Genomic DNA, 72,089 nt, shown 5'->3' with positions numbered 1-72,089 from the left:
GAGATTTTTTATGTCATAAATTATTAATTACTAGTAATGAAAGTCCAAATTACAAAATTGTCCTCCAAATAATGCATATTCCCGTGTGTACCAACTGCATAAATATGCAAAACCAACCGAATGTAATGACATCAGGCCAATCGCCCTAACTTCCAATATTATAAATGTTTTTGAAAAAAACATAATATCCTATCTGAGGATGCTCAAAGTAATTAGCAACCATGGAGCACCACAAGGCACACTATTATCCCTGTTTCTTTTCACTCTTTATATCTTGGACTTCAGACACCACTCGGAAAAACATCATCTACAAAATTTCTCTGACAAGTTCGTTGTGTGGAGTGAGAACAATAAATTCCTCCTAAATGTGAACAAATCCAAGGAGATGGTCATGAACCTGAGAAAAAATAAAATCACCTTCAGACCAATTAAGATCAAGGGTCAGGTAATAGAACAGGTTCACACTTCCAAAAACCTGGGCGTAGTCATCGATAATAAACTTGATTGGTTGACCAATACCGACAGTGTGAGCCCTGCACCATATGTACTTAGGAAACTGAAATCTTTCAATATCAGCAATTGGATGCTAAAAATATTTATGAGTCCACTATTGCAAGCATCATCTTCTTCACAGTTGTGTGGTAGGGAGGTGGAACAGGAAAAAAAAGGTGGCAATAATCATTAAAAGGGCACAGAGCACAATTGGGGTACCTCTGAGCTCATTTGAGCACATATATGCCTCCACAAATTCAGGGAAATCACCATGTGCAAACAGCAACCCATGTTCTCTACAACACAGAGCATCAGCAGCAATCGCTACCATCAGATATCCTGCTGTACTATGAGATTCCACAACTCCCTCATCCCCAAATACATTGAACCTTTTTTACCAAAACCTGGGCAACAGGAATACTAGGAATTGGGTCCCACCCCAATTTTCAATGTGTGTTCTGTTTTCCTCCTTTCAGTTCTTTCTCTTTTGTTTTTGCAATGACTTTATGGGCCACATTTACTAACCCGGTCCAGTCGTGATCCCGCGGCGCGTTGTCCGACGAGAATTTGGGTCCGCCGGAGTTCACCTTCTTCTTCCTGGTGCATGTGAGTGCTTGATCTTGCGACACAAAAAATTTTTTAAATTCCACGCCCTCGTTTTCTGTCGCGCGAAAGCCAGCGCCGATGCGCCACAATCCAATCGCGTGTGCCAAAATCCCGGGGCAATTCGGAAATATTCAGGAAACCAGACAAAGGAGCGGCCCTTAGTAAATGAGCCTGGAGACTGTGTACAAATAATTTCCTACAGGATCAATAAAGTAGTATTGTATCATATTTTAATTTAAAATAGAAGGAAAACATGGCAAAGGTTATTCTCTTATTGATGGAGTGCTGACTTTGAGCACATGTAATCTGCTTAGGAAGCTGGGTGGAAAGGTCAATATGTCAGGGACCAACAAAATGTCTCACAGCAATGCATTCCCAGACTAGAGAGACATATCAATTGGAGTAGGAATTGAGTTGATCAGAGTTTTATGGTAGGAATTAGATGAGGACAGAAATTGATGTGGCCTCTATCCATCAATTGTGACACCAATGATTTGACTTTGAGTTATTTCTCATTTGTACCAAAATGTTGTTCTACATGTGACATTAAAGGGCATACAAAAGAGGAGGTAAGTGTGAAGGGCAGTCATTATTTCCCAGACCTCACACTAGGCTGGTACAGTATTACAGTAAACACAGCAGGAAACCAAAACATGTTCTTACTCAGGGTAACGGCAACTGGTTTGGTGGATACCACAGTCACTACAGAACAGAACCTATTGAGGGGGCCCCCACATGTAGCCCAGACTCCATGTGCCTTTAATGGAATAAACATCACTTTTTTCACCTAACTTTTTTGGAGTGCTGCTTCATCTGTGTATTTGGTTCTCAGAGATGGTCAGTGTAAAATTCCAGAGTGCGGATGGGACTCTCTAAGCAGACATATTATAATTGCTATGAGATGCTGTGTTCTGAAAAAGTGGTTATATTAGCAGGGTCTAGGTTTATCTACACTTTCATTTAGCTTCTGAACATTCTACTAGTATCTGACATAGAAAAAAAGAAAGATGAGATAGATCACAGATAAGAGATGATGAGATCCATGAGATGCATATAACACACAATGACACACTTCAGCACTGCTACATCTTAGCTATAAAACACACGGCCCCTTCTTCATGAGAAGAATCTGCCCTGCCAACCATAGGTTAGAAAATTTATGGTTGGATCCCAGGGCAACCTAAATTGTATGCAGGTTGGAATTATATCTGTGAAATTCTGTGTGTTTGTTAACAGTGAATTAGAGAATGTGTTATTTTGTTATCCTGACTATATTTAAGAATCTTGTCTTCATGGGAATACCCCATTAATATAATTAGTCATAAACACATTACTAAGTCCACACAGTAAGACCTATTAACAAATTAAAGATATAAATATGGGATGGTGTACAGAACGTTCTCAGCAGGTTTCAACCCTCCTACAGGTAGATCTCCTGATGTCAGTGTGAAGGAGTTCAGGGTCATGGCAGCTTTCTAAAATATAATTGTGTAATGAATTTGAGAAAAGAGCAACAACCAATGTATTCAAGTATGAATGAGAAGCAGACATAACATTTAGCAGTGATGGTTCTTTACAGTTATAGTGGGTTCTGTACAGTTAAAACTGTAATAGTTAAACTATGGAATGCAGCACCTCTAATGGCCTTTAAAAAAGTTAGATGTATTTCTAATGACAAATGGCATTAACAGTTATAATTAATTCAAGAATTAATGCAAGGACAGGTATGTAGTGACTCTTTACTATATATTATTGGAAATAAAGGGGTTTGCCCATGAAAATAAGTTCTCAAATTATAACCCCCTAGTGATGTTTACACAACAAAGATAATTTTAACCCCTCTTGTGTCACAATTTTACTTAGTTTTATTGATGTTTTAGCTCCTATCACTCATTGATGAGTGTAGTTGGGGACTGTATAAATATATTGATTTGAGTTGTTTAGTAGTTACATTTATACAGAATTACCAATGCAATCAGCCATTTGAGGGCAAACACAAAGCTGAACTCTCCCACAGCACCCCCAGCAGTCATATTGCTCCCAGTAGACACACTGTCCCACCCAGCAGTCACAGTTCCCCCAGTGGCCACACTGCACTCCAGTAGCTGCTGCGCCCACAATCACTCCACCCCAGTAGCCACAGTACCCCCCCCCGGCAGTCAGAGGGCCCCCATAAGCACACTGACCCTCATAAGTCCCAGTTCCCCCAGTAGAGAGCCACTGTTCCCTCCAGTAGCCACCGTGACCCCCAGTAGCCACAGTAGCCACTAGTAGCCACACTGCCCCCTAGTAGTCACAGTTCCCCCCGGTAGTCACAGTAACCCCCAGTGTTCACAGTAACCCCAGTAGCCACGGTTCTCCTCAATAGCCACACTGCGCCCCCAGTAGCTACAGTATGCCCTGGTAGTTACATCGACCCCAGTAGCCACACTGCCTCCTAGTATTCACACTTCCCCCAGTAGCCATACTGCCCGCTAACAGCCACACAGCCACCTAGTAGTCACAGATCCCCCGAGTAGCCACACTGCCCCTTGTAGTCATACTGCCCCCGAGTAGTCACAGTGCCCCCAAGTAGTCCCTGTGCTCCTGAGTAGCCATAATGCCCCCTAGTAGCCACACAGCCACCGCGTAGTGACAGTTCCCCCTAGTAGCCACACTGCCCCCTTGTAGTCATACTGCCCCCTAGTAGTCACATTACTCTCGAGTTGCCAGAGTGCCCCCAAGTAGTCCCCGTGCCCCTGAGTAGCCACATTGCCCCCACAGTAGCCACAGTGACCACCAGTAGCCACAGTAGCCACTAGTAGCCAGTAGGGACAGAGAGCCACTGTTCCCCCCAGTAGCCACAGTGACTCCCAGTAGCCACAGTAGCCACTAGTAGCCACACTGCCCCCTAGTAGTCACAGTTCCCCCCGGTAGTCACAGTAACCCCAGTAGCCACGGTTCTCCTTGATAGCCACGATGCGCCCCCAGTAGCTACAGTATGCCCTGGTAGTTACAGTGCCCCCAGTAGCCACACTGCCCCTCAGTAGACCTACTGCCCCCAGTAGCCACATTGCCCCCAGTAGCCACACTGCCTCCTAGTATTCACACTTCCCCCAGTAGCCATACTGCCCCCTAGTAGCCACACAGCCACCTAGTAGTCACAGTTCCCCAGAGTAGCCACACTGCCCCCTTGTTGTCATAATGCCCCCTAGTAGTCACATTACCCTCAAGTAGCCAGAGTGCCCCCAAGTAGTCCCCGTGCCCCTGAGTAGCCACACTGCCCCCTAGTAGCACTGTCCCACTGTAAGAAAAAAAACAACGCTAACTCACCCTGCCTGGCTCCCATGAAGCAGCAGCAGCCATCTTCTTCCTTCAGCTTTCTTCTGCTGTACGCGCCGGCTCTGCAGAAGGCTAAAATGATCATGTAAACAGGCTTATTTACTAAGGGTCGCAGATTGCACTTTCGTCGCCGCACTGTTCATCTGTTTCGGGGATTGCATGGCATTTAACAGGTGTCTGTGCTGGCATTGTGTCGCACGCGAACGTTTTTTGTGGCACAGCTGCACTGGTATTGGGGGGGGGCGTTTATCTACAATTTCATTTAGCTTCTGAACATTCAATAGTATTTGACACATAGAAAAAGAGAGATGAGAGATAATGAGATCCATGAGATGGATATAATACATAATGACACTCTGCTAACTCCCCTATAACACACACAGGGTCAACTCTGCTATATGCTTCCTTCCCTATAAAGATCTTATCTTGCCTGCAACTTGTGTGCTTGCCTGTGTACAATGCTGCTTGCTGGCAGAAAGTGTCTATGAGCGCCTGTGTGTCAGCTTGTCTTGTAATGGAAGGGGAAGGGGCGGAGAGCACACTGCATCTTGCAGACAGAAGAAACTATTCATGAGAAGAACCTGCCCTGTGTGACCGAAGACTTATGGTCGGATCCCAGGGCAACCAAAATTGTTTACACCAGGACTGATAGAGACAGGTTGGAATTATATCTGTGAAATGCCATATTTTTGTTAATAACAGTGAATTAGAGAATGTGTTATTTTGTTTTACTGAGAATGTTTAAAAATCTTGTCTCCTTTAAATACTTCGTTTGGATCCATGGAGGAAATTTTCCTTCTATGTGGGATAACTGATGTACATTCCATAGGGTTTTTTTTCTTCCCCTCACTCAAAGCTGCAAAACTATAGGTTGGACCTATGATGGATTTTTTAAACCGTATCAACCATGTAACTTTGTAAGAAAATCAACAATATTAAACTTCTTGGAACTGGAATGTAATAAAGTATGGTAGAAATATTGAAAAAGACACTTCACCCACACACAAGTGCACTTTAGTATATCTTAATAACACACTAGGCAATAACAAGCTGTTCCCATATGGTCCCTGTTTGTTACACTTCTATGCCATGTTCAGGTATTTACTTTTTTCCTGTTAAGAACTGATAATTATGTGACAAGTGGCAGTGAGCCATTACCTGCATCTCCACTGAAACAAGTTAACATCTTATCTGTTTTCTTTTTATTGTAATTTTGTATTTTTATGTTTCTTAGAGAATCTTTAGATGGCAGTAAATAGAGAATATTTTGAAACAGTTATCTGCCTTTATCTACAGGGACTCGTAGTGGTGAATGATCTCTATTTCTGGAGACCTGCTTGGTTATCCCTTTGATCTTTGAAAAAGACCCGGCGCACTTGGTTCCGAAGATCGGTTTATTTAAACAATAAAACCATGACATTAAAATCAAAGACGCGTTTCGGATCCGGAACGGATCCTTCCTCAGTTGTATTACATAACTAGTTCCAAAGTGAGTGTTAAATACAAGTTTTTTTGGCGCGTTACCGGTACCGGGGTGGGACGCGCTGTGCAGGTAGACAAGTGGATAACAGATGTAATCAATTCACGATTATAAAATACAAATATATAATTTCTAATACAATTTCTATTTCTGGATTTACATCAATTCACCAGGAAACTTACCATTAAAAGACACTTTGGCCTAAAACCTAAAAATACAACCAATGCCCAGAACCCAGAGCCCAGCCCACTTTGGGACAACTATACACATAAAGAAGTCCACCCACCGTCAAATTTTTACCCATTAGAACACCAAGGTCATCATATAAAAACCTTCCATGACCTGGTTGCCAAGGATCTTAATAACATTCATACCGATCCCAAAAAGCACAGTACTAAGAAAGGGAAAATATCCACTAACCTTACAACATTAGAAAAAATAGCCCTTAAAAATCTAGAGGAAAACACTAATATCATCATAAGAGCAGCAGATAAGGGCGGCGGACTAGTAATTCAAGACTGGGAGGACTATCATAAAGAAGCGCTCAACATCTTGTCAGACACCAATTATTATGAAACAATTACTATAGATCCTTTTCCAACTATCAGTAAAGAATTCAACAATTTAATCAAAACTGCATACTTAAATGGATACCTAAATAAAAAAGAAAAGAAATTCATCACCATTACTCAACCGAATAAACCATACTTTTATCATTTGCCCAAAATACATAAAAACCCCAATATACCTCCGGGTCGCCCGATAGTTTCCAACGTCCAGAGTCTAACTAGCAATCTATCCCACTATATTGATCTATTCCTCCAGCCTTATGTTATAGATTTACCGAGCTACATAAAAGATTCAGGTGAGCTCATACAGAAATTACAACCATTGAAATGGAATAATGACTATTGGTTTGCCACAATGGACGTCACTGCCTTATACAGTAATATAGACCACCACATTGGACTCACATGTGTGGAATTGATCCTGGAAAAAGATACACACATCAAAGAGGAACAAAGAACATTTTTAGTACAATGTTTGAAGTTCATACTACAGAACAACTTTTTTGAATATGGTAACACCACCTACCATCAAATTCGGGGCACGGCAATGGGGACCAGAGTAGCCCCATCGTACGCCAACATTTTTATGGGGATCTTTGAAGATCTTTATATTACCCCAAGAGAACTACACCAAGGCAGACTTATTACCTATTTCAGGTTCATAGACGATCTGTTTATGATCTGGGAAGGGGAAAAAAGAGCACTGGAGGAATTTTGCGAGAAAATAAACGAAAATAAATGGGGTATAAAACTAACCCTTAATGTCCAGAAAGAGAAAATTGAGTTTTTAGACTTAATTATCAAACATAAAGAAAACACGATCATAACTGAAACATTTTTCAAAACGGTTGATACCAACAGTTATCTCAATTTTAAAAGCAACCACCACAAAAAATGGCTACACAATATACCCTATAGCCAATTCTTGAGAATTAGGAAAAATTGCACAAATGACATAACCTTCCAAGAACAGGCTAAAATTATCACGACAAGATTTTCTGAAAAAGGTTACCCCAGAAAATTAGTAGAAGACGCCAGGAACAAAGCAAGCAAACTCTCTCAAACCGAATGCCTACAATCCCAAGAAAAAAGAAGAAAAAAGAATATCAATGTAAATAAAAACGGAAAAGATACTGATTCTAATATCAGATTCATTACCACATACACCAATAATCATAAAGAAATAGAAGCAGTATTTAAAAAGCACTGGCATATACTACGGAATGATCCATATCTAGTAAATAACATATCTGAAAATCCAAATTTCACATATAGGAGAGCCAGAACATTAAAACAAAAACTGGCCCCGAGTGTACCGAAACAATTAAGAAAACGAGATAACAGTGGAATACCCAACAAGAGTCAAAAAGTCACTAAATGTTATAGTAAAAACTGCCAGTGCTGTAAAACAATTAAACACGGTACAGACTCATTTAGATCTAATCACTCTGAAGAATTATTTCCCATTAAAACCAGCATGTCCTGTCAGTCCCGCTTCGTCATTTACGTTATAGAATGCCAATGTGGATCACAATATGTAGGGAGAACCACACAACCCCTCCACTGCCGACTAAACCAACACAGATTTAATATTCAACACGGAAACTACAAACACAGCTTATCCAGACACATGGAAGCTAAACACAAAGACAATATAAAATATAGCATTTGTCCCATAGATCATGTCAGCCAAGAAACATCCAATAGATTCGAAACTCTCAAACGTAAAGAAATCTATTGGATGTTTAAACTAAAAACTCTAAAACCATTAGGTCTAAATGAAATTACTGAAACCATTCTAATATAAGACATCATCTAATATCGGCTTCCACTTGTAAGACAACAACTCTCTGTCACATACGCAAATCATACCTCTATCCTTGTCCTTTTTGACATCTCCAGGCTTCCGTAGATGTAGTCTTTCATTGCACCCGGCGCCCATTTTAGTAGTCCATTCCATCCTCCACCGGGATAATAACGAGAATACACCGTGGTGTCGTATTACATTTCTTCCATTTGATGTAGATATCCATCTAATTTAGGTTTTATCTTTTTAACTATACCTTTTATCATGTCTTTGCTCATTTATTATTTATTGTATTAGAAATTATATATTTGTATTTTATAATCGTGAATTGATTACATCTGTTATCCACTTGTCTACCTGCACAGCGCGTCCCACCCCGGTACCGGTAACGCGCCAAAAAAACTTGTATTTAACACTCACTTTGGAACTAGTTATGTAATACAACTGAGGAAGGATCCGTTCCGGATCCGAAACGCGTCTTTGATTTTAATGTCATGGTTTTATTGTTTAAATAAACCGATCTTCGGAACCAAGTGCGCCGGGTCTTTTTCAAAGATCAAAGGGATAACCAAGCAGGTCTCCAGAAATAGAGATCATTCACCACTACGATACTCATCGGTCTCCCTACCGAAGTTATATCCCTGAAGGCAGCATCCAGTTCCACCCTATATACGATTATATGTGTTGTGCCATCAGCACAACATAACCAGGTGAGTGCATGATTGCACATGAGTTTTATCCTTTACATTGAGGAACTCTACACATTGAGCGCCCCCGCTCTTCTCTATTCTTTCTCTCCTTATATCTACAGGGACTGTAAGTGTTCGCACCAATAATACTACACAAGGACAGAGCCAGCACCAAGCTTACTACACAGGGACAGAAGCAGCACCAAGCTCACTCCATAGATACAATAAAAGCACCAAGCTCACTGCAAGCTGTTCTACTCACTACTGACTATTACTGACTGTATACTGGATATTAATATTATTAATATTATTATTATTAACATACAACACCCCTAATTTATTAATACAGACCCCCCAACATTTGGTTTACATGATGCAAAGTTATCTATTATGTTACATATGATTTTATATACAGTGCTAGCCCAACCAATGTAAATATATAGCATCCCCTAATGAATATATACTATATATTTATATATATAAAATTTATTTTTATAAAGCCCTGCTCTCATATGTTTAAAGGCCTTGTTATTCACCCCCCCCAATTAAATAATATACAGCTCCCATATACAGATCTCCTCCAGCTTAAATAACATCTGTCCCCATGTATACAGCCCTCCCATCTTAGTTATATACTGTATCCCATATACGGATCCCCTCCAGCTTAAATAAAATCTGTCCCCACATATACAGCCCCCCCAGCTGAGTGTCACGGGTCTCCCCGTGACCCACATCTCAGGTCGCGGGTACCCCCGTGCTTCGCTCCAGTCCCCGGCTCCTCCGTGGCCCCCAGCTCCCCCCCCCCCCTGAACATCCTTACCTCTCCGGGCTCCTGCTCCGTATCCAGCAGCGCGGCGTGCGCATCCCCAAAGATTTAAAGGGCCACATCCCCACAAGAGACTAACTTCAGACGCCTGCCACCCTACCCCCCCCCTGCCCATCACCCTTCTCTGTGTAACATAACCTCCACTTTTATTTCCACAGCTTATCTTAATTGAGTCTCACTATATGTACTAATTATCTTGTTGTAACATCCCTCAAATATTGGGGGTCATTTTTTCTAAGGGCCCGATTCGCGTTTTCCCGACGTGTTACCCGAATATTTCTGATTTGCGCCGATTTCCCCTGAATTGCCCCGGGATTTTGGCGCACGCGATCGGATTGTGGCGCATCGGCACCAGCATCCACCCGACGGAAATGGGGGGGCGTAGCCGAACGAAAACCCGGCGGATTCGGAAAAACCGCCGCATTTAAAAAAAAATAATGTGTCGCGAAAATTGCACTTACCTTCACTTAGCCCGGCTCGGTGTATTCCAGTGCGTTCCGATGCTCTTCAGCGCAGCAGCGCCACATGGAGGACGGTGGAGGAACTACCTTAGTGAATCCCGGCCGGACCCGAATCCAGCGCAGAGATCGCGCCGCTGGATCGCGAATGGGCCGGGTAAGTAAATCTGCCCCATTGTGTTTTTCTCTCAGTGCTTCATTTGTATCCATGCCTGAAGAAGGGGCCTGTGTGCTTGAAAGCTTGCACCAAATATAATTTTTCTGGTTAGCTAATAAAGGTATCATTCCTTAAGCACTTTTGTAGTTTTTACACAAAAGTATTTACATCAGATTTTTTATGCTTCATGCCTCAGAGAAAGCTTGTTTTGTTGCCTCGTTCCTGTCTGCTGATTTCCCATTGTGACCCCGGTTCTGTTCCAGACTTTGACTCCGTGCTGCCTTGACCACCTGCTTTGTTCCTGATGTTGATCCCGTGCTGCTTGCTGTCTCTCTTGCCTGTCCTCAACCATGATTCTGCCTCACAACTTTGTACCACTCCTTGGCCACCACCGCGAGCAAAGTCGTGTCTGTGGAGTGACCTGGTGGTATCCTGGCGCAGCAAGTCCATCCCGTTTTGTGGCGGGCTCTGGTGAAAACTGGGTGCCACTTAGACTCTGCTCCCAGGTGTTGGCTTACACCATTGCTTGCGGTGGAACAGAGGATTCACTACCTCAGATCCTGACACTGAGTAATATACTGTATTTCATATACAGCCCTCCCAGCTAAGTAATGTACTGTATCCTATATACAGCCCTCACAGTTTAGTAATAATAATAATAAAAAGATAATGGGGCAGATTTACGGTCCATTCGCGATCCAGCGGCGCATTCTCTGCGGAGGCGATTCACTAAGGCAGTTCCTCCGACGTCCACCAGGTGTCGCTGCTGCGCTGGAGTCCGCCGAGGTCCGCCGGAGTTCACGATCCATTGGTGGGTGAAGGTAAGCGCGTGTCCAGCGCCACTTTTTCCGTCGGGTTTTCGTTCAGCCACGCCCCCGATTTCCGTCGCATGCATGCCGGCACCGGTGCGCCACAATCCGATCGCGTGCGCCAAAAACCCGGGACAATTCAGGGAAAATCGGTGCAAATCGGAAATATTCGGGTAACGCGTCAGGAAAACGCGAATCGGGCCCTTAGTAAATGATGGAAACCATAATTGGTGATTGTATTTTCAGCCATAAAATCAAGAGTTACCGTATATACCGAGTGTATATAGCCGAGTTTTTCAGCACAAAAAAGTCAATAAAAATAATAAACTTATATACTCACCCTCTGGCGGCCCCGATGCTGGGCGTGGCTCCCCAATGTCCTCCCCATGGCTCCTCTTCTGTCTTTGGTCTTCTATACAGCAGGCAGGGACCGTCCGGTGCATACTATGATGCGGCTGCTGATGACGTCATAGTATGGCCGGCTTGGAGATAGAAGAAAGAAGAGGAGCTGCGGGGAAGACAGAAGAGGAGCGGCTCAGGGACATCGGGAGCCACGCTGAGCATCGGGGCTGCCGGAGGGTGAGTATATAAGTTTTTTTTTTTAAGTGCCGGGTGGGCTGGCTGTATACTACAGGGGGCAGGCTGTGTGGCTGTATACTACAGGGGGCAGGCTGGGCAGGCTGTATACTACAAGGGGCAGGCTGGGCTGGCTGTATAATACAGGTGGCAGGCTGGGCTGGCTGTATACTACAGGTGGCAGGCTGGACTGACTGTATACTACAGGGGGCAGGCTGGCTGTATACTACATGGGGGCTGGCTGTATACTACATGGGAGATAGTTGGCTATATACTACTGGGGGCTTGCTGGTTATATACTGGGGGGGGGCTGTTACCAATGCATTTCCCACCCTCGGCCTGTACTCGAATCAATAGGTTTTCCCAGTTTTTGGTGGTAAAATTAGGGGTCTTGGCTTATACTCGGGTCGGCTTACACTCGAGTATATACGGTAATAAAATTTCATCAATCAGCTAAACAAACAAAATTGAGTATTTGCATCCAATCTCACAGAAAATAAGCCCTGATTTGTCCAAATTGCCAAAAAATAAAGACTGTATAGCCATTAAAAAGGGACAATGCAAATCTGCTCTAAAAGGCACAGCTTCTCTTTGATGTCATGGTGTGTGCCCATACAGCCGGTTACCACCATATATGGGGTATTGGGTAGAGATTGGGTATCAAACTTTGTGGATTTTTTTGATATTTTATCCACTGAGAATGTGTACATTTTATGAAAAACACATTCATTTAGCCCAATAAATTTAAATTTCAAAATTGTACATGATTTAGTTTTAACCCCTGTAAAACAATTAAAGGGTTAATAAACTTCATGAAAGTTGTTTTACATATTTTGAGGGTGTATTTTATTTAATAGGGTAATTTATGGGGTTTTACTATTATTAAGGCCTCTTAAAGTGACTTGAAATTCAAGCAGGTCCCTCAAGAGTGTGATTTTGCGTTTTTTATGAAAAGCCCCTTAACCACCTATAAAAATGACAGTATGTGTAAAAAAAAATGTGTCAACATAAAGCAGACATTCGGTTAATGTTAATTATCAAGTATTTTTGCTGTTATGTAGAACATTTTGAATTTCGACAATTGAGAATTTTTTTACAAATTTACACCAAATATAATTTTTTTCATAAATAACAACATTTTTCAACTAACATGAAGCCCAAAGTGTCCCGAGAAAGCTTTTTCAAAATCAATTGGATATGTTAAAGCGTTCCAAAGTTACAGCCACTGAATTGATTGCTGTCAGTCCAGGGTATTCATGAGAGGGTCATCCAGGCCCCCGTTCCAGTTGGCATGTGTTTCAAAGCACCCTAACTGTGACTTGTTGAGCAACGCTCCCCCTGCCCACATCAGCTAGGCCACAAAACAACTGTTTTGGTCAGTAGACAACAGGCCCACTGTTTACGACCCACATGCACATACGGTCATGTGCATGAGGCCTTATCATGTATTCTAAATAGTAAATGTGCCTCTGTGTGCTTGCGCATTTATCTTATCATGTATGGGTACTAAATCTGTATTAATTATAAGCTACTCCAAAGGTGTCTCTTTAGGGAGAAGACTTTGTGGTTGTTTTTTTATGGAAGGACCCTTGTAATGTCATTTAAGCTGCCATTCTTTGATGGGAGGACATGTTTGGTGTACCTTATGGGTTGTTTGAACAGCCTGGTGGTCTTTAGGAACTGGTGGTTTGCTTGTTATTATGTTGCTCTGTTTGGGTGGCGGGGCCCGTGTGATAAGTGAAGTTGTGCCACAGAGCATGATGAATGGCGATTCGCCTGTGCGGCACAGGCCCCTTATCGCCTGCTATGGCTGCTACAGCTATAGTTATGCTCCTGGTTAACCTATATGCATCACATAGGGATCAACATGCTTTTTTGAAATGAACATTGAGCAAGTTTAAAGGGCATCTACAACCAAGATGAAGGACTATATGCAAATGAGCTTTAGGGGACCCATGTTAATGAAGCCCCCCATTTGCATACAGTCTTTCATTGTGATTGTAGATGCCCTTTAAGACACAGATTATAGGAGCTGACTTCACCCCTTTCATGAACATAGAGATAGATGTATCACAGGTAAATGCAAGAAACAGAACAGCATTTAATAAACGTATTTGGAAATTTCAAATGCACAAGAGATTATGCCTTTTTCTCTTTTTTTCGTTAATCCGTTCAATTGAGATTTCACTCATGGCATGGTCTTATCACTCTCCAATTATGGTCTCCCTTGGTATAATGCCAAAAAGTAATGTTTAGATATTGGAGAATGAATGCAAACATTTTTTTCTGTATATGAGAAAGAAATAGAAGAAGCCATAGCAGAATTCTTTGCTTCCTAAAATATCCAACAGAAGACTGTGCTTCTCTTGAAAATATATCTGAATTACATTATGGAAGTAAATAAACATAATTAACTGCTATGCATGTTGAATATTTCAGAGCAAATGTATAAAGGATACCCAGCTAATATGACATATTCAATATTTTAAATAGTAAGATTATACATTTAGAGCATCTTACTGATAGACTTTGCAGACAACTTAAAACAAACAAAAGCAAGATGATATGCTACTGTTACCAAACTGCGAAACTACCTTGTAGATTAATATCTGAAAAGAAAATTTTAAGAGTCATGGAGGGAACAATTAACAGCAAAGGTGAATCCATCTATGACCCAAACACGATAATTAAGTATTGTAGGAGTTAAGGAGTTATTGAGTAATAAGTATTTTATGAGTATTACACAAAACTTTATAAGCCAGATGAAAAGATCTATTTTCACTGATCCGTTGTCCATGTAAAAAATTATGAAACTTATATTTTCACTGATGCGGATCACGGTAGGTTATAGAAGTCTATGAGTTCCCAAAAAACTGATAAAACATATTTTTTTTTCATTGATGAGGTTAAAGTGCCAGATGTTATGTTTTCAAAGCAATGTTAAACCTTAAGTTATTTTGTGAACATGGAGACAAAACGGATACATCACAGAGGCAACACAGAAGACAATGGAGACACAACAAAGACAGAGCGCAACGATTGCACAACAGAAGGTGAGCACCAACGCCAATGAGAAAGATATATCCCCTTACCAATGGTGTTTGGAAAGGATGCCCTCTGTCAACCGCTAATCTTTAATTTATATATATAAAACACAAATATTAAAGGTATAAGCGTAGTTTCAAAAGAATATATTATAGGACTAAATTCAGATGAAATTGTCATAAGTTGCAAAGACCTATTTCACTCCCTTACTAACCTTAGAAACATTTTTCAGAGATATCTCTGTATAAACCTAATTAAAGTAAATCACAAATAATTGTAATAAATGCTGATTAACAAAAGGAATTTGCATTTGGATGGCCTAAGGACAGTTTTTTGTAAATCTAGGGATCTGTATCATGCAACCTTTACATTTGAATGTCAATCCAAAAGAATATTGGAGGCTATAAAAAAGTATTGTAACTTACTGTTCACATGGCTTATCAGAATAAATACTGTAAAAATGTATATCTTGCTTTAAATACTTTGTGCTGTTTAGATTCCTTTTAAGATTATTAATTTGCTACGTGACCACTATTGGAAAACAAATTGCCCTTGATGCAGTACAATTTAAAATAGCAGCCTTGTTCCAGGGTATGAATGGGTATTCATTTGATTTGTCATTCAACTTTTTGTTTCTGTAAAAAGTTGTTACCTTGAACCTTTGACCCTGTATTATAATCTGTATCATGAATTACATTAATAATTGTTTACTTCCTGACATAATGGGGCAGATTTACTTACCCGGTCTCATCACGATCCCGCGGTGCGTTCTCCGACGAGGATTCACTAACATCGTGCGTCCGAGTTCCTGCATGTGTTGCTGCTGCGCCGAGGTCCGCCGGAGTTCATCTTCTTCTTCCTGGAGCATGAGAGTGCTTGATCTTGCGACACAAAACCTTTTATAAACTCTGCGGTTTGTCCGAATCCCTCGGGGTGTCCAACGTCCCCCGATTTCGGTCGCTTGCAAGCCGTCGCCGATGTGCCACAATCCGATCACGTGCGGCAAAATCCCAGGGCAATTCAGCGCAAAATGGAAATCATCTGGAAACCCAACGAAAGTGCATCAGACGGACCCTTAGTAAATGAGCCCCATTGAGTTGGACATAGTTTAATTACAAAGTGAATATGAGGATCATAGAGGTTTAATTTTGCAGTGAAGGGAAGTGTAAAGTATTGTATCTATATTGTGATTTGCTATGTGAATTGTTATTTGGTAATGGTTGTTATTGTGTTAAACTGTACTTAAACATTTTAAGTACCTGCTATTAACCTAGATTTAAAGTTCTGGTTCTTTTTAGATGAGTTGCACAATATCCTTTGGACCACATTTAAGTAGCCGTAAAGCTGACTGCATGTGAAAGCATGCATCCTGCTAGTAACACATGTAACATGTGGTTTGTCTAACACGCTGTGTTTAGAAATGTGTATCTCATGTAACCAGCTGTCACTGCTCACCCCCACCGCCCGTGTCCGGCTCAAAGACCTTGCTACTATTTATAATTTGGGACACACCCCTTGATTGGCACCAAGCAAGACAAGCCTGTATATACTTAGTGCAGTCATATGCCCACACATTGACACACTAGCCACAACACACTTGTATACAAATACACCTAGATGCTAGTCAACTAAGTGTTATGTAAACACCTAACTTTTAAAAATCACCATTAAAAATTTTCCACCACCTGAATTACTCAGAATTATGTCAATGTAAAGTCACACCCACCTCACCTGCACATACTACACTAGCTGATAACAAAGCAAACTGTGACAGACTTGTGCACATACAAGTATACAGCAAGTTGCTTCTTGTATACATAACCATATGGGGACAGAAGAGGATCTACTAAAAATTGGCAGGAGGCTGGAGAAGAGGATCAGCGAGCAGAGCACGGTGAGTCCTTTGGGTAATGTATTTTATGTTGTTGAACTGCATATTTTAACATGTCGAAAAGGACTAGTTCTTGAATTTCCTAATTCATTCTATATTAAAATGTAATATCTGAACACTGATTCTAAAGAACAGAGCAGAAATCTATTCAGATTTACCTTTGCATCTATGCATAGTGACAAGCCTAGGTAAGCAAACATGTATGATCCAGAGAATGTGCCTTTTACTATATGCCATGTGTACAGAAGGATTGATTAGAGAAAACAAGGAAAGTGAGAGTGGTCAAAAGGGTCACAAGCAGCAGGAAGAAGTTTCAGACAAGGGTACAAGTGGCACAATGCTATTGCCGCATGGCACAAGCTTTTGAGAAAATGCTAAAATATGCAAAACCATAAAATAAGACAGATTTTAGTAATGAAAGAGTGAGTGGGTTAAGAGCCTTGAAAAAGTAGCGGCATGATTTTCTGTGAAATCTGAGATGTAAAAGGGGGTGGGGTGTAGGATATGAATAGCAGGCAACATAGAAAAAACTGAACAGGTGAAAAAGACGGGTGAGAGAGGGGGTGTGATGTGAGAAAGCACAAATGAAAGGATTAGAAGTAACAAACAGATTAACAGTGGCACTGCACATAAACAAGCCACTGCAATGTGCTTCACAGCTCGCTTGCTAAATTGCTCTCATTGTTCAGATTTGTTGCAGAACAATGAAGAGAAATGTTTGGAATAAGTTGTTTCATGAGCGAAATCTCATGGAATGGAAAGAAACACAATACGCTAAATGCAGGAGAACAATGGCAGTGTGTACAGTAGGTGTGTAGCATGAACTAGATGGTAAGCATGGAAACTTGTAGCTGAATAGCTGCGTTATTATTTGGAATCTGTGTCATTTTCCATTATTATAATTCCTTACCTATAGTATTCGTATTAAACAGAGCTGCAATGGATGCTGGTAATTGCTTTATAGGTTAATAATAGGTCACTTTATACATGAAATGCTTCCTCTGTCATAGATGAAAAGAAAATGTACAGTTGGCAATGAAGATATAAACCTTGTGGTGCTTATAATCCTGCACCAACTGAAATCTATAATTGAAATATAAAATAATAATGATATGGAGAAAGTTGAAGCGGTATTCCCATTTCAGCAAATTATAGTTATTGTTTTTATGTTAAAAAGTTATACAATTTTCCAGTATATTTTCTGTATCAATTCCTTACGGTTTTCTAGATCTCTGCTTGCTGTCATTATATAAAACAGAACAGAAATTTGACCATGGTCACACAGGTGCATAGCTCGTTATATCACAGACAGTAATCAGAGCTGTGGGTTATAACGAGCCATGCACCTGTGTGACCGTGGTCAGATTTCTGCCCACTAAAAGGAAGCATAGAAGCTTTCCATAGAATGACAGCAAGCAGAGATGTAGAAAACTGTAAGGAATTGATACAGAAAGTATATTGGAGAATTGTATAACTTTTTATCATAAAAAGAATGACATTAATTTGTTGTAATGGGAATGCCCCTTTAATATCCTGGAGCTTCCATTAAAATTTCCATATGCTAGAGCTTCAGCTCTTAACATGGAATGAAAACATGCTTCCACTAGAGATGAGCGAACATCGTTCGAGCATTAGCGTACTCGAAACTGCTCGTTGCTCGGACGAATACTTCGCCCGCTCGAGAAAATGGCATCTCCCGCCGTTGTGATTTTTGGCGGCCAGAAACAGAGCCAATCACAAGCCAGGAGACTCTGCACTCCACCCAGCATGACGTGGTGCTCTTACACGTCGATAGCAGTGGTTGGCTGGCCAGATCAGGTGACCCTGGAATAGACTAGCCCCTGCCCGCACTGCTCGCATCATTCTCTGTCTGGATGCCGCTAGGGAGAGAGCTGCTGCTGGTCAGGGAAAGCGTTAGGGTGTTCTATTAGAATAGTGTTAGGCAGGAGTGATTCTACAAGAACCCAACAGCCCCGTCTTAGGGCTACAATAACGTTTTATTTTACTTTTTTTTGGTTTGCCTGTGGCTGGGCTTGCTGCCATTAGTAGTGCAGCTAGTACCATATTGTGAGTAATTTGCAGGGAGACTTGCTACCGTTGTGTTTAGCTCTTAGTGACACACATATCCACCTTAAACACCGAAGTGGGACAATTTATTAGGGGTTTGATTTGAATTAGGCACAGTCTTCTGATTTATTTTTTTTTACGTTTATTTCTTTTTATAACTCAAAGTAATCTGGCAAAGCAGTGTGCTTTCAGTGTAGGCTAGAAAATAGCCATAGGAGAACCCCAACGGCTTACTTAGGCCTACAATAGCGTTATATTTTACTTTTTTTTGTTTGCTTGTGGCTGGGCTTGCTGCCACTAGTAGTGCAGCTAGTACCATATTGTGAGGAATTTGCTGGGAGACTTGCTACCGTTGTGTTTAGCTCTTAGTGACACACATTTCCACCTTAAACACCGAAGTGGGACAATTTATTAGGGGTTTGATTTGAATTAGGCACAGTCTTCTGATTTATTTTTTTTACGATTATTTCTTTTTATAACTCAAAGTAATCTGGCAAAGCAGTGTGCTTTCAGTGTAGGCTAGAAAATAGCCATAGGAGAACCCCAACGGCTTACTTAGGCCTACAATAGCGTTATATTTTACTTTTTTTTGTTTGCTTGTGGCTGGGCTTGCTGCCACTAGTAGTGCAGCTAGTACCATATTGTGAGGAATTTGCTGGGAGACTTGCGACCGTTGTGTTTAGCTCTTAGTGATACACATATCCACCTCAAACACCGAAGTGGGACAATTTATTAGGGGTTTGATTTGAATTAGGCAGAGTCTGCTGATTTATTTTTTTTTTACGTTTTTTTCTATTAGAACTCAAAGTCATCAGGCAAAGCACAAAATCCAGTTGTGTGCTGTCAATGTAGGTTAGAAACTAGCCATAGCAATAGGATAGCATCGTTTTGTTTAAAAAAAAATAAAATAAAAAATAAACACAAAAAAAAAAAAAAATTAAAGTTTACACTTTAATTTGGAAAATGTTTAACCCGAGGGCTAGGGGTAGAGGACGAGGGCGGGGACGTGGGCGTCCAACTACTGCAGGGGTCAGAGGCCGTGGTCCTGGGCGGGGTGAGACACCACCTGCTGATGAGGGAGCAGGGGAACTCCGCAGAGCTACACTCCCTAGGTTCATCATGTCTCAAGTTACTGGGACTCGTGGTAGAGCACTGTTGAGGCCAGAACAGTGCGAAGAGGTGATGTCGTGGATTGCCGACAATGCTTCGAGCCATTTGTCCACCAGTCAGTCTTCCACGCAGTCCACCCTTGTCACCGAAATCAGCACTCCTCCAGCTCCTCCACCTCAGCCTCCTTCCCCCCAGTCTGCCCCCTCCCAGCAAAATTTGGCATTTGAACCGGCATACTCTGAGGAACTGTTTTCTGGACCCTTCCCACAGTCACAGACCACTTGTCCGGTTGCTGCTGAGCTATTTTCCGATGCCCAGGTTTTCCACCGGTCGCAGTCTGTGGGTGATGATGACATTATTGATGTAGTGGAAGAAGTGTGTAAAGAGGTGTCGGACGATGAGGAGACACGGTTGTCAGACAGTGGTGAAGTTGTTGTCAGGGCAGGAAGTCCGAGGGGGGAGCAGACTGAGGGATCGGAGGATGATGAGGTCACAGACCCAAGCTGGGTTGATAGGCCGGGTGAACAAAGTGCTTCTGAGACGGAGGTGAGTCCTATAGCAGAACAGGTTGGAAGAGGCAGTGGTGGGGCCAGACGGAGAGGCAGGGCCAGAGCTAGTTCTTTAAAGAAACACCGGATGACCGACGGACTGTGGTGTGCAACCGGTGCCAAACCAGGATCAGCAGGGGTTCCACCACTACTAGCTTAACTACCACCAGTATGCGCAGGTATATGAATGCTAAACACCCCACTCAATGGCACCAAGCCCGTTCACCTCTGGCCGGGCACACCACTGCTCCTTCCCCTGTGTCATCTGCTAGTCAGCCCCCTGCCCAGGACCCCGGCCCAAACACCTCCCGTGCGAAAACCCCATCTTCGCCCCCATGATCCTCCACAGCATCCACCAGCGTTCAGCTCTCCATACCCCAGACGCTGGAGCACAAAAGGAAGTATAGTGCAACCCACCCACACTCCCAAGCCCTCAATGTCCACATCTCCAAACTGCTTAGCCTGGAGATGCTGCCCTATAGGCTGGTAGAGACCGAGGCCTTTCGAAACCTCATGGCGGCGGCCGCCCCTCGGTATTCGGTCCCCAGCCGCCACTACTTTTCCCGATGTGCCGTCCCAGCCCTGCACAAGCACGTGTCAGAGAACATCATCCGTGCCCTGACCAACGCCGTTTCTGACAAGGTCCACCTGACCACGGACACATGGACGAGTGCTGCCGGGCAGGGCACCTATATATCACTGACGGCACATTGGGTTAACTTGGTGGAGGCTGGGACTGAGTCTGACCCTGGGGCTGGTCATATACTGCCGACGCCGAGGATTGCGGGGCCTACCTCGGTCCAGGTCTTTCAGGCCTACTATGCCTCCTCCTCCCACCCCTCCTCCACCTCCTCCTCCGAACTACCATCCGTGGGCATGGCGCCATCAGTCGGTAGCACTAGGCACAGCAGCAATGCCATCGCTAAGCGACAGCAGCCGGTGCTCAAACTGCTGAGCCTAGGCGATAAAAGGCACACCGCCCAAGAGCTATTACAAGGCATCACGGCGCAGACTGATCTGTGGCTGGCACCGCTGAACCTGAAGCCTGTGTGTGACAACGGCCGTAACCTGGTGGCGGCTCTGCAACTTGGCAGATTGACACAGGTGCCATGCCTGGCCCATGTGTTAAATCTCATAGTTCAGCGTTTCCTCAAGACATACCCCAATCTGTCTGATTTGCTCATGACGGTGCGCCGCATCTGTACGCATTTCAGGAAGTCCAGCACAGATGTTGCCACTCTCAGGGCAGCGCAGCGCCGCCTCCAACTGCCCGCTCACCGACTGTTGTGCGACGTGCCCACGAGGTGGAATTAAACATTAACCATGTTATCCAGAGTTTACCAGCAGCGCAGAGCGATTGTAGACTGCCAGATGTCAACTTCCACCAGAACTGGTAGTCAGGTCAGTCAGCTTCCTCAAGTCTACAATGAGGAGTGGACGTGGATGTCTGATATCTGTCAGGTGCTGAGTAACTTTGAGGAGTCAACACAGATGGTCAGTGGCGATGCCGCCATCATCAGCCTCACCATCCCGCTGCTTGGCCTGTTGAAAAACTCTCTGGTCAGCATGAAGTCGGAAGCTTTGCGCTCGTCACAAGAGACGGGGGAAGAAGATTCCCTTGTTGATAGCCAAAGCCCCCTTAGGTCTGTTTCTCAGCGCATATCGGAGGAGGTGGAGGAGGATGAGGAGGAAGAGGAGGAGAATGTTGGCGAGACAGAAGAGGGGACCATTGTTGAGTCCTTCACTGTTCAGCGTGTATGGGCAGAAGAAGAGGAGTTGGAGGAGGAGGAAATGGAGAGTCAGGCCAGTGAGGGGAGTAAATTCTTGCGCTTTGGGACTCTGGCGCATATGGCAGATTTCATGCTAGGCTGCCTATCCCGTGACCCTCGCGTTCAAAGAATTTATTCCAGCACCGATTACTGGGTATTCACTCTCCTGGACCCACGGTACAAGCAAAATCTTTCCACTGTCATCCCTGGAGAGGAAAGGAGTATGAGAATGCATGAATACCAGCAGGCCCTGATGCACAAGCTGAAACAGTATTTCCCTTCTGACAGCGCTAGCGGCAGAGTGCGTAGTTCTGCGGGACAAGTAGCGAGTGAGAGTAGGCGAGCAGGCAGCTTGTCCAGCACTGGCAGGGGTATGCTTTACAAGGCCTTTGCCAGTTTTATGTCACCCCAGCAAGACACTGTCACCTGTCCCCAGTCTCGGCACAGTAGGGCTGATCTTTACAGAAAGATGGTGAAGGAGTACGTAGCTGACCATACCATCATCCTAAATGATCACACAGCTCCCTACAACTACTGGGTTTCAAAGCTGGACATGTGGCACGAACTGGCGCTGTACGCCTTGGAGGTTCTTGCCTGCCCTGCCGCTAGCGTGTAGCCTGAGCGGGTTTTCAGTGCAGCTGGTGGCATCATCACCGATAAGCGTACACGCCTGTCGACTGACAGCGCTGACAGGCTGACGCTTATCAAGATGAATAAAGCCTGGATTTCTCCGGATTTTCATTCTCCACCAGGTGAAAGAAGCTCAACCTGAATAATGTATGCACTCCTCCTCCTCATTGTCCCCCTGTCCTCCTCTTTGTACACTAAAGCAGAGGAAACTGGCTATTTTTTGCCAGGGCCAACTGGCTCTAGCTATAGTACTCTATGTATATAATTTTTCTGGAGGGCCATCTACCCGGTCCTCTGTTTTAAACAATTTTTGGGAGTGCCACATACAGGCACTCATTCTATTTAATTTTTCTGGAGGACCACCTACCTGCTCCTCTGGATTGAAAACTTTTTTGGACTGCCACATACAGGCACTATCCAAATTAAATTGTCTCCATAGCAGCCTCCACATGTCGTCTTTTTAGCTGCCTCCACACGTTGTCTCCATTGCTACCTCCACACGTCATCGCCATAGCTGCCTCCAAAAGTTGTCCATATAGCTGCCTCCATACATGGTCTCCTTATCAAACGAACTGTGTCAGGCAGAATTTTGGGTTGTTTTCATGGCTTCCACATCAAACTTGTTAACTTTGTCGCCACCCTGTTGTGTAATCCACAAAATATACTGGCAAACTTTTATCATTTACCGATATTATTTCAGCGCTTCTTGCGCATCTGTTTACTTTCCCCACACCCGCCATAACCCAAACTTATAAGAACGCTACTACACTTGATCTTATACAAAAGGTTCTTAGAAGTGCTGTTTGGGGAGTAGCCTAGAGACAGGGGCTTGGATTGGCGAAAGCTCGTCTGGCAGCGGAGCGCCAGCTCCATCCCAAGATCCAACTAACATAGTTTTAACTGCAGCACCTTTAATCTACTACTAGTTCACTGCCTCCATACATGGTCCCCTTATCAAACGAGCTGTGTCAGGCAGAATTTTGGGTTGTTTTCATGGCTTCCACATCAAACTTGTTAACTTTGTCGACACCCTGCTGTGTAATCCACAAACTATAATTTATCGATATTATTTCAGCACTTCTTGCGCATCTGTTTACATTCCCCTCACCCGCCATATCCCAAACTTAGAGGAACGCTACTACACTTGATCTTATACAAAAGGTTCTTAGAAGTGCTGTTTGGGGAGTAGCCGAGAGACAGGGGCTTGGATAGGCGAAAGCACGCCTGGCAGCGGAGAGCCAGCTCCATCCCAAGATCCAACTAACATAGTTTTAACTGCAGCACCATACATCGTCCCCTTATCAAACGAGCTGTGTCAGGTAGAATTTTCAGGTGTTTCACCAGATACATAGTGGAACTCGGCCCATCTGTTGCCGCCATTCTGGAGACCTGAAGTTGCAATCATAGCAGCGCAATATGGATGCCCCATACTGTCGCTCTTAATCATGGAACCATTTCCGTAAAAACAATTAAAAATAGAACCACTATGCTATTCCATTATTCCTAAGTGAAATATTCAAACGACCCGGCCTGCTTTGAAAATTGTAAATGTAAACGCTTCTGGCCCACAGGCCCATTTTTGGTGGGGAGGAGCCGAGAGACAGGGGCTTGGACAGGCGAAAGCTCGCCTGGCAGTGGACCGCCAGCTCCATCCCAAGATTAGGCAGCCTCAGAGGCATCCATGCATGCTGCCCCTGCTGTTTCCTGTCTATTTTGCCTCCACGATCCTCCACAGCGTCCACCAATGTCTCATTTCAACTCTCTATACCCCAGACGCTGGAGCACGAGAGGATATGCAGCACATCATCCCCTTATCAAACGAGCTGTGTCAGGCAGAATTTTCAGGTGTTTCACCAAATACATAGTGGAACTCGGCCCATCTGCCGCCGCCATGCTGGAGACCAGAAGTTGCAATCATAGCAGCGCAATATGAATGCCCCATACTGTCGCTCTTAATCATGGAAGTCGTCTCCATGGCTGCCTCCACATGTCGTCCCCTTATCAAAAGAGCTGTGTCAGGCTCATTTTTCGGGTGTTTCACCAGATACGTTATGGAACTTGGTCACTATGTCGCCAGTATGCTGTGTTATCGACTAAATATACCGTCAACCTTTTGTTCACATAGGAAATCATTTCAGCGCTTCTTGCTCACCTCCTTTGGTGAAGCCTGAGTCCATTTAGGGTATGTCGCCATGACACTCTCTAGCCTGCCGCTGCTGCCGCTGCCTCTGCATGCCGTCCTCTATAGTGTCAGGGTTAATTATTGCATGTTTTAGATGCTATCTAGCCTCATTCGGTCACTCTGTCATGGCCATGCTGTTGCCCATAATTTTGGCATAATGGTACGATTAAGCAGCCTCAGAGGCATCCATGCATGCTGCCCCTGCTGTTTCCTGTCCATTTCCATGGTGTTTCCATCCTTTTCTGAGGTTCCCAGGTGTTTGGCCAAGCTTCCCTGTGCAGAGCCTTGGTCCCCTTGAAAAATGCTCGAGTCTCCCATTGACTTCAATGGGGCTCGTTATTCGAGACGAGCACTCAAGCATCGGGAAAAGTTTGTCTCGAATAACGAGTACCCGAGCATTTTAGTGCTCGCTCATCTCTAGCTACCACCATATTAACATTTTACCCCTTAACGATCAGGCCCCTTTTTGTTTCCCACCTTCAAAAATCTCTAACTTTATTATTTTTCCATGTAAATAATCGTGCCTGGGCTTGTTTCATGTGTAACAAATTGCACTTCATAGTATTTGATATTACATGGTGGGTACTAGAAAGTGTAAAAAAAATACATTTTCTTGTGGGCTTCGTTTTTATGGTTTTCACTCTGCCCCCAAATGACATATCTCTGTTATTCTTTAGGTCGATGCGATTATGTTGATACTAAATTTATATAGGTTTTATTGTGTATGAATACATTTAAAAAATGTAAACCTTCTGTGCATTAAAAAAATTTCTTTATTTCATCATCTCCTGGCACTAAAACTTTTTCATACATGGAACTGTGTGAGGTGTGATCACAGGGAGCTACGATCTAAGCAAACATGGCACGGCTTTTGACTGCCGCCAGTTGTAATCAAGGGCTTCATACCCGCGTTCGGTGCTTTTTACAATTGGATGTTTGCTGAAGCTTGTATGGAGCCCGTGAACTGTCTCCATATACCTGCAGTCGTTGTTGTATAGATACATCATATGTTGGTAAAAGTTATGGTGCTTTTAATTTTTCTTTTCAAATCTTGACGTTCTTCTCTGCATTGTTAGTACTGTCTGGTTATTGATGGAGAGGAGCCCCTGCACCTCTCCTCATGGTCTTGACTAGGAGTGCCTGTTTCCATTGAGGAGGTGCCCTATCTTCAAGACTTCTATCCCAAAGAGAAAGGGAATTGTTGGGCATTGTCTCCCAGAATTGTTATGCTAGTTATGGGTTATTTAAGTAATGCTGCATACAATCTAGCCTTGTGAGGCATAGCTGTGCCAATGAGGTGAGCTGGAAACGCACTCCCCTTGATGTCAACATAGTGCAGAGGTTGAGATTGTGCCGCTTGGTGAGTACTTTGTAACTCCTGCTATATTGTATACAGTGGAGAATCATATTTCTGTACACCTGTAGCCACTCTTCGCTGTCAGCATAATTGAGAAACTTCGTATTGGCTTGCCCTGTAGTTGCGCTTGTTTACGTTCTTTGTCTGGCTCAATGGTACATGGGGGACCAACATGTTGAGTCCTCTCCATCACAGTTCTGTGATTCAGTCCCACAGCTTTCGGTAATAGGTCCTCCTCCATGATAATCATGAGCTGTGAAGCAGGTCTTACGAGTTCCTTTTTCTACATATTCTATCCTCCCCAATAGACTTGTTGCCAGCTCCTGACAATAAGAGTTGTTTTTCACAGCCCCCACATTTTGTAGCTGTGTTTCCATCTAGGTTAATTTAGTCTTGGGGTTGCACTGTTTCTTTAAGATCATTCAGTTTGGTCTGAAGATCAGGTCTTGAGCCAGACATTTATCCACTTCAGATGCCAGTAGCTGGTAATTAGAGATGGGCGAATTGATTCTTGCAAATCAGAATTTGTTCCAAATTTCAGGAAACCATCGATTCCTCATGAATTCCGAAGTTTAGTGGGAATTTTTTTTTTAATTTCCCCCGGTGGCTTGGGGCTGGTGCGGGTCCGGTCTAAAAATAATAAACCATGAACTCACCTTTCTGACGCTCCCCCAAAACTCGGAAAGGTGAGTTCATGGTTTATTATTTTTATGTGCTGGGCGGGGAACTGGCTAGCTGTATACAGGGGAGCTGGCTAGCTGTATAAAGGAGAGCTGACTGGCTGTATAGAGGGGAACTGGCTGGCTGTATACAGGGGAGCTGGCTGGCTGTATCTGGGGGGGGTCTGGCTGTATATGGGGGGTCTGGCTTTATACGGGGGGTCTGGCTGTATACAGGGAGGGGGTCTGGCTGTATACGGGGGGGGTCTGGATGCATACGGGGGTGGTCTGGATGCATACGGGGGAGGGGCGGGCTGTATACAGGGGGGCTGACTACATAATGTGAGGGGGGCTGGCTGTATGCAGGAGGGGGCAGCTGGCTATATACTGTGGGGAGGGGGAGCTGGCTATATACTGCAAGGGGGACTGGCTACATACTGCGAGGGGGCTGGCTGGCTTTATATTGTTTCGGGGGTCTGGCTGCCTATATACTGTGGGGGGCTGGCTTTATTCTGTGGGGGGGGGGGGGGCTGGCTATATACTATGGGGCTGGCTGGCTATATACTGTGGGGCTGTGGCTGACTGGCTATATACTGTGGGGCTGTGGCTTGATGGCTATATACTGTGGGGGCGGCGCTAGCTGGCTAAAAAACTGTGTGTGGGGGGGCTGGCTGTATACTGTGGAGGGTTGGCTACATACTGTGGGGGGCTGGCTATATACTGTGGGGGTGGGGCTGGCTGGTTATATACTGTTGGGGGGGCTGGCTGTATACTGTGTGGGGGGCTGGCTGGTCTAGGCTGTGGGGGGGCATGCTGGCTATATACTGGGGGGGCAGGCTGGCTATATATATATATATATATATATATATATATATATGGTGGGAGGGGCTAGCTGGCTATATACAGGGGATTGGCTGGTAGTGTATATGGCATAGTAGCAGTAATAATAGTAGTTACATTCCTGTACATAGAGTGAAGTATTATAGTAGTTATATTATTGTACATCGGGGGCAGTATTATAGTAGTTATATTCCGGTACATATGGGGCAGTATTATAGTAGTTATATTCTTGTACATAGGGGGCAGTATTATAGTAGCTATATTCTTGTACATAGGGGCAGTATTATAGTAGCTATATTCTTGTACATAGAGGACAGTACTATAGTAGTTATATTCTTGTACATGGTGCAGTATTCTAGGAGTTATTTTCTTATTAATCAGAGCAGGTATTGTATTGTTGTGTTTCAGGGCCACTTTAAATTCCCAGTCTGCCCCTGGTAGTGTTCCTCACAGTATGGGGGTAGTGTTCCTCACTGTATGGCGGTAGTGTCCCTCACTGTATGGCGGTAGTGTCCCTCACTATATGGCTGTATTCCTCACTGTGTGGCAGTAGTGGCACCCTCTCTGAACACTCCTGCCCTAGTGCTTGCACAATCGGCACTTCGCCTTCTTGCCACTGGGCTGACCCCCAATGCAACTTCTCTGCAAGCCGCCATGCAACTCATCTTCTGGCTTCCGGCGGCCAGCTTGTCCTGAGGCTGACGCCGGGCAGGCTCTCATCAGGCTCGTCCTCATCGGGCCGCCGGCGGGAAGCTCATCCTCGGGCCCGTCTTCGGGCACCTTGTGTTCAGGACGGCCGCTACCCTGCTGCACAACTTATCTTAAGCTGACAGTGCACCTCATCTTTGAAAATGTATGCACATACCATATATGTTTAGATATAATGTTTAGATGTGTATATACCTGTGTGTGTGTATATATATATGTGTATATATATATATATATATGCATGCATGTATCTCTACAGGTGTATGTTAGCGGCAACGACTCCCTCCTCACACCAGATACATCAAGAGGTTTGATGTATTTGGAGGGTGGCGTAGTTTTGCATTAAAGACAGCGAAAACCAGCGATCCCCTGCCTGTACCCTCCTCCAGCCACCAGAACCCCTCTACGCCCACTCTACATGGTGTGGAGGTGGTGAAATAACGATTTTAATGGCAAATTCTTGCAGTGCGCAAGAGATTGTGATTAATCCATTGCTTCTACTCCAGAAAACTGGCATAGAAGCAGTGCTAAATCTCCCCCATTATGTATGTGTATATATTATGTGTATATATATATATATATATATATATATATATATATATATATAGCATATATACTGTGTGTGTTTTTTTTACTGTTTTTGTTTTTATGACACATTGACAATTTTTAAAATATATTTACCTGTATGAAAACTAATCCGATTTTTGCCCATTTATTCATTCAGATGCTTAGGTTACCAACGATGCTCCCGGATTGTCAGGGCAACGGAGGCGCGCAAAATTTTATCAACATTTTAAAACCTATCATACTTACCAATATGCCTGATCCCGTGGACTTTCTGCTTTTCCTTTTTTTTTGGGGAGACCGCTTGATTCCCGAGTCGTTGAAACGGACAGAGACCATCGCCTAGTCGTGATCATGTATCCAACTCTTCGTCACATGATCTCATCACGTGAGCAATCCAAGCGGCGCCCTTGTTGCCCTGGTAACCAGAAGCATTGGAGGTTTCTCTTCTTTTCATATATGTATTTTTAAATAACATTTTTGTAATAAAGATGTATGTTATGTATATTTGTAAGCACATGCATTGACATTGTATTTTTCTGTTGAACCATACTCGTACATGCAAATTTCTTGCACCTTGATCCACACCCACCTCAACACAGGTAGATCAATTCTAGGGTGTATAAATTTGCAGACAGGACTAGGTTCAGACAGGCCATGACTAAGAACGGCTTGACCGTTTGAAACGTGTTGGTGGAGACAAGGATTTACACTGTGGATGTGAGAATTTAACCAAATAAAGATTGAAGTTGCTTTGAAATCTGGCTGGACCATCGGTTTATTGCTATATAGGGGGGTATTCATTAAGACTGGCCTGGCCCCACCCACCCCGCTCGGTCTCCACCCTGACACACCCATAGTGGCTTGTGGTTGGAGAAACTGGCAGGGATTGGGAGATTTGTGTGGATTCTCTGCCAGAAAATCTCCCCCATAGGCTTTTGTCTGTTGACTACAGACAAACCCTAGGTAATGTGATCTAGTAATCATACTCTCTTCCATCTGCCCATACTTCTTACATAGGTACTGATTTCATGTTAGAAGGATTCAGAATTTACTATACAGACACAATAGGGTAGATTTATCAATCTGCCTACGTTAGGAAACTGGAGTAATTTGCACCTGTAATGCTGTGCACCACATTTACTCAAGGTCTTCTGACTCCAAAAAGGGGGCGTGTCCTTGGTAACCAGGGGGTGAGCCAGAAAATAACCTATGCGGCAGAAAATACAATATTGTGGTGCAGCAAGCCAGACCAACTATTAAGAAGTGCAAAGTACAACTCATTAGTCTTATACTGCACCAGATTAATTATCCAGTATCAGACACAATGACTAGTCTGGCACAGCAGAGAACTGTCTACTTCTACTCTGCACTCGTCTTAAAACCAACACATTAATACATCTCTCCCAAAGGCTTGCATACAACACATAATGGTAAACATTAAAAAGACATTTGTTATAATGTCCTGTAACATTTTTGTAAGACTATATTGTGCACAGTACCTAGAGCAATTTTAAGAATAGATTGACTTTTGTAAGTCAATTTTCTTTTATATGACCTTATATGCATTTTATCTGCATTATTATCAATAATTAAATTGTTTGAAATTATTATAGGATCGTATTCTGGATCTATTAAAGGAGCTACAAAGATTCCAAATGACTGTCTCCCTGCTGAGGGTAAGAGTAGCACCTACTCAGAAGCCTGAACTATCCATTAGAGAGTAAGGGGTAGAATAAATAAATACAAATGCATTGCCCTCCTTATATCAGAGCACAAGGATTGGAGTGACTGTAAATAAGCTAAAGAAGCAAAGCAAGGATCGAGTGATTGGAGAAATCGCTAAAGTCATCATCAGGGATTGGAAAAGACTACTGGGTATGTAGGTTTCAGGTTTTTGTGAAGATATTGAATGACAGAAAGCTAGGCATATTTCCCCTACTTCATATGTATGTGTTTCTTCCTAGAATCCTCCTACAAGAACAATGAAGCTTCATCTGATACAGTCATGCAATCTCCAACCAAGGCTGAACCTGAAAGGTAAGAAAAAAGATAAAACATGAGTGTTTGAAGGATTTAAATAGGCTACACCCAGGGCTGGCGCCAGTACTGGGCATACCTGGGAAAGTGTCGGGGCTTGGAGCTGCCCGGGGGAGAGTACATAAAGAAACAAGGTTGAGAGGGGATCAAATAAATCTACAGGGTGTGAGGGGGGCTTATAAAAAATAACCATGAGGGGGCTGTTAAGTACAATAAACTATCGAACAGGATTTTAGTTTTAGAATTTTTAATGCCGTGAAGTAAGTTCACTGCAAAGGGTCCCACTGAGGCTCTGTCGCCCAGGGGCCTACTGAAACTTGGAGCCGACCCTGGCTGCACCTACATCTTTGCTCTTAAATTTTCCCCTTTTTCACATTTCTTTTGTTTTCTAATTGCAATTTTAAGAAAGCAGAAGGAAGAAAAGAAAACACATGTGAAAAGGTAAGTTTTTAAACTTAACTGAAAACTTTATTCTCTACATTGTTATTAATTACAGTGATATAGGTGAAAAATAGGATAAATGATAAATGATCATTATAGCATGATGAAGTATGCGGACCGTAACACAAAACACGTTGCTTTTAACATTTAACAAGTTTTTAATACATTTTAAAATAAAGTGGGGATGAATTTCAATTTGGAACAGAAGTCCTGTCCTCCAGTGAATTTCCAAGGTGCCCAAGTAATGTCCGAATCTCTATAACCCCATACGGGGTAAATTGTCTATTATCATGGGAATGTGAGTCAGTTCCAACCCCCTTTAAAGGACACCTGTCATCAGGTCTGTGTCACTTGTCCTGTCACCTCTACCTGTTGGAGCAGCTCACAAGGATCCCATCCCAGCCTTTATCTAGTCAATTCCTACATTATTCATTGTAAAATCATCTATTTTAAATGAGGCTGGTCACATGGTCAGAGGCAGTGATGTCACCCCTGTTACCCCTCCCCTCTCCTCCCCCTGCTCATGTCTGTGTGTAATGTATAGTAAAACATTGCTAGTGTGTGTGCTGCATCTGCTGACATGCTGCATCCTCCTAATATACAGGTGAGAGACACAGACATCAGCTACACATGTACCTGACATGTTCTGCTGTAACATGGCTGCCTGGAGCTGTTGTATCTCTCCTAAACACACACACATGCACACACAGGCTGCAGGGGGTGTGGCCACCAGCACCAGGAAGCACATCATTATACAGCCTCACATCATTATACAGGCTGTCAGTCATGCACTGGGGGTGTGGCTGTACCTCCCACTCATGAATAAGGTGGACAGCTTGAATATGCTAATGCGTCATTGGACATTTCACAGGTCATTTGCATACAGCTTTAGGACCTCATTGCTTAGGTTTACAGGCATGTAGAGGGACAATGAAGGGATAGAGGAAATACTCTCTAATGGCAGTTTATGAAAATATATTTAGTTTAGGGGAGTTATTTTGTATGACGGGTTCTCTTTAAATAGTTGGGTGATAAGTTTATAACTTGGTACAACCTCTTTAAATAGCAAAACAAACATAAATGACATACCTAATGTCTATTCCAGCTCTGCCAACACAACTGGTGGCTGTCATGTAATCCCAGGACTGAAGTATTTGTTGAATAACTGTCATATATCCCAATTAATTTGAATTGCTAAGCAGAACGGAAATCTCAAAAAAATTCCTTGTTTTTAAAGAACTGAATGAGTTTCCAATTTTCAGAATAAAAGGAAATAAGAGTATTGGTGATTTTGTCTAGATCAAGTGTTCATGTCTGTCTGGCATTACCTAAGGGACTCTGAATTGTCAAACGAAAGATGGACATGAATCATTGCATTTTGAAAATCATGTATCAATGAAATATCAAAAATATATATATTTTTTTCATTTTAATCTTAATAGAGGATTATTAATGAGAGTGGTAGCAATGGGTTCTACATTACTGGACTGGAACACCATACAGGCAAGGAATCCATATGGATTATAATAAGCCCCCATTGTGTACCCATAGCTCTTAAAGTACATTAATAAAGGATTATAATGTCTGTTAAACAAATGTGAATTCTCTATTTATTATAGATATTTTTATTATGTTTGGTCGATGGTGTTTAGCCCTTTTTCAGGATTTTCTTGTTAATATTAGTCTCATGCTTTCTGTCGCCCACAGCCTTCCCTCTGTTACACACAAGAACACACACCCTGAGAAAACAAGGTATTGGATTTTTCTTTGACCCTTTGATAGACACAATGCACGTATAAGTAAAATATATTTTAAAAGTCTTTTTATGTGTAATTGGTCATAACTAGAGATGAGCGAGCACTAAAATGCTCGGGTACTCGTTATTCGAGACGAACTTTTCCCGATGCTCGAGTGCTCGTCTCGAATAACGAGCCCCATTGAAGTCAATGGGAGACTCGAGCATTTTTCAAGGGGACCAAGGCTCTGCACAGGGAAGCTTGGCCAAACACCTGGGAACCTCAGAAAAGGATGGAAACACCACGGAAATGGACAGGAAACAGCAGGGGCAGCATGCATGGATGCCTCTGAGGCTGCTTAATCGCACCATTATGCCAAAATTATGGGCAACAGCATGGCCATGACAGAGTGACAGAATGAAGCTAGATAGCATCTAAAACATCCAATAATTGACCCTGACACTATAGGGGACGGCATGCAGAGGCAGCGGCAGCAGCGGCAGGCTAGAGAGTGGCATGGCGACATACCCTAAATGGACTCAGGCTTCAAACCAATGGGTGGCAGAGAGGAACCAAAGGAGGTGAGCAAGAAGCGCTCAAATAATATCGGTACATGATAAAAGTTTGCCAGTATATTTTGTGGATTACACAGCAGGGTGGCGACAAAGTTAACATGGAAGCCATGAAAACAACCCAAAATTCTGCCTGACACAGCTCGTTTGATAAGGGGACCATGTATGGAGGCAGTGAACTAGTAGTAGATTAAAGGTGCTGCAGTTAAAACTATGTTAGTTGGATCTTGGCATGGAGCTGGCGCTCCGCTGCCAGGCGAGCTTTCGCCAATCCAAGCCCGTGTCTCTAGGCTACTCCCCAAACAGCACTTCTAAGAACCTTTTGTATAAGATCAAGTGTAGTAGTGTTCTTATAAGTTTAGGATATGGCGGGTGAGGGCAATGTAAACAGAAGCGCAAGAAGCGCTGAAATAATATTGGTAAATGATAAAAGTTTGCCAGTATATTTTGTGGATAACACAGCTGGGTGGCGACAAAGTTAACAACTTTGATGTGGAATCCATGAAAACAACCCAAATTTCTGCCTGACACACCTCGTTTGATAAAGGGACGATGTATGGAGGCAGCTATATGGACGACTTTTGGAGGTAGCAATGGAGACAACGTGTGGAGGCTGCTATGGAGACAATTTAATTTGGATAGTGCCTGTATGTGGCAGTCCAAAAAAGTTTTCAAACCAGAGGAGCAGGTAGGTGGCCCTCCAGAACAATGAAATAGATTGAGTGCCTGTATGTGGCAGTCCAAAAAAGTTTTCAAACCAGAGGAGCAGGTAGGTGGCCCTCCAGAAAAATTGAATAGATTGAGTGCCTGTATGTGGCACTCCCAAAAATTGTTTAAAACAGAGGACCGGGTCGGTGGCCCTCCAGAAAAATTAAATGCATAAAGTACTATAGCTAGAGCCAGTGGGCCCTGTCAAAAAATAGCCAGTTTCCTCTGCTTTACTGTACAAAGAGGAGGAGAAGGAGGAAAATGAGGAGGAGGAGGAGTGGATAAATTATTCAGGTTGAGCTTCCTTCACCTGGTGGAGATTGGAAATTATGAGAAATCCAGGCTTTATTCATCTTAATAAGCGTCAGCCTGTCAGCGCTGTCAGTCGACAGGCGTGTACGCTTATCGGTGATGATGCCACCAGCTGCACTGAAAACCCGCTCGGACAACACGCTAGCGGCAGGGCAGGCAAGAACCTCCAAGGCGTAGAGCGCCAGTTCGTGCCACATGTCCAGCTTTGAAACCCAGTAGTTGTAGGGAGCTGTGTGATCATTTAGGACGATGGTATGGTCAGCTACGTACTCCCTCACCATCTTTCTGTAAAGATCAGCCCTACTCTGCCGAGACTGGGGACAGGTGACAGTGTCTTGCTGGGGTGACATAAAGCTGGCAAAAGCCTTGTAAAGCGTACCCTTGCCAGTGCTGGACAAGCTGCCTGCTCGCCTACTCTCCCTCGCTACTTGTCCCGCAGAACTACGCACTCTGCCGCTAGCGCTGTCAGAAGGGAAATACTGTTTCAGCTTGTGCACCAGGGCCTGCTGGTATTCATGCATTCTCACACTCCTTTCCTCTCCAGGGATGAGAGTGGGAAGATTTTGCTTGTACCGTGGGTCCAGGAGAGTGAACACCCAGTAATCGGTGCTGGAATAAATTCTTTGAACGCGAGGGTCACGGGATAGGCAGCCTAGCATGAAATCTGCCATATGCGCCAGAGTACCAACGCGTAAGAATTCACTCCCCTCACTGGCCTGACTGTCCATTTCCTCCTCCTCCAACTCCTCTTCTTCTGCCCATACACGCTGAACAGTGAAGGACTCAACAATGGTCCCCTCTTGTGTCTCGCCAACATTCTCCTCCTCTTCCTCCTCCTCCTCCTCATCCTCCTCCACCTCCACCTCTTCCGATATGCGCTGAGAAACAGACCTAAGGGTGCTTTGGCTATCAACAAGGGAATCTTCTTCCCCCGTCTCTTGTGACGAGCGCAAAGCTTCCGACTTCATGCTGATCAGAGAGTTTTTCAACAGGCCAAGCAGCGGGATGGTGAGGCTGATGATGGCGGCATCGCCACTGACCATCTGTGTTGACTCCTCAAAGTTACTCAGCACCTGACAGATATCAGACATCCACGTCCACTCCTCATTGTAGACTTGAGGAAGCTGACTGACCTGACTACCAGTTCTGGTGGAAGTTGACATCTGGCAGTCTACAATCGCTCGGCGCTGCTGGTAAACTCTGGATAACATGGTCAGTGTTGAATTCCACCTCGTGGGCACGTCGCACAATAGTCGGTGAGCGGGCAGTTGGAGGCGGCGCTGCGCTGCCCTGAGAGTGGCAGCATCTGTGCTGGACTTCCTGAAATGCGCACAGATGCGGCGCACCTTCGTGAGCAAATCAGACAGATTGGGGTATGTCTTGAGGAAACGCTGAACTATGAGATTTAACACATGGGCCAGGCATGGCACATGTGTCAGTCTGCCGAGTTGCAGAGCCGCCACCAGGTTACGGCCGTTGTCACACACAACCATGCCTGGCTTCAGGTTCAGCGGTGCCAGCCACAGATCAGTCTGCGCCGTGATGCCCTGTAATAGTTCTTGGGCGGTGTGCCTTTTATCGCCTAGGCTCAGCAGTTTGAGCACCGCCTGCTGTCGCTTAGCGACGGCACTGCTGCTGTGCCTAGAGCTACCGACTGATGGCACCATGCCCACGGATGGTAGTTCGGAGGAGGAGGTGGAGGAGGGGTGGGAGGAGGAGGAGGCATAGTAGGCCTGAAACACCAGGACCGAGGTAGGCCCCGCAATCCTCGGTGTCGGCAGTATATGACCAGCCGCAGGGTCAGACTCGGTCCCAGCCTCCACCAAGTTAACCCAATGTGCCGTCAGCGATATATAGTGGCCCTGCCCGGCAGCACTCGTCCACGTGTCCGTGGTCAGGTGGACCTTGTCAGAAACGGTGTTAATCAGGGCACGGATGATGTTGTCTGACACGTGCTGGTGCAGGGCTGGGACGGCACATCGGGAAAAGTAGTGGCGGCTGGGGACCGAATACCGAGGGGCGGCCGTCGCCATGAGGTTGCGAAAGGCCTCGGTCTCTACTAGCCTATAGGGCAGCATCTCCAGGCTAAGCAATCTGGAGATGTGGACATTAAGGGCTTGGGCGTGCGGGTGGGTTGCACTATATTTGCGTTTCCGCTCCAGCGTCTGGGGTATGGAGAGCTGAACGCTGGTGGATGCTGTGGAGAATCGTGGAGGCGACGATGGGGTTTTTGTGGCAGGGTCCTGGGCAGGGGGCTGACTATCAGCTGACACAGGGGAAGGAGCAGTGGTGTGCACGGCCGGAGGTGAACAGGCTTGTTGCCACTGAGTGGGGTGTTTAGCATTCATATGCCTGCGCATACTGGTGGTAGTTAAGCTATTAGTGGTGGAACCCCTGCTGATCCTGGTTTGGCAAAGGTTGCACACCACAGTCCGTCGGTCATCCGGTGTTTCCTTAAAGAACCTCCAGACTTCTGAAAATCTAGCCCTCGCCGCAGGAGCCCTCGCCACGGGAGCTTCACTAGTTGACACATTTGGCGCTGATGCACCAGCTCTGGCCCTGCCTCTCCGTCTGGCCCCACCACTGCCTCTTCCAACTTGTTCTGGTCGAGGACTCTCCTCCGTCTCAGAAGCACTGTGTTCACCCGGCCTATCAACCCAGCTTGGGTCTGTCACCTCATCATCCTCCGATCCCTCAGTCTGCTCCCCCCTCGGACTTCCTGCCCTGACAACAACTTCACCACTGTCTGACAACCGTGTCTCCTCATCGTCGGACACCTCTTTACACACTTCTTCCACTACGTCAAGAAGGTCATCATCACCCACAGACTGCGACTGGTGGAAAACCTGGGCATCGGAAAATTGCTCAGCAGCAACCGGACAAGTGGTTTGTGACTGTGGGAAGGGTCCAGAAAACAGTTCCTCAGAGTATGCCGGTTCAAATGCCAAATTTTCCTGGGAGGGGGCAGACTGGGGGGGAGGAGGCTGAGGTGCAGGAGCTGGAGGAGTGCCGATTTCGGTGACATGGGTGGACTGCGTGGAAGACTGACTGGTGGACAAATTGCTCGAAGCATTGTCGGCAATCCACGACATCACCTGTTCGCACTGTTCTGGCCTCAACAGTGCTCTATCACGAGTCCCAGTAACTTCAGACATGAACCTAGGGAGTGTAGCTCTGCGGCGTTCCCCTGCTCCCTCATAAGCAGGTGGTGTCTCTCCCCACCCAGGACCACGGCCTCTGACCCCTGCAGTAGTTGGACGCCCACGTCCCCGCCCTCGTCCTCTACCCCTAGCCCTCGGGTTAAACATTTTGAAAATGAGAGTTATAACTTTAATTTTTTTTTAACTTTTTTTTGTGTTTTTTGTTTTTTTTTTGTGTTTTTTAGTTTTTAAAACCAAACGATGCTATCCTATTGCTATGGCTATTTTCTAGCCAAGTATGAAAGCACACTGCTATGCCAGATGAGATGACGCTGAGTTATTAAAAAAATAAACGTAAAATAAAAAAGGAAATGGCAGACTGTGCCTAATTGAAATCCAAGCCCTAATAAATTTTCCCACTTCGGTCTTTGCGATGGATATGTGCGTCACTAAGCGCAAAACACAGCGGTCGCAAGTCTCACTACAAATTGCTCACAATTTGCTAGTAGATGCACTGCAGCAAGGACAGCCACCAGCAGATCAACCAGAAATCAAATATATATAACGCTACTGTAGGCGTAAGTAAGCCGTTTGCATTCTCCGATGGCTATTTTCTAGCCAAGTATGAAAGCACACTGCTATGCCAGATGAGATGACGCTGAGTTATTAAAAAAATAAACGTAAAATAAAAAAGGAAATGGCAGACTGTGCCTAATTGAAATCCAACCCCTAATAAATTTTCCCACTTCGGTCTTTGCGATGGATATGTGCGTCACTAAGCGCAAAACACAGTGGTCGCAAGTCTCACTACAAATTGCTCACAATTTGCTAGTAGATGCACTGCAGCAAGTACAGCCACCAGCAGATCAACCAGAAATCAAATATATATAACGCTACTGTAGGCGTAAGTAAGCCGTTTGGATTCTCCTATGGCTATTTTCTAGCCAAGTATGAAAGCACACTGCTATGCCAGATGAGATGACGCTGAGTTATTAAAAAAATAAACGTAAAATAAAAAAGGAAATGGCAGACTGTGCCTAATTGAAATCCAACCCCTAATAAATTTTCCCACTTCGGTCTTTGCGATGGATATGTGCGTCACTAAGCGCAAAACACAGCGGTCGCAAGTCTCACTACAAATTGCTCACAATTTGCTAGTAGATGCACTGCAGCAAGGACAGCCACCAGCAGATCAACCAGAAATCAAATATATATAACGCTACTGTAGGCGTAAGTAAGCCGTTTGGATTCTCCTATGGCTATTTTCTAGCCAAGTATGAAAGCACACTGCTATGCCAGATGAGATGACACTGAGTTATTAAAAAAATAAACGTAAAATAAAAAGTAAATGGCAGACTGTGCCTAATTGAAATCAAACCCCTAATAAATTTTCCCACTTTGGTGTTTGAGGTGGATATGTGTGTCACTAAGAGCTAAACACAACGGTAGCAAGTCCCCCTGCAAATTCCTCACAATATGGTACTAGCTGCACTACTAGTGCCAGCAAGCCCAGCCACAAGCAAACAAAAAAAAAAAAGTATAACGTTATTGTAGCCCTAAGAAGGGCTGTTGGGTTCTTGTTGAATCACTCCTGCCTAACACTATTCTAATAGAACACCCTAACGCTTTCCCTGACCAGCAGCAGCTCTCTCCCTAGCGGCATCCAGACACAGAATGATCCGAGCAGCGCGGGCAGCGGCTAGTCTATCCCAGGGTCACCTGATCTGGCCAGCCAACCACTGCTATCGACGTGTAAGGGTACCACGTCATGCTGGGTGGAGTGCAGAGTCTCCTGGCTTGTGATTGGCTCTGTTTCTGGCCGCCAAAAAGCAAAACGGCGGGAGCTGCCATTTTCTCGAGCGGGCGAAGTATTCGTCCGAGCAACGAGCAGTTTCGAGTACGCTAATGCTCGAACGAGCATCAAGCTCGGACGAGTATGTTCGCTCATCTCTAGTCATAACCTACTGCACCTGCATGGCATGTGGTATAGTTAATTGGTCAGTCAGGACATTGGCCCATAGAAGGCAAAAGTCCAAATTATGCAAAACAGAAAATCACAGTAGTGCCAGCAATACTAGGTGCAAATGAACCTTACTAGCTACCTTTTCTGTGATACCAAAGATAAGACAACATAACTGCACATTTCACAAATGGACTGGCTGGATAATGTCAAGAAATTAATATTCAAAACTGAGGTGAGTATAATTTCATTTTTACAGTTGGGCATTATATTTTATGATCAGAGGCCCTGGTGTGGAAATTTTAGGAGACACACAGGGTCTATTTTTTTATTAAATCAGTGAGCACAATGAGGGCATCTTTTTATAATCATGGAACACCTTGGGAAAATTTTTATTCAGAATAAACTAAAAACTAAGGAGGGAAAGATTATTAACATTTAGTTCCCTTAATAATAAGTAAATATTGTAATAAGTGGAGGTTTTCCAAATTGTAGACTCTAGACAGAGCACTATCAAACCTAGGTGTCAGGAAGGGGGAGAAAGAAAGAGTGAACAGCAATATGAAAGCCCCCATTGTCCCAGCCTACTTGATGTCTTCCCTAGGTTGGTGGCCCCCAGCTGTACAACATTCCCAACACCAAATAACGTGAGGAGAAGGCAGCAGGTAAAACCAAAGCCATGGTCACTAAGCCTAGACTTTACAGTAGGACTGGCCCACAATGCAGTATACAGAGCTAGAATTAATCTTCATTAATTCTGAAATGGGGTTTGTATTGGGTCATGAGGCCATTTTTTCTAAATTGTCTTAAAGTTACAAAGTACAAAGTTAGCCAGACAGGGTCACATTTACTAATAACCTTGCGCCAGTTTTCTGCTGGACTTTGCATAATCTTTATGTGCAAACTGCTTGTACATGTATTTCAGAAGTGTCAGCATGTGGCTGCACTATACCCAACCTGATACAAATTTCTGCACATAAAGGGGCGTTCCAGTGTGCATTGTTTTTGATAAACATGGCCCACAGACTTTTTGGTGAATTTTGACAGTTTTATAGTTTTGTGGTGAAGGTTTTGCTTCTTGTAACCTGATTGATAAATATGCCCCTTTATGTTTTATATTAGGATAAGAATGAGTTTAAATTATGGACACTTTACTCTTCATTTCATGTTTCTAGAAAGCACGAAGGAGTTTAATTACACTTGAAGAGCCACTGAAGCAATTTGTTAGTATGGCTTTTAACACCAAACAGAACTGGAATCAGCCCCCCCAAAATAATTATATATACATAATTTTTATGCTCCCATTATAAACAAGAGAGCAAGAGGCTGCTTTAATGTATAAAATCAGATTGTTTTTATTGACAACCTGCATCGGTTGAGAATTGCGAATGTTCGCAATTAGCAGGAAACTGTACAGTAGCACATGCTTTATAATTAGACACGTAAATTGTATACTTATGTGCATAAAGGCTATTAGTTGACAAGTGCTTGATAACTATGGTCATTAAAGTACCGGAAAGTGCATAATTAACTACAATTGCAGCAAATGTGTGAGGTCATGGTATGGATTACCAATGTACAAATAGAATATAGCTCCCAATAGCCTATGGTCTAAGCACTTAGCTGAAATTATAACATATAAATAACTTCACAATATTGTCGTCAGAATAGAAGAGGCCCTTAACAGAACACATTATTATGATCAACTATGGGTCACTCATTAGACTAATATCCGTGTCCACCAGAGTAGAACAATAGATATTACCATGGGAATACTCTAAGAATGAGTGATACTGATATAAAATGGCATCTGTTAATAAAAATGATTGATAGATTATAATGTATACATTGCAAACCTACTGTAGATGTAGAGACCTGTCAAGCAAGTTTGCAGAGATAATAACGGGTCACACATAGATGTTGTAAATACATAAATATTACACTGAATTTAGAAAATTAGAAAATGGTTCTGGATCTGGACAGCAGTTAGGCCATGTTCTCCCCTGTGTTTGGATCTTTGTTATTATCTTCCTTCACTAAAACTATGATAACAAAAGGCTATGGAATCCATCAAACTGGTCCAAAAAATTGATTTCAACAGACTTTCAATATCTTCTGTTAGTTTCATTTGCACCCCTTCCGCCAGTGCTTTTTTAACTATGTTTTAGTATAATAGGGAATTAAATCAAACAACACCTATCTATTCTAAATGAGACAGTCTTGTTTCAGCAAAGCTCATTCATCAAAACATAAGGGTTTTAGCAAAGCTCATTCATATGTGGGAATTAGTGAGTGGGTTATATGCCCTGATTTTTACCACTGAGAAACTGGTAAGTATACACTATTCTTCAAAAGGTGAATGATAGAAAAAATTCCACAAATACAGGCGATCCCCAGGTTACGTACAATATAGGTTCGTTAGGTTTGTTCTTAAGTTAAATTTGTATGTAAGTTGGAACTATATATTTTATAATTGTAACTCCAGACAAATTCATTTTTGGTCTCTGTGACAGTTGGATTTTAAAAATGTTGGATTGTTGTAATAACCAGGATTAACAATAAAGCTTCATAACAGACACATTTAATAACTGTTATATCTGTTTATTGTTGCCTAGCCCTAAAGTACAGTAAATTACCAATTACCAGAGGTCCGTTTGTAACTAGGGGTTGTCTGTAAATTGGTTGTTCTTAAGTAAGGGACCGCCTGTGTTTATTTGAGTCAAACTGAAAGGAATTAGGCATTAGGACCACCAACTGACCCCCACCACATGCCAGATGTGATATCTGTACATCATGTTGTTACATATCTGGTCACAGTTGTTTTCATGCAGCCTAATATTACATCTTCAGAATATTTTTTCTTTTGTGTCATTACTGACTTTCTTTGTTCATGCAGCCCAAGTTCTGAGAGCTCAGAGTCTCAAAGCCAACAACGTGCCAACAAGGACCCAAAAGTAAAATGGTAAACTACAATGCATGCCATTATAATTGTATATAACATTTGAAAGGGTCTCATGCTCAATATACAATAGTGTATTCTTTATATACTACACTATACAACATACATATATGAAGAAGACCATTTGGTTTGTTTGCCATTATTTTTTAGCTAGGCTTTTTCGCAGTGTCCATTCATTGGGGAAATATTCCCAATGTTTACTGCCCCTGTGAGATAAGTGTATTTTGCCTCTTCTATTAGCTTTCTTTGTTGAGGCTCATCTCTCTCAATATTTCTGTTGTTCTGTTCCATTATAGGAGCAGAGCACTGAAAACAGTAGGTGAACAATTGTACTTAAAGTAACTTACAAACCCAATCAACTAAAATTTGGTCCGAAAGTCAAGTATTTCTCCAAAGTAGCATAGAATATTTGACAGAATCTCTGAAGGATAGAGCCTCCAACACAAAGGTAAATGTACCATTAAAAACAGTGTTTCATGGATAAGGTAGCTAATGGATTTCTGTATAGTATATAAAAGGAAATGTGTTCAACTATATGTTAGTATTGTACTTGTTCCACAGACCGGTTGCATTCTTAGCGGAATAAACTGGCTCCTGGTTTACACAAATGCAAAGTGAATGAGCAAGTCTGTTTAGCAGTCATATGACCCAGTCAAGGACTGGACCAATGGAAGAGAGCATGTAATCTTCCCTCAACCCTCTATTCAGTATTAACAATCAGTTTATGTATTTTAGATGTTAGCAGTTATGATTCTTGTAGATATGTATGAATCAGATAGAGCTCTCATCTCTAAAACTATTAAATGTTCTAACATAGCATTTTTGTAGCACATTCAGAAAGTAAATTTTTCATAATTTGACTCACCTCTCTTTTAGTGAACATTTTGAAAGTCATTCTCCATCGCGGAAGCAGCCAAAAATTTCTAAGGAGTCAAAGCTGAAAAGGTAAACTTTTCGAAGGATAATATTTGTATTAGTAAAGACATATTGGGGCAGGTTTACTAAAACTATCTAGTTAGACAGTGAAAACTGAGATTACATCATACTGCATGATGTTCACTGAAATCTACCGTGGTAACATTACGTCACATTAACATTTTAAGCCACTCCTCTTTCCCAGTAAAGTCACCCTTTCTCCTGAGTCCTACTTCGTGGCCAACGATGGTGAAAACTGCTAATATAATACAAGTGCAAATTGCTTACACACTGCATGCAGTGTGTGCCCCATTATTGAAGACCATCCACAGGTCTTCAATTATCTTGCACACTATACACATTAGTGAGACAAACTGCACTACATGCAGTTTTTGTGATAAATCTGTAACCTTCCTTTAATTTGTTTATTATAATTGTGTTGTTACTCTCTTCTATTTTTTAGCTATTTTATTAAAATCTATACTACTGTATAGTTACTGTCATAGATGTTACATAATGGAAATCTACCACTTTACCAAAGTAAGAGACACCTACACATACTCACCTGTCCTCCTCTTCATCTTGATCCTGGCTGTGGTCTTCGGTGATCTTGATACGCTGGGATCACCTAGAAAAAAAGACTTATAAAAAGAAGGCCAAAGCATGAGGATGAGATGTCCGGTGCTCTGGGCTGCTTATTAGGCACGGCCCCTGCTTGATGTCACCTCCCTCTCCACTATGGGAGAGGGAGGCATCTATCTCATATGATGTCATGGGAGAGGGAGGTGCAAGAGGCGTGCATAATTTACAGCATGGAGTGCCGCACTTCACACTCCTGTGCTCCGGAATGCTTTTTGTAAGTGTCTTTTCTAGGTGTGTCAAGATGAAGAGGAGGACATGTGAGTATTTGTAGGAGTTTGTTACATTGATAAAGTGATAGATTTTCTTTAAGGGTGATCTCGTCAGGGCTATACATAACTGAAATGATAATATAGTGTTGCTTTTATCATTCACCAGGTCGGGAGTAGTGTAGACCAGTGATTTTCAACCTGTGTGCCGCGGCACACTAGTGTGCCGCGACACAAGGTTGAGTGTGCCGCGGGGGAAAGTTCCGCGAACTAAGCTGCCCTGGTGTCGAGCTGCCGCCGCGCCCCCGTATTTCTGCCCCATACTTACCTCCAAGCCCCGCGTCGGCGATCCGCCCATCTTCTGCAGCTCCTGTACCGCGCGGCCCATGTCACGTGACTGACGCGACCTGACGTCAGGTTGCGTCAGTCACGTGACCAGAGGCGCGCGGTGCAGGAGCTGCAGAAGGTGAGCGGATCGCCATTAGGAGTGAAGGTACGCGGAATAAGACATCAAGGGTAAGTATATAGGGTTATTATTTGTATAGGGAAGGCAGCTAGGGTCTTTTTTTTATTAGTAAAGGTAGGCTTGGGCTTTTTATTTGTTAAGGGGGGCCTCTAGGGCCTTTTAATTAGTAAAGGGAGGCCTCTAGGGCCTTTTAATTAGTAAAGGGGGGGCCTCTAGGGCCTTTTAATTAGTAAAGGGGGGCCTCTAGGGCCTTTTAATTAGTAAAGGGGGGCCTCTAGGGCCTTTTAATTAGTAAAGGGGGGCTCTAGGGCCTTTTAATTAGTGAAGGGGGGGCTCTAGGGCCTTTTAACTAGTAAAGAGAGGCCGCTACGGGCTCTTAATTTGTAAAGGGAGGCCGCTACGGGCTCTTAATTTGTAAAGGGAGGCTGCTACGGGCTCTTAATTTGTAAAGGGAGGCAGCTAGGGTCTTTTAATTAGTAAAGGGAGGCAGCTAGGGTCTTTTTATTAGTAAAGGGAGGCAGCTAGGGCCTTTTTATTAGTAAAGGGAGGCAGTTAGGGGCTTTTTATTAGTAAAGGGAGGCAGCTAGGGGCTTTTTATTAGTAAAGGGAGGCAGCTAGGGGCTTTTTATTAGTAAAGGGAGGCAGCTAGGGGCTTTTTATCAGTAAAGGGAGGCAGCTAGGGGCTTTTTATTAGTAAAGGGAGGCAGCTAGGGGCTTTTTATTAGTAAAGGGAGGCAGCTAGGGGCTTTTTATTAGTAAAGGGAGGCAGCTAGGGGCTTTTTATTAGTAAAGGGAGGCAGCTAGGGGCTTTTTATTAGTAAAGGGAGGCTGCTAGGGGCTTTTTATTAGTAAAGGGAGGCCGCTAGGGGTTTTTTAGTAGTAAAGGGAGGCCTTTTATGACTGTTTTAGTGTCATTTTGTGCTATTTTGGTTGGTGGTGTGCCCCAGGATTTTCCAAGTATAAAAAGTGTGCCGCGGCTCAAAAAAGGTTGAAAATCACTGGTGTAGACAGCTGAATGCAGTCCTACGCTGTATCCATAACTCCCACAGAGGTAAATTGGCATTGTGAAAACAGTGTAGCAGAAGAGAGCTATACTGTTTCCATATCTTCAGGAGTAACAGAAAAAGGGCAGCATAGTCTGATGGCATATTTGATACAGCAAGTTACTTACTAGGAAGGGTCGTCACATAATGAATGTATTCTGGTACACACCATACAGCATATCAAAAGCCCTGTGAACTTTAACTTAAGATGCTACTCCAGCTACTGAATTTTTAATAAGATGGAGATGGGTTTTAAATTGTGCATTAGATTGATCCAATTGATTGGGAGAACAGAAATTGTATTTGTAAAGACCTTTTAAGACCTTTGAAGGACCTTTCAGCACATATATTTTATTTTTCCATCTTCGCTCCATGATAACCGTGTTGTCACTCCCTAAAAAGATGTATTTCTTTAGTAATTTATTACAATATATACAATCATTCCTATAAATTAAAAAAAAACAATGACATTCACATTGATATTCTCTTTTCAGAAGTCATTCAACAGATGTTCATTCTTCATCTCATATGTCTAGGAAGCTAGAAAGGTAAGACTTGGTGTAAGTCTTTATTCACATGGGTGTAGTGTATTATGACAACCCGTGCAACTCTTGAGTCACTCTATGAGACCATAGTATAACATTTATGCCTCCAGTTTTATTCAGCATTAGATGTCACATTCTCCTCATTCATTGAATAATTCAATATGAAGTTGCAACATGATAGCACATGGAGCACCTACAGACTTAACTGGGGACTTTGGGGGAGATTTATCACTGACGTTTTGGCGTAAAAAAGTGGAAAAAAAATTTAAAGGTATTTTCCCGCCACTCAGAAATAATGGCTTTAACATAAAATCATTGCTAGTGTAATGCCGTGTAAAGCCAGATTTATGATTTGCGATTTTTTAAAAATAATTCCAAAAAAGTCACTAGGTCACTTCACTCCCCTCCTGGTGTATGTGCTGTTGCAATTATTTTACTCGCAATTAATTTGCGATTATTTTTTAAAAAACGCAGGGAGATCCGAAAAGCAGCGGAGCTCCAAAGGCAAACATAAAACTATCACAAAGAGCCTGCCTCATGATAAATATGCCCCTTTGTGTTAGGTTGCATGGTCTTATTTTAAGACAATAAAAATTTACAAATTGTTTATTACTGATTTCTATGTTTTACATAGACGACTCTCTTTGAACAATTCACTTCCATCATCATCTGTTTCCAAAAGTTCCAGTAACCACAAAGAGGAAAGGTAAACCTATTATGTTAACTAAGTAAATAATAGACATTTTTCTAAGGTTTTGCCTTTTACTCTACATCCTCCTCTGTACAGGAGACTCTCCATATCTTCTCCAAGTTCATCAAGTAGCAATGGATCTACAAACACCAGAGAGGAAAGGTGACTTTAACAAAAATCACAAAAAGTTCATTTTGTATTGTAGTATTTCTCATTTAAGTAACACTTTGGTATTCTCCTAGACCTGGTTCTCAAATGGCATGTTCTCCCACTTGTAGCAGTCCTTCTTACTCTGTTACTCTACCACCTTCTTATGTAACTGGGGATTCTGTAAGAGACAAGTGTGTAGAGATGATAGCATCTGCTCTGAAGACTGATGGTAAGGCAACAGCTTGACTTGATCTTTGCAGGTTTTAATAGAATCCTTCTTGTAGATTAAAATCAACCATATCCAGTACAGAAAAGATTACCAATGATTTTAAAAAGGCTAAGACTATGTTCATACTTGGAGACTTCTATCATCTGCTTCATCATAACAGAAGATAATTTAAAAAACAGAAAGGTGTGCAATAAGGAACACCAACAGTGCCCAAACACCTGACTGACTACATTGGGGTCTGTGTTATTTATTATCTAATAATAGACAATATTGTTGTCTAGACACTAATTAATGTAGCCATGAATATTTTATTAATATGTGATTTTAATATAAAAAATAATTTAAAATTCCATTCTTTCTATCTTTTAAATATAGCCCCCCAATGGGCTTTATATTCAACAATCATATTGCTTCTTGCACAGACTGCATTCTAAACATTATAATTATAACTGTATTGGGTTACAGTAGTAGGAGTTTTGTTTTGGTGCTTTTTCTTTAACAGGCAATCTTTTTAGCGACATGAAATCAGAATGGAATACAAATATATCCTAAAACCTTGTTTTCTGAAAATTTAACCATTAAAAAATTTCCTTATGTACCAAAATACTTTATACAGTATACAGTGTCCATAACTTAAAAAAAAGTAGACAGTATTCACATGCTAAACCTGTTTTTCAGATGACTATAAAACCTTTGGTGCTAACTGTGAGAAAATTGCATGGGAAATAGAAGAATATATCCTTTTTATACATTCTTAATGACATTCATCATTGTTTAAGGCTAGTTTAACTTTTCTGTTTTTCCATCACGCCCTTCCAATAAGGAGTGGATGTATATCCACAGATGACTTTAATGTGTTCCATTTCTTTTGTCAGACAGCTGTAAATTACAAACATCAAGGTCAAAGGCAGTCTCAAAATGAATTCCAGCTCCTCTTCCTTTTTATGATCTTATGGGAAAGACAGTAACACCTACCTTGAGACATAAGAAAAAAACAGGTCATCTGGATACACATCATTGTGGAGCACAACCAAAAGCACACACACAAGAACGGAAAAAAAGCACATTACTATGTTCTCCTCTAAAATAATTTTCCAAAATACAGAATATATCAAAAGTCAACCTTTTTCGATCAATGTTGGTTTACTCCAAAAAAATCTATAGAAAGTTCAGCAAGATACCACATTCTTTGTCATAAGGAGCTGCAGGACATGTTTTTCTTCTATTTGGCTTCTGGTCCTTATAAAATTAACAAAATATGGCAGTTTTACTCAACCTCTACACATCAGAAAATAAAAAGCAGGGAGCCGTGAGTTTCATAAGAGTAAGATAACTTCTGAATAAGTTATGTAAAGAGAAAGTGAGCTGAAGATTAATTACCTGGAGCAGACACTTTCTATCTGACATTAAAAATTGCCTGCCCTTGATTAAAATCAAATATGCCTCCACAAGAACTGTAGAAGGAAAATAATTCTAAAGAATATGTTCTCATGGTGATGTACAGTTTGAGTATAATTGCGTAAAAGCTTGTTCCTGCACTTTCCTTTAAAAGTTATTAGTATTAGAATTGAATTAACCACCTTTTTGCTGAATATTACAAAAATCTATTCCCTTTAGGATTAGTAACTTGAGCTCAAGTTGTCAAAAGAATTTAATTTGAAAAATGTAGTTTTAACCCATTAAAGAGAACCTTATTTAAAATGTCCCATCTTTCTTTGTCCCCTCTGGGGACAAATACATTTCTGTTATTATTATTATTTTTATTATTATTATGTCAGACAGATTTCATCTATGGCTATATACCCCACATCTCATATGTTCCTTTTTCTCTAAAATCTGTATGAGAAAGATTCAGATGGTCCACTCCCTCAAATCCACATGCGCATGCCTCTGTACAAGTTCTAGCAACTCCTGCTGCTTATTTGTATTTGCCATGTCTCTCCCCTTCCATTTTACAAGAAACCTCTCAGTCTGATATGGCAAGTCCTGCTGCTTCCCTCATTCAGCCACACCCCCTCTACCTCCATGTGTAACATTTAGGCTACATATGAGCCCATATATACGTGACTTTTTTCATCATGATGCAGCACGTATGTAACCCGTATTTTATACGTACCCATAGACTTCTAGGGCATATGGAACTGAAATACGGGAGAAAATAGGACATGCTCTATATTTTTATACGGCTATTATACGGTACGGCACAGAACGGAGTTTACAACGGCAATATAAATGGTCAGACATATTGTCCATTGAAATGAATGTGGCCATATGTAACCCGTAAAAAAAAAAACAGTACGGATACGGCTGCTTTCAAAAGTCCATGTGAATGTAGCCTTAAACAGACAGGAGAAAACATGTGACCAGTGCTAGAGAATGGCCCAATGCCAGAATTGTCAGTGTAGCAGAAGCTGCAATTTGGAAATAATGGGGGTAACTGGGAGAAATCAGGAAATTGCAAACGTTTCTTCCTTTTGCCACTCTTTTTGAAAAGTATGCAGTGCAGGGCACAGGATAATAAATGTACTATAGCCCGTGCCAAGATACTGTGGCAGGCTATAGCTAAAATCTATGCCATACAGGACCTGGCATAGATTTCGTTCAGGCTCCAGTCTTAATAAATTCCCCCACTGATTTATAAATGCATGTCAAGAAAAGCCCAGTGGATCTTATATTAAAACAGGAGTTTAGTACCATGTGTATTTATTGATTACTCTTGCACAAAAGTTTCCATAGACTTTAAATTGAATCTGTCACCAGGTGTGTCATTTGTAGCTAGTGACATGTTCCAATAGCCTATGCAATGCTGATTTTGTCAGCATTCTGAATCATTTCATCACTTTATACAACTTAATTTCATATAACCTGGTTTACTGCCAGCAGCATGTGGTGAGTTCTGAGGGGGCTGCTTTGTGGGATTACAGCAGGCAAAGGGAGGGGGAAGTGCCAAGGGGGGTGTTTTCCCACAGTGTAAAAGCCTATAGAAATATAAGAAGATTACGACAATCATGATGCATGGATCACCTGGATGAGTAAGTGTCTCTGGTTTATCATACTTGATTTTGATGGTAGATTTCCTTTAAGGATGGATATACTTGGCAGCGCTGGCTTTGCAATAAGGTCTCACAAACTTATATAAGTGCTACAGCTGTACTAAAAAATTAAGATAAAACCATAAATGTGATGATCTTATACTAGTCTATGTAGTCTGAACACAATGCAGGCTATTTAATTTATTTTGTATTCTACATATAATCCATATGTTCTATTCCTTAACATTCATACGCATATACAAAGAAATGAAAGCCACAGATATGAAGTACAGAAACAGGATCAGGAGTCGAATTAGTAATCTGAAGGATCCGAAGAATCCAAATCTTAGACGTAATGTGCTCTGTGCTGTGGTATCACCCCAGAATATAGCAACAATGTCAGCTGAGGTGACCTCATCATATTTACCGAGACAAAAAGATCTATATATGCATTTCTTTAACACACTTTTGTCAATTATTGGCAGTTTCTGTTTACTGCTTGCAAGTGGTAAAGTCCTGGCACATTCATGGAACAGCGAAAAATTTAAGGGAAATTTGACTGCAAGTTTGGGGTTCATCTTTGTAGCTGTATAGAATTGGTGTTTTGTACAGAGAGGGAATTAATGCCACTAATCTTCTGTAGCCTGTAGCACATTTGGCACATTCACTCAGAAGCTCTTCAGTTTAAGACTGGTGTATGAAATGCCAGTCTTAATAAATATGCTATTGTGTTCATGCTGTTAAGGCTTGTTATATCAGGTTTCCATTGCTCACTGATGCCCAGAATATGTAGTCTGCTATGCTAGTCTTTCCCATAGAAATAGGAACCTGACAGACCTTATTATCTTAAGTAAATGGGACCCATCAGTATCTGTTAGGATCTAAATGATCTGTTATGTTTGTTATGGCTTCTTTAATAACAGGAACGTTACATAATTTTGAAAATTGCCCAAGGCATTTTTTTCTTCAAAATTAAACTGTAATTTCTTACTCTTTTTATGTATAACAGGAAATGGCAAGTGATGAGCTAAAGGAACTTAGAAACACACTGACACAAGAAGCTATCAGAGAACACCAGATGGCAAAGACTGGGGGTACTCAGACAGACTTATTACAGTGTGATAAGTGTAAGAAGAAGAACTGCACATATAACCAGGCAAGTGACAGGTGTAGTAAATAAATATTTAGTGATTAAAAGAAAGTTAAATGCAAACCTAATTCTCATTCACTATCTGCATGGTTTATGTTTGATGTTTGGGCACATTTTCTAAATTGTAATATCATACTAATGCAAGCCGTTGTAAAAAGTTCATGGCTCGCAGAGTAAATTATTATAACCTCAGACAATGGTACAGATTTTAGCACAAATTCTGTGATGGCTCAATATCTCCAATGGCTCTGACAACATTTTTCAATAGATTTCTTCTTTTATTTTGTCTTTCCCAATACATTAACTCATCTTTTTCTTCTGATGAATAAATAGTTTGTCTGGTATAAATCTGTATATGAAATATACATAGATGGACCGCTCTGCCCACTGCACTGTGATCTCTGGTAAAGCTTTCTAAATTCATTAGTCCCTAGATGCAATGATCAGCTGTAAGGTGTAATGAAGTTTTATTGACAATACTTATTTCTATGACAGAACAACATTTTTAAAATCCAGTTGTGGCAAGGACAAAAAAACATATTTTCTGGAGTTACAACTAAAGAATATACTGTATATTCCGGCGTATAAGACGACCTGGTGTATAAGACGACCCCCTACTTTCCTGTTTAAAATATAGAGTTTAAGATATATTCGCCGTATAAGACTACCCCTTTTCCAACACATACAAAACACCGGTAAAAATTAAAAAAAAAAACATTTGAATTTAACATGGTCCTTTTTTTTAATGTAAATTCTTATGACATGCAGGTATATAGCAGGAAAACTGTCGCTCATAAACATAAGGCATACAACAACAACATTACCATTACAGCACAGCCCCCAGTAGTATACAGCACAGCCCCCAGTAGTATACAGCACAGCCACCAGTAGTATACAGCACAGCCCCCAGTAGTATACAGCACAGCCCCCAGTAGTATACAGCACTGCCCCCAGTAGTATACAGCCTGCGCCCAGTAGTATACAGCACTGCCCCCAGCCAGCCCCAGCCCCAGCCAGCCCGGCATTAATAGAAAATAATAAACTTATATACTCACCCTCCGGTGGCCCCGACCTGCAGCGAAGACTTACCAGCTATGGAGAGGGCTCAGCCCGTGAGCCCTCTCCATGCACCGGGACCCGCCGTATAAGACGATTACCGGCGTATAAGACGACCCCAGAGAAGACAGAAGATTTTTCTGTCTTCAAAAGTCGTCTTATACGCCGGTATATACGGTACCTGTTCCGATTTACATTCAAATTCAAGGACATCTGTTATCAGGTCTCTGTAAATAATTCTGTCACCACTACCTGTTGGAGCAGCTAACAAGGATTCCATCCCAGCCTTTATCTAGTTAATTCATGCATTAATCTTTATCATCATCTTTTCTTTATTATGTAAATGAGCCAGGGCACATGGAGAAAGGCAGTGATGTCACCCCTGTTACCTCTTTCCTTTCCTCCCTCTGCTCAATCTAATATATAAACCTGAATGTATGTGTGTGTGTATGTACAGTTAGGGCCAGAAATATTTGGACAGTGACACACGTTTTGTTATTTTAGCTGTTTACAAAAACATGTTCAGAAATACAATTACCGTATATTCCGGCGTATAAGACGACCTGGTGTATAAGACGACCCCGCTACTTTCCTGTTTAAAATATAGAGTTTAAGATATATTCGCTGTATAAGACTTCCCCTTTTCCAACGCATACAAAACACCGGTAAAAATTTAAAAAAAAACTGATTTTAATTTAACATGGTCCTTTTTTTAATTTAAATTCTTATGACATGCAGGTATATAGCAGGAAAACTGTCGCTCATAAACATAAGGCATACAACAACATTACCATCGTCCATTTTACTGTAAATGTTACCACAGTGTACCTTAATTTTTATTTTATTAAATATTCCATGCCATGTACTCAGAAGCGGAAAAAAAAATTCCAAATGCAATGAAAATGGTGAAAAAACGCATTTGCGCCATTTTCTTGTGGGCTTGGATATTACGTCTTTCACTGAGCGCCCCAAATGACATGTCTACTTTATTCTTTGGGTCGGTACGATTAAGGGGATACCAAATTTGTATTGGTTTTATAATGTTTTCATACATTTACAAAAATGAAAACCTACTGTACAAAAATTATTTTTTTGATTTTGCCAAATTCTGGCGCTAATAACTTTTTTATACTTTGGTGTACGGAGCTGTGGGTGGTGTCATTTTTTGCGAAATTTGATAATATTTTCAATGATATCATTTTTAGGACTGTACGACCTTTTGATCACTTTTTATAGATTTTTTTATATTTTTCAAAATGGCAAAAAAGTGCCATTTTCGACTTTGGGCGCTATTTTCGGTTACGGGGTTAAACGCATTGAAAAACCGTTATCATATTTTGATAGATCGGGCATTTTCGGACGCGTCGATACCTGATGTGTTTATGATTTTTACTGTTTACAGGCAGTCCCCGGGTTACATACAAGATAGGGTCTGGAGGTTTGTTCTTAAGTTGAATTTGTATGTAAGTCGAAACTGTATATTTTATAATGGAAGTTTTAGACAATTTTTTTTTCTTTTGCCCCAGTGACAATTGGAGTTTCAAAATTTTTGGTGTAATTGGACCAAGAATTATCAATAAAGCTTCATTACAGACACCTCACAGCTGATTATTGCAGTCTGGGACTATAGTAAAGCATCCAGAGAGCTTCACCAGAGGTCACAAGGGGCAGAGGGGTCCGTCTGTAACTATGGGTTTGCGCCTTCCCCACACAGAGCGGTTCGTCCGCCAATTTCCTCAGCGCCACCAGCCTGCACAGCAGCAACAAACATTCTTTCCTATTCCAAATGTGTCCGATGAAGGTCAGGGACTGACCGAAACGTTACACACAATTTTTGCAATAGTAAAATAAAACTACTGTAAGCAACCAAAACCAGTGTGACTGGATTCCATGATTTATTTCTATATGGGATTGGGACCCTATCCAGAGCACCTGAAGTGACTACACCACTGGTGTGCGGTACGACTCCTAGACAACAAGTGTAACTATGGGTTGTCTGTAAGTCGGGTGTCCTTAAGTAGGGGACCGCCTGTATTTATATTTATGTCAGTTTTAGGGAAAGGGGGGTGATTTGAAATTTTTGGTTTTTTTATTATAATTTTTTTTTTAAACTTTTTTTTATTTTTATTTATACTATTTTTCAGACTCCCTAGGGTACTTTAACCCTAGGTTGTCTGATCGATCCTATCATATACTGCCATACTACTGTATGGCAGTATATGGGGATTTTCCTCCTCATTCATTGCAATGTGCTATCAGCACATTGTAATGAAGGGGTTAAAACGAAATAGCCGCGGGTCTTCGGAAGACCCGAGGCTACCATGGAGATGGATCTCTCCCCCCGATGACGTCACGGGGAGCGGCGATCCCAGGTAAGATGGCGGCGCCCATTGCTGTGAACAGACAACATGCGGTCAAAGGAACTCTCAATTGAGGTGAAGCAGAACATCCTGAGGCTGAAAAAAAAGAAAAAATCCATCAGAGAGATAGCAGACATGCTTGGAGTAGCAAAATCAACAGTCGGGTACATTCTGAGAAAAAAGGAATTGACTGGTGAGCTTGGGAACTCAAAAAGGCCTGGGCGTCCACGGATGACAACAGTGGTGGATGATCGCCGCATACTTTCTTTGGTGAAGAAGAACCCGTTCACAACATCAACTGAAGTCCAGAACACTCTCAGGGAAGTAGGTGTATCTGTCTCTAAGTCAACAGTAAAGAGAAGACTCCATGAAAGTAAATACAAAGGGTTCACATCTAGATGCAAACCATTCATAAATTCCAAAAATAGACAGGCCAGAGTTAAATTTGCCGAAAAACACCTCAAGAAGCCAGCTCAGTTCTGGAAAAGTATTCTTTTCCTATGGACAGATGAGACAAAGATCAAGCTGTACCAGAATGATGGGAAGAAAAAAGTTTGGAGAAGAAAGGGAACGGCACATGATCCAAGGCCCACCACATCCTTTGTAAAACATTGTGAAGGCAACGTGATGGCATGGGCATGCATGGCTTTCAATGGCACTGGGTCACTTGTGTTTATTGATGACATAACAGCAGACAAGAGTAGCCGGATGAATTCTGAAGTGTACCGGGGTATACTTTCAGCCCAGATTCAGCCAAATGCTGCAAAGTTGATCGGACGGCGCTTCATAGTACAGATGGACAATGACCCCAAGCATACAGCCAAAGCTACCCAGGAGTTCATGAGTACAAAAAGTGGAACATTCTGCAATGGCCAAGTCAATCACCAGATCTTAACCCAATTAAGGAATGCATTTCACTTGCTCAAATCCAGACTTAAGACGGAAAGACCCACAAACAAGCAAGACCTGAAGGCTGCGGCTGTAAAGGCCTGGCAAAGCATTAAGAAGGAGGAAACCCAGCGTTTGGTGATGTCCATGGGTTCCAGACTTGAGGCAGTGATTGCCTCCAAAGGATTCTCAACAAAATATTGAAAATAAAAATATTTAGTTTGGGTTATGTTTATTTGTCCAATTACTTTTGAGCTCCTAAAATGTGGAGTGTTTGTAAAGAAATGTGTACAATTCCTACATTTTCTTTCAGATATTTTTGTTCAACCCTTCAAATTAAACGTTACAATCTGCACTTGAATTCTGTTGTAGAGGTTTCATTTATAATCCAATGTGGTGGCATGCAGAGCCCAACTCGTGAAAATTGCGTCACTGTCCAAATATTTCTGGCACTAACTGTATGTATGTCCGCTAAAGGAATCTGTACAGTCATGTTTACAATCACCAAATTTTGCACAGTTGTTGCCTGTGACTCACGGAATGTCATAGATCAGGTTTTGAGCAAATATTTTCACCTCGTTCTTCACAAAATACACTTATTACCACCATATACAGGAGCCATTGTCTGCTGCTGTGGCAGATGGAAGCTGAGCCGTGATTAGTTGCTGTTCTGCCACAGGTCATTAATATTAACATTGACCTGTGATTGGTTAATATAGGCAATGAGTATATGACACTTATATGTGAACTAAGATGGATAGAGATACAGATATAGAAGAGATTTATTAGAAATGTCTGAGGAAAAACTGTTACAGTTGCCCGTGCAAAATAATCAGAGATCAGCTGTAATTTTATAAACAGCTGTAGGAAAATGAAATTTGAGCCCTCAGACAGTCACTGAAAGAGACTGCCGGCGACAGACAAACATCCATTGAAAAAGACTGCCCCAGACAGGCAGACAACCACTGAAAGAGACTGCCCCCAAGATGCAGTCAGCCACTGAAAGAGATTCCCGCCATCAGGCAGACAGTCACTGAAAGAGACAGTCTATAGATATATATAAAATATTTTTTTCAACCCATTCTATTTTGTTGTAGCTAAGAGCAGTTATTTACTATCCCGGGGAATGCTGTGACCTACAGCTAGTATGTAGTAAAGCATTGCTAGTGTCTGTGTGAGAGACACAAGCATCAGCTACACAAGTAGTGTATAGGAGTAACAGCAGGTCAGGCTGTTACAATTGCTACAGAATTTAGCCATGTTTATAAGAGTACCTTATACACACACAGGCTGCAGGGGGAGTGCACACCAGAACCAGGAAGCACATAGAGGAGCCAGTGCCAGGAGTGTCACATCATTATACAGGCAGTCAGTCATGTGTATAGGAGTATTTTATACACACACAGGCTGCAGGGGTCGTGGCTTCCAGAACCATGAAGCACATAGAGGAGCCAGCACGAGGAGTGTCACATCATTATACAGGCAGTCAGTCATGTGTATAGGAGTATTTTATACACACACAGGCTGCAGGGGTCGTGGCTTCCAGAACCAGGAAGCACATAAAGGAGCCAGCACCAGGAGTGTCAAATCGTTGTACATGCTGTCAATCAAGCACTGGGGGGGGGGCTGTACCTCACACTCATGAATAAGCTGGACTTCTGAATATGAAAATGACTTAATGACCCATATGATGTAATTTGTATACAACTTGAGGACCAGATTGTTTAAATTTACCGACATGTAGAGGGACACTAGGGATAGTTTTGGATTGTTAATTTGCCTGACAGGTTCTCTTTAAGTACAAACCTAAAGTACCTATATTGTATATAACCCACAGGCTGTCTGTAATAATCATTGCTGCATCAAGTCCATGGTTTTACTGTAAGGACACAAAATTCTTGTCTATTAAAAATTATAGGATCAAATATGAACATGGCAAAAGAAGCAGCAAACACTATAAAATAATTCCACACACTTCAATGCACAAGCCATGTTTAAGAATGTCCCGGAAATTACATTTATCATCCATCTGTTTGCCTTTTTCCCTACTAGTTTAAAGGAAATCCTTTAGACCCCCGTAACTTTTATAATCTTTTATTACCCTAACATGCAAATTTCTGAAAGAGGCTACTGGGGAATGGAAAAGTTGGAGCTGAAGCTACACTGAGCGGTTACTCCACTCCCCAGTAGCTTCTTTTTATTCTCCTACCAGGACATATTCGTCCTTGCTCTGCTTAGTTTATCTATGCAGCGCTGGGGGCTGCACAGTCTTAGCTCAGAAGAAGCCTGAACTAGAACTACGGCTTGGCAGACGAGTGCACACAGCTACGAGGAGCTGCTTGCTAAAGATGTCTTGGTAGGAGGATCGAAAGAGGCTACTGGGGCGTTGTGTAGCTGCAGCTCTGGCTACTTCATGCCCCACTAGCCTCTTTCAGAAATTTTGCATATTAGGGTAATAAAATTTTTTTAAAAAGCTAGAGGGTTCTAAAGGATTAGCAATAAAAAGGGCTAACCTACTATAAAATTAGATGAATCTGCCACCGGATCTACCTTAATAGGTAAATCCGTGATGGTAGGTTTCCTTTAAACTAGTTTGAATCAAGGAATATTTACACATGTGACAAACTACTTCCTTCAGTATCTGTGAGGCAGATGAAAGCAACCCCTATCTATTAAGTACCTTAAAGGGGTTAAGGGGTATAAGAAATGGGGTTTATTTATCAGTTAATTTTTTTGGCATAAGCAAGTGGCAAAAAATTTTTGTTGGTGATTTTTTGGAGTAAAAAAATAGCAAGGGTTTTTTTCCACCACTCGGAAATAGTGGCTTAAACATAGAACCGCTGCTAGTGCAACACTGTGCAATGCCAAATTTATGATTTGCAATTTTTTTTCAAATAACTTCAAAATAGTCACAGCGTTACTCCACTACCCTCCTAGCATATGTGCTGTTGCAATCATTTTACTCTACATTTGATTATTTAAAAAAAATATCAACGCCACTTAGAACAATTAGTTATTATATTACTATCGCAATCTCCCCCACTGAGTAAACATGGATCAGATATGTAAAAGACACAGAACATAACATACTTTTTTTTTGGTCACTAAATGGATAGATTCTCTACAGTCAGATGGAATTCGAGCATAAATCCATGCCAGCCATAGATTTGGTATTCTGTTGCATGGTGCTCCATGGTTCATAGCTTTCACTGTAATATGTAAAACACAAATTTTAGTAAAATATTCTCAGCTCCTTCTGTTATTGCTACAGGTGCAGACTCGAAGTGCAGACGAGCCAATGACTACTTTTGTGTTGTGCAATGAATGTGGACATCGATGGAAAGTGAGTTATTTACCCATAGGTTTTGTATGCATCTCAGTATTTACTCATGTGCCTGATCTTTCATTATGTTATATATTTATAGGTCCTAACTTAGTTGTCCAAACTTCTAGTACTGTCTTATTTATCTATGCTTTTCCTTTCAGTTAACTCTCATTATTCCCCCAACGTAGACCCCATATTTATAAATGCTCTCTTATAATGTGCCTCCTTATTTTCTGTAATTAAGTTGCAGCAAGCAGGAAAGCTATCTACATGGATGGTAAAAAGGGGTAATTCAGGACCAATGCAACCTGTGCAGAGACTTGAATGGTGGGTCCTTTAAGAAGTGGTCTTGCTACTTAAAGGGAATCATGGGACCAGCTATCAATAACAGTTAAAGGAAATCTATGAAGGATTGTAAACCAAGCACACTTATATACTGACATGTGCCCCCTCTATCAGAATCTTCTATTTTAGCTTCTTAAGGGTTTAAAAATTATGCAAATGCACCTGAGGAGCTTTAGGCGCAATATACATCAATGGAAAGTCTTCAAATAAGGTTTATATGGAAAGTTGGCAATGCTCACCCAGATACATCTTTTGGAGACTTCCACTCAGGCAGCTCGGATCCCCATGTGACCAGCGTGCTTGGCAAAGAGCAATCCAAAAAGGCAACGATCCAGCGCATATAGTTTGGAAATCTTCCAGGTTTTTATTGACTCCCAAGTGTATAATACAACATCACATAAACCATAGCTGTAGTCTACAGCATGGATGTAGTGCTATGGTTTATGTGATGTTGTTTTATATACTTGGGAGTGAATAAAAACCTGGAAGATTTCTAAACTATATGCGCTGGATCGTTGCCTTTTTGGATTGCTTAGACATCAATGAACCCTGGAGCCCCTCAGGCATAGTTTTTAAAACCTTTTTTTTTCGTAAAAGCAAGGGCTTATGATGCTCAAAAAAGAACAGATCCTGAAAGAGGGGGGACACACCAGCATATTAGTGTGCATGGCTTATAATCCTTCATTCTGGTGGTAGATTTCCTTTAAGTGACTTGAGCAGGGCCATAAAGTCATACTTGGCAGCTGTTGGGGACATATGGCTGATGGCTAGACATTTCCACCGTAAAGCACAACCACCCATATTAGCTTAATACAACTACATAAAAAGCAGGTGTTATATAGTGGGTACGGAAAGTATTCAGACCCATTCAAATTTCTTACTCTCTTTTTCATTGCAGCCAATTGGTAAGATCATAAGTTCATTTTTGCTCATTAATGTATATTCTTCACGCCATCTTGACAGAAAAAACAGGAATGTAGATATTTTTGCTAATTTATTCAAATAAAAACTTAAATATTGCATATGTATTCACACCCTTTGTTGTGACACTCATATTTAACTCACATTCTCTCCATTTTCTTCTGATCCTCCTTGAGCTAATTTTACTCCTTACTGTGATTCATTAAACTGATTGGACTTGACTAGGAAAGGCACACACCTATGTAGGTCACATCTCACAGTGCAGGTCAAACCACATGATAATCATGAGGTCTAAGGAACTTCCCAACGAGCTCAGAGAATGAATTATGGCAAGGCACAGATCTGGCCAAAGTTACAAAAGAATTCCTACAGAACTCAAAGTTTCTAAGGGCTCAGTGGCCTCCATAATCTTTAAATGGTAGTTTGGGACGGCCACAACTCTTCCTTGACCTGGCTGTCCAGCCAAACTAAGCCAATCATGGTAGAAGAGCCTTGGTGAGAGAGGTAAAGAAGAACCCCAAGATCACTGTGGCAGAGTTTTAGAGATGCAGTGGAAAGATGGGAGAAAGTTCCAGAAAATCAACTATCACTGCAGCCCTCTATCAGTCAGGGCATTATGGCAGAGTGTGCTGATGGAAGCCTCTCCTAAGTTCAAGACATGTGAAAACCAGCATACAGTTTGCTAAAAGACACATGATAGACTCACAGACTATGAGAAATAAGATTCTCTGGTCTGATGAGACGAGATTAAACTTTTTGGTGTTAATTCTAAGTTGTATGTGTGGAGAAAACCAGACACTGCTCATCACCTGCCAGATACAACCCAAAAGTGAAACTAGGTGGTGGCAGCATCATGCTATGGGGGCAGGGACAGAAAAGTTGCTTGCAATTTAATGAAAGATGAATGCTGCCAAGTACAGAGATATCCTGGATGAAAACCTCTTTCTGAGTGTTCTGGACCTCAGACTTGGCTTAAAGGGGTTATCCGGGTTTAAAATTTTTTTTATGGCCGGGCTGGGGAGGGCTATTTAAACATAATAAACATGGACTTACCTCCTCCGGTGCTGCCGATGTCCCGCGCCGCGGCCCGTCTTCTCCGTGCGCCGGTTTCAGTACAAGGGCGCACAGGGAGCTTCCGGCCGGCCGGATGCTCCCATGCGCACCATCTCCCAGCGCTTACAACGCTGAGAGATGGGGACGGATGGGAGGAGCCGTCCACAACACGGACCGGAAGCTCCCTGTGCGCGGCTTCCGTGCCCCTGTTTGTTTACAGGGGCACGGATCGAAGTGACCGCGGCGCGGGACATCGGCAGCGCCGGAGGAGGTAAGTCCATGTTTATTATGTTTAACTATCCCTTCCCAGCCCGGCCATAAAAAAATTTTTTAAACCCGGATAACCCCTTTAAGGTTCATCTTTCAACAAGACAACGACCCAATTGAACATCTCTGGAGAGACTTGAAAATGTCAGTCCACCAACATTCACCCTCCAACCTGAGGGAACTGGAGAAGATCTGCAAGGAAGAATGGCAGAGGATCTCTAAATCCAGGTGTGAAAAACTTGTTGCATTATTCCCATGAAGACTTATGGCTGTACTAGCTCAAAAGCTGCTTCTACTCGATAGTCAGCAAAGGTTCTGTATACTTATGACCATTAATAAATTAGATGGGGTGCAGATTGTACATAAACGAGCAAAAAAGAACTTGCCAATTGGCTGCAATGAAACAAAGAGTGAATAATTCTAAGGGGGGGTCTAAATACTTTCCGTGCCCATGGGGAGGTGACATTTGGAAAGCACAAAGGAAGCCACCTGGTAAGTGTAGTGCAGTCTGTATTTTGTAGACTAGGAGGAGCTGAACAAATGAGTGTAGTTTTGTGAGAAAGGATTTAGTGTAACTTATTTTTTAGATACTCCTATCCTATCAGGAACTAACATCTTTCTCAGTATGCATAGTCATAAATGGAGGGCTTTCAATCATTGATGGAATTGACTTTTTGGCATGAAAAGAGCATAAATATAAATGAAACAAATATAAGTCATACAGAAACCTTTTCTTGCAAAACCATTTATCAGTCCACTAAATATTATGCACGAAGCTATGTGTTCAGTGACCATATATAAAGCACAGGGGCAAAGGTTGGGTGTATTTGTACCAAATCCCACAATGAATTCTAATATTACTCATCCATAAGTCCATTATTCCTTACTATATACATATTAGCTGCTGTTAAAGCTCTTTAAAATACTAAGTCAAGATTCCAGTTCATTTTTTAAAGAATTATATGAAATACCTGCAATCTTATGATAACGAGAACCTATAGCATCAGTAAAGAGTTGGCATCCGTCAGTGGTTGGCACAGTAGGAGGAACTGCCCGCTAAAGGGATCTGTGACAGATGGATCCTGCAGGAAGGCATGATCAGCACCTGTGTACTGCCACTCATCTCATTAGGTTCTGACATTGAATGTGAAGCTTCTATGAATATTATTTATAAACATTTAAATGGAAAAATCTTTCAGAGTGCATTATAGCCATGAATAATCTTTATGCCTTTATCTTTGTTTTACAGTTTTGTTGATTGTCTCCTAATCACAGCAATGATTGATCTTCCCTGCTCTGTGAATAACCCAGGATCAACACTGGTTTCCTCCAAGTCTGTCCTTCTGTCACACTTGAATCCCTATATTTAACTTTGTAATCATCAAGTCTCTTGCCTACCTTTTATAGAGTTTTCATAGAGAAGAGTGTCATAATGATTGAAGAGTATGATAATTGCTTGTATAGAACCCTCAAATATGTCATTGAATGGAAATTGTGACATATGTGATCATATAGTTGTTGTTACAGACACTGAGTGCTGGATTTTTTCTATCTTTATGTGTATTCCAATAAAGTTCATAGCCTCCAAGATATGTAAGAAGACAGATGTCTATGTGTCCCTATGATTTCAGCATTTTCTTTCCATCTACGTTTGTAGACATAGTAATCGATATAAACAATTAGTGCCTTCACATCTTTGGTAATAAAGTTCAGTGTTTGAATCCAAATATTAAATGACTTATTAATTCCTTTTTTTGACATTTGTGATGCGCCAGCAGAGAACTGAACAAACTATGGTGGGGATTTGGAGATTGTTTTATCGTGAAACATTGTACTTCATGTTAGCTGAAAAATTAAGGCAGTATGTTTAGTATTTATTTATAAAAAAACTGAAATTTGCCAAAAATTTGGAAAAAAATTATGTTTTCCAAATTTTTTACTTTTTATAAAGTTAGTCATATCACCACAATAACTTGATATCTAAAATTTCCCATGCGTCTTTTTTTACCATATTTTTTGGACTATAAGAAAAAATCTTGCTAAAAAGTGCCTGCGTCTTATAGACTGAAGGTCAGGAGAATCCAGCACTGCCAGACTCTCCTGACTGCTGTAGTGGAGATCGGGTGATGCCCTGATATATAGCTGCACCCGATCTCCCAGAGAGGAGAGGGTTCTGTATGTGTGTAATACTTCCCAGTGTGTTCCTTATATGTGAGTAGTAGAGCTGTGTGTGCATTTATGTGTATAGTAGCGCCTGGTCAGTGTGTGTGTATAGTAGTGCGTAGTGTATGCAGCAGTGGTGAGTGTTCCTATTTCTGTTTGTGTGTGCATAGCAGTGCTGTGTGTGCAAATGTATGGATAAAGCAAAGCTGTGTGTGTAAATGTATGGATGAAGCAGTGCTGTGTGTGTAAATGTATGGATGAAGCAGAGCTGCTTTAGTGCGACCAACAAGGATATTGTAATTGGTTTCAAATATATTTTTCCCTTTTTGGAAGCCTAAATCTTTTGGTCTTACAGTCCAAAAAATATGGTGCTTGGCATCATCCTTTCCTTTTTTAAGGATGTTAGGAGGCTTATAGCTTTAGGTGTGATTTTTCAAATTTTCACGAAAATAGTCAAAACCTATTTTTGGAGCGACCAATTTAGTTAGAGGGACTTTATAAGGCCTATATAATAGAACTCTCCCCAAATGACACCATTTTAAAAACTGCACCACTCAAAATATTCAAAACAACCTGAAGAGAGTTTGGTGAGTGTTACATGAGGGTGAAAAGTAAATGAAAGTGAAGTTACGAAGATGTAATTTTTTTTGAACAATACATTAATTGAACACTAAACATTTGCAAGCAGTCAAAAAGTAAAATGGATCTCACAATGTTTGGTGCAATTCCTCTAGAGTATGCGACTACCCATTTTGTCCCTGTACACTGTTGTACGGGCACAGGGTAGGGCTTGGAAGGGAAAGAGTGTTCAGTTTTTGGAGTACAAATAAGGCTGAGTTACTTTTCATGTGTTTTTGTTTACCAAAACAGCGGAGGATCACAACAAGTGACACCATTTTGGAAACTATACCCCTTTGCGTTTTTAGTAAGTTGTTATATGTGTTGCCCCTACAGGTGTATGCAGGGGTGAACCAAGCCTTTCTGCTGCCTGAGGCGAGCCATAGAGAGACGCCCCCCCCCCCATATATGTAATGTAATATATCTGGGAGTGTCAGAACAAGATCCATCATATTGATTTGGTGTTAAAATAAAACACCGTAAAATGCATACAGCGTGCCGCCATAGAGTATAAAATGCATACAATGCACCATCATGTAGTATAAAATGCATACAGCATGCCGCCATGTAGCAAAAAAAAATTCAGCGTACCGCCATGTAGTAAAAAATGCATTCAGCGTACCGCCACGTAGTATAAAATGCATACAGCATACCGCAATGTAGTATAAAATGCATACAGCATGTCACAATGTAGTATAAAATGCATTCGGCGTACCACCGTGTAGTAAAAAATGCATTCAGCGTACATCCGTGTAGTAAAAAATGCATTCAGCGTACCGCCATGTAATATAAAATGCATACCGCCATGTAGTATAAAATGCATACAGGGTGTCACCATGTAGTATAAAATGCATTCGGCGTACCGCCATGTAGTAACAAATAGAAGTCCTGATAAATATCACAAATACTGCATATAAATACAGCATATATACAAACAGTATGTACAGCATAAACACACACTGCACATACATACAGCAAATATACATATACACACACACATATATACAGAATATACATAACACTCATACAGCATATGCACTTATATACACAAACACATACATAAACATATACACACACATACACATATATATACACATATTTACACATACATATATATACACATATTTACACATACATATATATACACATATTTACACATACATATATATACACATATTTACACATACATATATATACACATATTTACACACAGATACACAGATACACACACATATATACACATAAACACATACATGCAAGCACAGATAAAGTTACTTTACCTTCCTTTATGGTCCTGACAGTGGGGGAGACCGGTGGCCGGGCACTCGGTGCAGGCCAGCAGACGGTCCCATGGTGCCAGCGGACAGGCCAGTGTGTGGACTGGAGCTCGGTGCTGGACGGCCTGAAGATCGGTGCGTGCTGGTCAGGAGCTCGGTCCTGGTGGGAGCACGGGCAGGAGAATGGTGGTGGCCTGCAGGCGGTCGCATGGTTACGGCCGACGAGCAGTAGCATGTCCGGCCGGCAGCTTGGTTCCGGCAGGCAGGGGGGAGTGGGCGGCCAAAGCGCGGGCGGGAGGATGGTGCTGGCCAGAGGCCATGCGGACGGGAGCTCGGTGCGTGTCGGCCGGGAACCCGGTGTCGGCCGGCAGAAGGGAGGGCAGGCAGCTCTGTGCCGGCTGGCGCAGGGAACCTTGGTGAGCGCAAGTCGGAGAACGGTGCGGGCGGCTGGTGGGAGCACGGAGCCGCCCCCTCGGTTCAGCAGGAGGCGTGCCGCCTGAGACGAGATTCTCAACTCGCCTCATGGCAGGTGCGCCCCTGGGTGTATGAGCCAATAAGGCCCCAAAAAAGGAAACATTTTCATAAAAAGCACTTTTACCCCTAATTTTTGAAGCCACAAGGGATAATAGATGTAACCAACCCCCAAAATGTGTTAAGCTATTTCTCCTAGAGTCTAGAATTTCCTCACATTTGCATATAAAATGTAGTATGGGTACACAGTAGGGCTCAGAAGGGAAAGAGAAATGTTAGCCTTTTAGAAGCCAAATTGGTTGAAATCTTTTAGATGTGTATTTGGAGAGGCCTAGTGGTACCAAAACAGAAGAGAACCCGAACAAGTGACACCATTTTGGAAAGTACACCCTTTGTAGAATTTAGTAAGGTGTAATATGTATTTGCCCCTACAGGTGTATGATCCAAAAAGTGATCCCTAAAAAGTCACCTTTACCCCTAAATTTTGTAAGTGAAAATGGATAAAAGATGAAAAAAAACCAAATATGTGTAAAACTGTTTCTCCTGAGTGTAGAAGTATACCACATGTGTATGCGATGCCCAGTTTGTGCCATTGTGAAAAGTCAGCACTTTGATTAGGAAGCCATGTTTCCTGAAATGAGACTGACCCAACATGTAATCCTAAACGCTAGAAAATACAAGAGGGCACTGGAATGATAATGAACATGGAGAAGGATGTGCTAACAGATCTAAAGGCTTTGAGGGGAAATAGAAAACCTAGAAAAAGGTGATTCTAGTTTGCAAACTACACCACTCACAGAAATAATCAAGGGGTACAGTAAGCAATTTGACTTAAATGGGAATTTTGGGAATATGAACGTCTGATACAAAAACACATGATGATATAAATAAATAAATATAGAAAATCTCATTGTCATTAATCACAAAATGGAGCTTAAATAGTTAGATTTTATGATTCACAAAATTTTATGGCCTCTCTAAAGTATGCAGCGTTTTCACCAAGATGGCTGCCACTGGAAACTAGAAGTCCCAAGATCCTTTAGTTCTCCTACCTCTTTTGCTCTGCTCCCAGTGATGATGTAACAGACTGTCCTGCTCTGTTACCATAGTAATGATGTGTAACTGCCATCTCTGTACATCACTGTACATCACTGTACATTGCCTCACTGAGGTGATGTCTCATCACAACACTGGCTGTACTAAATGCACTACAACCAATTGACTACAGACTAAGGCCCCTTCCACACTTGCGTTTTTCACATGCGTTTTCTGTGACGTGCAGAACTTGCATTGCACTCTGACACATTGTAATCAATGGGCTTTTTCAGACTTGCATCATTTTTCACGCGCGCACGCGCATGTTTTTTAATGCGCGTTTAAATCTCAACATGCTCTACTTTTGCAAGTCACATGTGTGAAAAACACACCATACAATTCTATGGAGATACATAAAAAACGCGTTGCACTGTGACACATGTAAGTCCAATGCGTTTTACATGTATCAATTGCCATAGAAAAGATAGAGCTCAGTCCTGAGTCCTTTTCACGCGCATTACCTACTCGTGAAAAGCGCATTGAAATTGCATTGAAAATGTGCATGAAAAACTGAGACACTGAACAAACTCTGACTGAAAACTGATTGAACTCTGATGCAAAATGTCAGTTTTTCACTGACCAAACCCTGAACGCTCCCTGATCAAACTCTGGTGTGATCTGCAACGCAAGTGTGGAAGGGGCCTAAGTGGTGATCACATTACCTGCCCCGATGCAGGACAGGTGATGTGGACATGTGACCAGCGGCCATCTTCTGTCCTGTGACTGCTCTGCGCAAAGGAAATCAACAGACTGATTAAAGGGCCGTTAACATTTTAACTCTCCATTGCAGTTTATGTCAACAGCATTTTCTGCTAAGGGGAGCGAAATTTTAAATAACAACTGATTACATATAAGCTTATACCGTATATTCCGGCGTATAAGACGACCTGGTGTATAAGACGACCCCCCTACTTTCCTGTTTAAAATATAGAGTTTAAGATATATTCGCCGTATAAGGCAACCCCTTTTCCAACGCATACAAAACACCGGTAAAAATAAAAAAAAAAAACGATTGAATTTAACATGGTCCTTTTTTTTTATTTAAATTCTTATGACATGCAGGTATATAGCAGGAAAACTGTTGCTCATAAACATAAGGCATACCACAACAACATTACCATTGTCCATTTTACTGTAAATGTTACCATACTGTACCTTAAATTTTTATTTTATTAAATATTCCATGCCATGTACTCAGAAGCGGGAAAAAAATTCCAAATACAATGAAAATGGTGAAAAAACGCATTTGCGCCATTTTCTTGTGGGCTTGGATATTACGTCTTTCACTGAGCGCCCCAAATGACAAGTCTACTTTATTCTTTGGGTCGGTACGATTAAGGGGATACCAAATTTATAAAGGTTTTATAATGTTTTCATACATTTACAAAAATGAAAACTTCCTGTACAAAAATTATTTTTTTGATTTTGCCAACTTCTGGCGCTAATAACTTTTTTATACTTTGGTGTACGGAGCTGTGGGTGGTGTCATTTTTTGCGAAATTTTATAATATTTTCAATTATATCATTTTTAGGACTGTACAACCTTTTGATCTCTTTTTATATATTTTTTTATATTTTTCAAAATGGCAAAAAAGTGCCATTTTTGACTTTGGGCGCTATTTTCCGTTACGGGGTTAAACACATTGAAAAACCGTTATCATATTTTGATAGATCGGGCATTTTCGGACGCGTCGATACCTAATGTGTTTATGATTTTTACTGTTTATGTATATTTATGTCAGTTCTAGGGAAAGGGGGTGATTTGAAATTTTAGGTTTTTTATTATTATTATTTTTTTTTTAAACTTTTTTTAATTTTTATTTATACTATTTTTCAGACTCCCTAGGGTACTTTAACCCTAGGTTGTCTGATCGATCCTACCATATACTGCCATACTACAGTATGGCAGTATATGGGGATTTTCCTCATTCACATTGTAATGAAGGGGTTAAAACAAAATAGGAGACGGATCGCCACCCATGCGCCGCTATCTTTTTGAGCCCACGCTATCTTTTTGAGCCCACGCTGTGAAAACACCCGCGATCGGCGCAAGCACCGATCGCGGGTGTTACCGGTAAGCCTTTGCTGCAATATGCAGCAAAGACTTACTGGCTATGGAGAGGGCTCAGCCGTGAGCCCTCTCCATGCACCGGGACCCGACCGCGGTCGGGATTACCGGCGTATAAGACGACCCCAGAGAAGACAGAAGATTTTTCTGTCTTCAAAAGTCGTCTTATACGCCGGAATATACAGTATTTTAAGTACCCATTTCTATATAAATTATGCTGATTCCTGGAATACCCCTTTAACAATAATTCCTTTTACCGAAATGAATCCACAATAGTTGGATTTAAATTGTGAATGTTTTGCATAGATGGTGGTGGAATATGCCAGGGGACTAAGTAAAATTTTATTACTCAGGAGTTGTATGGTATAGTAAAACAATTCTTTGTGTTAAAAATAATTAAGGTGCTCTGGAAAGGGACCCAATCCCTTCTTCATGTCAATAGTAGAAATCCCAGTCACACTTTAGAGTTACTGATTTTCTTCCTTTATTTATTATATTTATATCTATATGTCCTGTACGACAATCCGTGTCTGAGGAAGGTCCGTAAATAGGGACCGACAAGTCACATAATTGTTTGCTGTGAAAAATATAATAAATATAGGAAGAAAATGAGTAACTGTATAAGTGTGACCGGGATTTCTACTATTGAGTTGTATGGTATGTACTCTTTCATGCAAAGGTCAGGTCTCTCAATGGTGTATAGCAGTGATGGCGAACCTATGGCACTGGTGCCAGAGGTGGCACTCAGAGCCCATTCTGTGGGCACTCAGGCCATCAACCTAGGACAGAGTTCACCAAACAGGACCAAATCCATTAAATCTTCCTGTAGTCCCAGGCAACTTATGAGATGCTGTGCTCGGCACTATTTTACAGCGACACTTCATTGACTGTTTGGAACTGCTTGAAAAGTGAGAAAGTGTTAAAAGAAGTGCATTATCTTTGTGGTCCTCCTGCTGGACCCACCATTCTTCCTAAACAGAGAGACCCTGGAGAGAAGTTACAATGAGAGTCTGAATTTGCCCACCTTTTTTCAACTGTATTGGTATCCTCTGGTGGCCGATACAATTAAAAGATGTGGAAGAACAGGTAGCAATAAATTACTGCTTAATATGGCACATTGGCACATCAGGGTAAATAAGTGGGTTTTGGTTGTAGTTTGGGCACTCGGTCTCTAAAAGGTTCGCCATCACTGGTGTATAGTGTCCTTCCCCCCCTTTGGAATAGACTCTTCCTCTTTTCTGAGTCCTTCCTTTAGTAGCAGTCTATAGGAATTCAAGGGGAAAGGGTGAATATCTAATCTAAAGTACAGGGGCCTGTAATCACCACCTCTTGAAAATGAAGAAACTATATGGCATGACCTGCACATTGGAACAGCATGTAAGAGTTGTAAGAGATGCCATGGATAACAAAGATATGGTACAAAAAGTGAGTTCTGTACATTATACAATGTATAATGTACACGGCCAACTTTTTGTACCATTTCTTTGTTTTACATAGGGCGGTGCTCCTTCTTCAGCACCTGATCTGATAGATCAACCACACCCATGTATGCAGTGTGGCTTGGGGCAGCGGTGGGGGTGCCTTGTACAGGGGTGAGAGTGCAAGAGTCCCCAAGATTTGTGGTCAGAACAAGGACATCCCTCTTGTTCTCATAATTGACCAACATCATGTTCTGATTGCAGAGCGCCTGATGTCCCCCTTTCTAAGTGTCTGCCTAACAAGGGCCTCTCTGGTTTTTGCGTACTGTGCCGTGCTACAGGATTGAAATAGATATCCACATCCAGCAGTTGGTGCATAGTGGGTGTACAGATCGGTCAATAGGAGCTCTCTAGGAGGTGGCATGATGCCACCAAAAGTGCGCCCTTCTACTGATGTTTGGTGCTGTTCTACATAGCAGCAATCATTGTCGTGTGTTGTGTTGCCCCCATTAACCCCTGTGATGCCCATTGTGAAGAATATTACTTCTATCGGCTGGTCTAGATCGACCAGCCAATAGCAGCGATCATGGACTAGGGGAAACCCCTCTGGACCGTGGGACAAGATGAATGGTTGTCGAGGACAGGCACCATCTTGCCCCAATCAATG

At 42.0% G+C, this 72,089-nt stretch overlaps 1 protein-coding gene across 1 annotated transcript; it reads left to right on the top strand.

Moving 5' to 3' along the window:
- Positions 1 to 16,363: 16,363 nt before the first annotated feature.
- Positions 16,364 to 64,028, top strand: LOC140118722 (transcription elongation factor A protein 3-like). The gene is made up of 17 exons (XM_072136972.1): positions 16,364 to 16,729; positions 30,777 to 30,839; positions 30,933 to 31,038; positions 31,128 to 31,200; positions 31,606 to 31,641; positions 33,349 to 33,393; positions 42,966 to 43,031; positions 43,905 to 43,973; positions 46,795 to 46,848; positions 47,480 to 47,551; positions 47,633 to 47,698; positions 47,779 to 47,915; positions 48,594 to 48,650; positions 51,201 to 51,355; positions 51,957 to 52,103; positions 59,673 to 59,744; positions 63,562 to 64,028. Exons 1-17 carry the CDS (start codon positions 16,661 to 16,663, stop codon positions 63,568 to 63,570), a joined length of 1,296 nt encoding a protein of 431 aa, XP_071993073.1. The 5' UTR covers positions 16,364 to 16,660; the 3' UTR covers positions 63,571 to 64,028.
- The last annotated feature ends 8,061 nt before the right edge of the window (positions 64,029 to 72,089 follow it).

The sequence above is a fragment of the Engystomops pustulosus genome, chromosome 2 (assembly GCF_040894005.1).
Source record: "Engystomops pustulosus chromosome 2, aEngPut4.maternal, whole genome shotgun sequence".
Lineage (NCBI taxonomy): Eukaryota > Metazoa > Chordata > Amphibia > Anura > Leptodactylidae > Engystomops > Engystomops pustulosus.
Note: the sequence above shows the minus strand (reverse complement) of the source record. Positions and strands in the feature narration are given on the sequence as shown.

What these genes read in the sequence shown, in the direction of transcription:
- LOC140118722 (XM_072136972.1), top strand. Translation starts at nt 16,661, where the DNA reads ATGGGGACAGAAGAGGATCTACTAAAAATTGGCAGGAGGCTGGAGAAG. An exon ending in ACCAAGGCTGAACCTGAAAG is followed by an intron (nt 31,201 to 31,605) that starts GTAAGAAAAAAG and finishes TGCAATTTTAAG; the next exon opens with AAAGCAGAAGGAAGAAAAGA. An exon ending in TGCATGGGAAATAGAAGAAT is followed by an intron (nt 48,651 to 51,200) that starts ATATCCTTTTTA and finishes TAACATTCATAC; the next exon opens with GCATATACAAAGAAATGAAA.